This window comes from Nicotiana tomentosiformis, chromosome 6 (assembly GCF_000390325.3).
Source record: "Nicotiana tomentosiformis chromosome 6, ASM39032v3, whole genome shotgun sequence".
Classification (NCBI taxonomy): domain Eukaryota; kingdom Viridiplantae; phylum Streptophyta; class Magnoliopsida; order Solanales; family Solanaceae; genus Nicotiana; species Nicotiana tomentosiformis.
In genome coordinates, this window is record NC_090817.1 from 70,442,760 (window position 1) to 70,514,848 (window position 72,089).

The window sequence follows — 72,089 nt, forward strand, 5'->3', positions numbered from 1 at the left end:
TAGAGTTACTTTCCAAGATTGACTTGGTTTTTATTTCCTAGTGTTTTTCCTTTTCCTAAGGTAGTTGGACTTGTTGTCCAAAGTAGCTTACGACTTTATTTTCTTATTTTTAGGATTAATTTCGTGACCTCTTACCGATATAAAGGGGTGTCTTCTTTGTGTTTAGAATAGATTACAACAAGAACCACGACGACAACAACAACAACAACAATAACAACAACAACAACAACCAAGTGTAATCCCACAAGTGATTTTTAGAATAGATTATGATAGACTATTATCAATAAAAATTGTAAGTCTGTTCTTGAAATCTTGTGTATGGCTACTCTTGGATTTATTCTTCAACCTTCCAGACTCAACTTAAGGTGGTAAGATAATTTCTTTGAAAACTTAGATCACTTCTAGGTATTCCAGAAATGAGATAAGTTAAGGCCTTTTGTTATTCTTGTTATTCTAAAGGGTCGGGTTTCAAAATCTATCTCTTGTCTTTAATTCTCTACCAAAGGCGATTAGTTCTTTGTTAGCTAATTGTTGTTGTTAGGATTTAACTTCAAGAATAGAATTCTTGAATTCAAGAAACTCTTTCTTGCATTCAATCTATCTTTAATTTCTGTCTTCTTTTTTTGTGTCTTTATTTTCTTTTAGCTTCCGCATGTTTCTTGATTTTCTTATTTTTTTAGTAATTCTTGGACCCCTATCGTGTTGTTATCAAGTGGTATTAGAGCATAGGCTAATCTAGGCTAATCTAGATTTCAATATTAATAATCCTGGGAGGTTCTTGAGCCAAAAAAAAAAAAAAAGAAGAAACAAAAAACAAATCAAAACAAAATCTGGCCAAAACGAAATTTTTTATTGCTCATTATTATTTCAAAATTTAAGTATTATTTGTTTTTCAAGTCAAGAAAGGAAACAAGAAGAGGGATCTTAGTTCTTGAATATTAAAGTAACTTCTTTCCTTATTCTTGTGGGTTTTGGGTTTCCTAAATTCGTTCCTTTTTTTTTCCTACTAACCAATTCCTATTCTTCCTAGGTTTGATCCTTCACTTTCCTTTTCTTTTTCTAACTCTGTATTCTTATCACTCACGGTAATGACTAGTAAGTTTTATTAATAAATCAAAATATTAAGGACCAAAGGTTGCTTGAGTGGAAAAAGGCAAGTGAGGCGAGAGCATTTGTCACGACCCCAATTTCCACTCCATAGGATGTAGTGATGGCACCTAGTCTCTACGACTAGGTAAGACTAACAATTAATAATAACTAAACAGATATAATTAACAAGTTACTGGAAAAAACTAAATAACTAATAAAAACCTTCCGAAAATAGAATCTCACAATACACACCCCAAAACCGGTGGAACTGAGTCATAAGCTCTATAGAATAACTTTAGAACATCTAATACATCACTGACTGAAAGAAATACAACATGAAGTAAAATAGGGAAGGTGACTCCAAGGCCTGCGGACAAGTCCAAATCGGCTCTCGAAACTCAATTTCTTATTTTTAAAAAACTTGTCAAAGTTTCACAAATTTTCACTTTGATTCACATGATTTGATGTTAAAACCTAAGATATGATGATGGGATATGATTAGAAAGAGATTAGAATCACTTATCCAAAGTTTGTAGGTGAAAATTCCCTCTCCAAATTGCCTTCTACCGATCTAGGGTTCAAAAATGAGAGATAAATCCCGACTTCCAACCCTTATATTCAGCTGCAGATATCGCAATTGCGACAAAATCATCGCAAATGCGAACCTAACTCCACCCAAAAATTCTTCGCAAATGTGACCAAGGCTTTGCATTTGTGATACCTGAAGTTCCCTGCTATGGTCGCAAATGCGACTCTGGTGTTCGCTATTGGGACACCAGAGGGCACCATACACCAGCTTCCATTTTCAGTCCAAAAGTCTTCTGAAACATGTTCGGAACTCATCGATCCCTCGGGGCTCCAAACCAAACATCCACACAAGTCTAAAAATATCATACGAACTTGCTTGTGTGATCAAAACTCAAAAATAACATCTAAAACTATGAATCGAACACTAAAATGCATGATTTTCAAAGAAATTTTCAAGATCTTCTGGAATTACAACTAGACGTCTGAATCCTATCAAATCAACTCCAAGAGATAACAAATTTTACAAACAATTTCTAAATACCATAACGGACCTATTCCATGTCCCAAAATCAAATTCCGAGCTCGATAGCTAAAAGTCAACCTACGGTAACAATTTTCAACTTTAAATTGCCAAATTTCGGTAAATCAACACAAATCAACCTACGGACTTTCAAAATCAATTCCGGGCATACGCCCAAGTCCAAAATCATGATACGAAGCTATCAGACTCATAAAAATATAGTTCCGAGGTCGTTTTCACAAAAGTCAAAGTTTGGTCAATATTTTCAAATTTAAACATCTAAGTCAAGAATCAAGGGTCCAAATCAACCCAAAAAGTTTCTGAAACGGAACTAACCAACCCCGCAAGTCATAAAAGCTTAAACACACATGTGTAAAACATGAAAATGGGAAACGAGGCATAATTACAAAAAATGATCGATCGGGTCGTTACATTCTCCCCGGCTTAAAACAGACGTTCGTCCTCGAACGTGCGTAAGGACATACCTGAAGCAGTGAAAAGATGAGGATAATGACTCCGCATGTCTTGCTCGGTATCCCAGGTCATCTCCTCGGTCGGATGACCTCTCTATTGAACCTTCACTGAAGCAATATCCTTTTATCTCAACTTCCGGACCTGTCTGTCCAAGATAGCCACAAGCTCCTCAATATAAGTCAAATCCTCGTCCAATTGGTCTGTGCTGAAGTCTAGAACTTGAGACGGATCACCATAATACTTCCGGATCATAGAGACATGGAAAACTAGATGAATTACAGATAAACTAGGTGGAAAAGCAAGCTTGTAGGCCACCTCCCCAATCCTCTCAAGGATCTCAAAAGGTCCGATATACCTAGGGCTCAACTTGCCCTTCTTCCCGAACCTCATCACACCCTACATGGGTGAAACCCGGAGCAAGACTCACTCTCCAATCATGAATGAAACATTGCGAACTTTCCGATCTGCATAACTCTTCTGTCAAGATTGGGTTGTGCGAAGCCGATCCTGGATCATCTTGACCTTCTCCAAAGCATCTCGAACTAGATCCGTGCCTAATAACTTAGCCTCTCCCAGCTTAAACCACCCAACTAGAGAACGACACCATCTCCCATATAGAGCCATCTGGATATTTGACTGGTAGCTGTTGTTGCAGGCAAACTCCGCAAGTAGCAAGAACTGATCCCAAGCACCCCCGAAATCCATAACATAGGCACGAAGCATATCCTCCAATATCTGAATAGTGCGCTCGGATTATCCGTTCGTCTGAGGGTTAAATGTTGTACTCAACTCAACCCGTATGCCTAGCTCACGCTGCACAACCTTCCAGAAATATGATGTGAACTGCGTACCCTGGTCAGAGATGATGGATACCGGTAAGCCATGAAGTCGGACAATCTCGCGGATATAAACCTGAGTCAGCTGCTCTAGAATAGGTAGTCACTATCGGAATAAAATGAGCCGACTTAGTCAACATGTACACAATCACCCATACCCCGTCAAACGTCTTCTGAGTACGTGGGAGCCCAACAACGAAGTCCATGGTGACACACTCTCATTTCCACTCAGGAATCTCAAGCTGCTGAAGCAAACCACCCAGTCACTAATGCTCATACTTCACCTGCTGATAATTTAGGCACCAAGCTACATACTCCACTATGTCTTTCTTCATCCTCCTCCACCAATAGTGTTGCCTCAAGTCCTGGTACATCTTAGCGACACTCGGATTAATGGAGTATAACGAATTGTGGGCCTCTTGAAGAATCAACTCACGCAAACCATCCACAATGGGCACACATAACCGGACATGCATCTGTAACACACTGTCATCCCCAATAGCAACCTCCTTGGCATCGCCGTGCTGAACCGTGTCCTTGAGGACAAGAAAATGGGGGTCATCATACTGACGCTATTTGATACGGTCATGTATAGAAGACCGAGAAATCACGCAGGCAAGAACTCGATTGGGCTCTGAAACATCCAATCTAACAAACTGGTTGGTTAAAGCCTGAACCTCCAATGCTAATGGCCTCTCACATTGGCCTTCTGGGGATGATATAGAATGGTGATATCATAGTCCTTAAGTAACTCTAACCACCTCCACTGCCGCAAGTTAAGATCTTTCTGTTTGAACAGATGTTGTAGACTCCGGTGGTCGGTAAAGATCTCACAAGGAACACCGTACAAATAATGCCGCCAAATGATCAATGCATGAACAATAGCTGCCAACTCCAAATCGTGGACTGGACAATTCTTCTCATAAGTCTTCAGTTATAGATACGCGTAGGCAATCACCCTACCGTCTTGCATCAACACTGAGCCAAGGTTAACACGTGACGTATCACAATACACAGTATAAGACCCTGAGCCCGTAGGCAACACCAACACTGGGGCTGTAGTTAAAGCAGTCTTGAGCTTTTGAAAGCTCGCCTCACACTCCTCGGTCCATCTGAAAGGAGCACCCTTCTGGGTCAATCTGGTCATAGATGCAGCAATAGATGAGAAACCCTCTATAAAATAACGATAATATCCGGACAAACCAAGGAAACTCCGGATCTCAGTAGCTAAAGACGGTCTGGGCCAACTCTGCACCGCCTCAATCTTCTTCGGATCTACCTTGATCCCCTCACTCGACACCACATGACCCAAAAACGCCATCGAATCAAGCCAGAATTCACACTTTGAGAACTTTGTATATAACTTCTTCTCTCTCAAGGTTTGGAGCATGATCCTCAAGTCCTGCTCATGATCTTCCCGACTGCGGGAGTACACTAAGATGTCATCAATAAACAACAATGACGAATGAATCAAGATAAGGCTGGAATACGCTGTTCATCAGGTGCATAAATGTTGTTGGGGCGTTAATCAGCCCAAATGACATCACGAGGAACTCGTGGTGACCATACCGAGTCTTAAAGGTAGTCTTCAGAATATTCAGATCCCGAATCTTCAGCTAATGATAACCTGACTGCAAATCAATCATGGAGAATACTCAAGTACCCTGTAGCTGATCAAATAGGTCATCAATGCGTGGCAACTTCATTGTAACCTTGTTTAACTAACTATAATTAATACACATACGCATAGAACTATCCTTCTTCTGCACAAACAAGACCGGAGCACCCCACGGCGACACACTAGGCCGAATGAATCCCTTATCAAGCAACTATTGCAACTGCTCTTTTAACTCCTTCAGCTCTACTGGGTCATACGATATGGTAGAATAGAAATGGGCTGAGTGCCCAAAAATAAGCCAATACCAAAATAGATATCCCTGTCGGGCGGCATTCCCCTAAGATCTGCTGGAAATACATCTGGAAAGTCTCTCATTACCGTAACTAACTCTACAGTAGGAGTATCAGCAATGACATCCTTACAAAGGCTAGATAAACATAACACCCCTTCTCAACCATCTACTGAGCCTTTAGAAATGAGATAACTCTGTTAGGAACATAATCTAATGCACCCCTTCACTCTAACCATGGCAATCCTGGCATAGCCAGCATCACAGTCTTGGTGTGACAATCAAGAGTAGCATGATAGGGTGACAACCAGTCCATACCCAAGATAACATCAAAGTCTACCATACTAAGTAACAATAGATCAACTTTGGTCTCAAAACCACCAATAACAACTAAGCACGACCAATATACACAGTCCACAACAATAGAATCTCCCACAGGTGTAGACACATAAATAGGAGAACTCAAACAATCATGAGATAAATCCAAATACGAAGCAAAGTAAGATGACACATATCAATAAGTGGATCCTGGATCAAATAAGACTGACGCATCTCTATGGCAAATCAGAACCATACCTTTAATGACTGAGTCTGAAGCAATTGCCTCTGTCCTACTCAGAAAAGCATAAAATCTAGCCTAGCCTCCCCCTCTAGGATGACCTCTACCCGTACGTGCCCCACCCTTAGCTGGCTGTGCGGGTGGAGCGGAAATTGAGACAGTAATCATGGCTTGAGAAGTCTGCGGACCTGACTAAATCCGTGGAGCCTGAGTAGTCTGGGAAGGTGCACCCCTCCTGAGTCTGGGGCAGTCTCTTACCATGTGGTGGGTGTCGCCACACTCAAAGCAAGCTCTCAGTAGGCATGGCGACTAGGACTGGCTTGGGCCTGGTCGGCTAGACTGACCGTTGAAGGCACCCCGTGTAGGAGCTGCACTAGAAAGTGGCTGAGCAAAGTGTGCAACATGAGACCTCGGAACGACCAGAGCACCAATAGAAGTTGGAAGTGCTGAATGAACTGGTTGCACACTTTAACAAGATCGCAAGCTAAAATATTGCAAAACAAGATCATTGGACTTCAGGAGTGGAAGTTGTTAATTAGGAGAAAGAGATCAAGGATAAAGGATATGAGTTGTCTATGCATTATAACTATTTTATGGCCCAAATTTATGTCCAAGAAGAGGTGGATTAGATCCCAAGAAGCATCCTCTGAAGAAGATCCAAATCAAGTTGTTGTTGGACCTATTTGGCACCTAAACTGTGTCCAAACTTTTAGACCAAAGAGTCCTACATAAAGTCACGTTTTAATAACATAAAAAGGACTTACTTGATGTCCAAAAAGGATACAATAGGCATTCTAGAAGTTGAGTGCAAGTTGGTGCCAAGTTGCTTGCAAATTTCCTTCAAGATTTTCAAGATCCGTCCAAGATTAGTTTGAGACTTTTAAGATCCTATCCTAGATTGGTTTTAACTTATTTCCATATATTTTGGTAATAGATTTATTGCTTTACTAGGTAGTTAAGGTTATGTTTTCCCTTTACTAAGATTGTTGGAGTTATTTTCCAAGATTGACTTGATTTTTGTTTCCATGTGTTTTTTCTTTTCCGATCCTAAGGTAGTTGGACTTATTGTCCAAAGTAGTTTAGGACTTTATTTTCTTGTTTTTAGGCTCAATTTCGTGACCTCTTACCTATATAAAGGGATGTCTTCTTTTTTTTTTTTTAGAATAAATTATTGTAGATTATTATCAATAATAATTATGAGATTCTTCTTGCACTCTTGTGTATGGTTATTCTTGGATTTATTCTTCAACCTTCAAGACTCAACTTAAGGTGGTAATATGAATACTTAGAAATCTTAGATCACTTCTAGGTATTCAATAAAGGTGATAAGTTTAGGGTTATTGTTGTTCTTGTTATTCTAAAGGGTTGGGTTTCAAAATCTATCTCTTATTTTTAATTCTTTATCAAAGGCGATTAGTTCTTCGTTAGCTAGTTGTTGTTGTTAGGGTTCAACTTCAAGAATAGACTTCCTGAATTTAAGAAACTCTTTTTTGAGTTCAATCTATCTTTAATCTCGGTCTTCTTTTTTGTTTTCCTATTTTCTTTTAACTTCTGCACCTTTCTTGATTTTCTTGTTTTTCTTTAGTTTATTCTTGAATCTCCTATCGTGTTGTTATCAAGGAGTATGACAGCCACAATAGCTGAAATTATGTGGCTGGTTGGACTCTTTTTTAAGAACTAGGAGTTGATATCACTCTACATGTGTCCCTACACTGTGACAGCAAAGCAGTCATTCAAATTGCTACACACCCAATCTTCCATGAAAGGACTAAACATATAGATATTGATTGCCATTTTGTAAGGGAGAAACTTGTACAAGTATTAACTCAAACTCAACATGTTGGAACAACAGAACAAATTGCATATGTATTGACAAAAGCACTATGAAAACCACAACATGACTACTTTCTGAGCAAGCTGGGAATGAAGAATGTGTTTCATCCCTCAGCTTGAGGTGGAGTGTTGAGGGTTGTGGGTCCCACCTATTTAATTATACTGTAGTTAGTAAGATAGTTAGTTATAACTACGTAGTGGATTAGTAGTAGAGTTAGTTCTTAGCTCTTATAAATAATAGTACTTGCACAGATAAACAGAGTAGTTGTGCATATCACACTTGAAGTAAATGGAGTAACTACTTTTATCCTTCATTTCATTGTCTTCTTCTTTCTCTCTTATCTCCGCCATAGCCAGAGCTTCTTAACACTACAAAGACACGTAAAGGATACATAAGCATGACTCCCCTGCACACCAAAGACAACCTCATCACTGAAATTGAAGAAGCAACTAGTAATCCTCCCCATGGCCTTTGCATTAACTAGCAGAGGTCCTTTGAATCCCGAGCTCTCAATCACAACCACCCAATTGCCTTCGTGCTGATCATTTCCAAAAATAATGAGTAATCTGTAATCATGCTCTATATATAATATGAAGTTCATCTAAAAAAAAGGATCAAACAAATGCCAACTAATTTAGTCCTTTGTTCAAAGCTTGCTATAGGAACCTCTGAGGAAGCGCCAAAAGATAGTAAGACACTTTACTCCTAATACCTGTAGAGGTTCCAGGGAATATATACAGCATCGAAAAAGAATTTTAAGAAATCCAACAGATATTTCAGACCAAGAAAAGATCTGTGCAAGACTCCATCAGCATTGTGAAGAAACTAGTGTCCAAAAGAATTTTTTATTTTTTTGAAAAGAATCCTGGTAGTAAAAAGTAGACGGCCCAATTTTTGAATTATGTAAACAAGAGTTGAACACAACTAACAATAAATAGTGGAAAAATTAAAGCAATACCTGTCTAAGCGTTATCAGACACAACCATTGCACTAATTGTTTGATTTGTTAAATAAAGATCAGCATTTTCACTTGGACCAACCAAGAAAATTATCTCTGAAACTAATACTGTTGGGCTCTGCAGTATATTCACATTCTATTACTAAATATCAAACAGATAAAATATAGTAACTCAAAAGCAAATAGTAAATAAAAAGAAATTACTAGAAACCTGCAGATTCTGTGATAAAAGCCTACACAAATGCCTCTTCATTTCAGAACCTTGATTATGTTTCCTCAAAGAAAACACTGCTAGTATCAATCAATACATGAATTGATTTTCCTTTAACAGACACAGTGACTCTCATGCACCCAAAGTCATCTAGGCCATTAATAGCATGAACTCATACATGGGGCAGGATAGAGCCCTCATCATCAGTCTCAAATCCTTGGCCAGTCATTGTTAAAACTCAGCAAGTTCTAGTACTACATCATCATCCTCCAACTCCTTGATTTCTTGACATCCTTCATCTACTTCCATAGAATACAACTATCTTCTATTCTTACAAACATGCCCATAAGTGTATTTTTTATCACAATTGAAGCATAACTCTTTACTCCTTCTTTCATCCATCTCAGCAGGTGTTAGTAGTTTAGCATATTTTAGGTTTGGTCTCATATTTAGATTGTTATTTGGTCTGGTCATAGGGTTGTTAGGGGTGGTGTTTTGGGGTCTTGGATAAATTTGAGTAGGTTTAGCAAGTTAGATGGATCCATAAGAAAAAGTAGAAGCATTAAGACTGAACTTGTTATTGTTTTTGGGATTATGAGGAGAGGGATTAGAAAATATTTGTTTCTGAATCATTAGAGTTTGTTCTTGAATTCTAGCTAAGCTTACAGCCTTAGCTAAAGATCTAAGGCCTAACATCTTTACAGTTAGTACAATTTCTGGTTTAATCCCCCTCACAAAACAACTCACAACATAGTCTTTAGAAAGTTCTACCTTTTAAAGTAATTCATTTAAAGTATCTACATAATCCTGAACAGTAGTTCTCTGATGAAGTTCCTTGAAATCACCCATTGGGTCATCGAACAGTTCTGATTCAAATCTTGCGTATAAGCTCATAACATACTCACCACATCTTGGCCATTCCCTCATGACCCTATGCTTCATGTAAGATTGATGCCATTATAAAGCCTTCCCTTCTAGCTTGCAGGAAGCCAACTTCACCTTAGCATCCTCAGGTGTTTCATCCATATCAAAAAATTATTTACAGCCATAGAGTCAATCCTTCAACCCATACCCATCAAACTTTGAGAAATCCACTTAGTAATTTCGAGCTGTTATTTGACAGTGGCCGACTAAATTATTGGCTCTATAACCATTCTCTATTGGGCAACATTGTTATCCGCATGATTTTTTCCATTAACATGAAGGTTTTGAATCATCGGAGGGTTCAAATTCCCTGCCACTAACCTCTTAATTTCCTAGATTGCTTGTGTAACCTTTGCATCTACTGCTTGCTGTAGATCTGTAATGGAACCAACCATACCTTTTATAGATCCTTTCAATGTGTCAACTTCTCTTCGTAATTCTTGCATACGAGTGATGTGTCACCCATGGTAGCAGTTCATAGGAACACTGCTCTGATACCAATGATACACACTTCACAGAATTAGAAAGAGGACAAGCTTAACCTAAGGAACAAATGAACATAATTGCTGCAGAACAATTTGAGCTCGATAGGGAGAAGAAGAAGAAGAAGAAGAAGAAGAAGAAGAAGAAGAAGGAGGAGAAGAAAGAGGAGGAGAGGGAGAAGGAGGAGGAGGAGGAGGAGAAGAAGAAGAAGAAGAAGAAGAAGAAGAAGCGGAGAAGAGTTGAGAGAGATAAGAAATCTTATTGATTAATTGTTGAATGAAATCTACAGCTGGATCCACTGCTATGTATTTGAGAGGGAAGGGGAATTTCGAAAGTTAGTTATAACTAACTTTTTGACAGCTACAACTAATAATCACATGCTGCACATGCCTCTTAACTACCAACTAATTACAATGATTAATCCCTCAACTAAAATATAAAATTTGTAATTAAAATAGCTAAATTGGGAAATCAACTGGATTAACTCGTATCAGATAAAATAATAAAACACACTTGCCTTCTGTGATAGGTGTGACCACGTATATTTCGGGCACGTTATCTGCTGGTGGCGTCGACTTTTCCGATGAATCGGCAGTATCATCATCTACCTGAAACCAATCATCCAAAAAAAAGAAGCAATTGACTCACCGAACAGTAAACGAATAAAGAAATAAAAACTAATTGAAGTGGAAATTAGTAAGAAGCTTTTGTTGCTTTGGATAAGAAGGTTTATTATTAGAAGCTGATGATGACCTCTTTTTCACGGCTAGGGGTGACAAATGGGCGGGTCGCATCGAAGATGGGCGGGTTGAAAAGGGTAATGCAAAAATGAATAAATTATGCGATCTGACTCATATTTAATACGGATAAAAAAGGATTAACTGGCGGATAATATGAATATCCATATTATCTATGACTTCTTGAATATGATCACTTTTGAAAAAATTCCTAGTATCCCAAACTTGAGGAATTCTCAATTTGAGGTTTTACAAATATAAAAGTTAAACCCATTAGTTATTCATTGAGTATCCATTAGTTAACCATTTTCTAAGAGGATAATATGGTTATTATCCATATTTGACCCGTTTTTAAAAAGTTCATTATCCAACCCATTATTTAGTGGATAATATGGATAGATAACTATTTTCTTTTAACTATTTTGCTACCACTATTTACAGCCGACAGTAGAGAACCACTACCATTTTCTAGAAAGAGCTTGAAGTTTTGGTTTTTCGCTTCTTTCTTGTTTTGGTTAGTTTTTGTATGATATGATTACTGTTTTATTGCTTTTTGAAGGGGCAGACACGTTGGGTGCGTGACAAACTGCACAAAAAGAGCTATTAGATGCACAAATTTAAATAGAGATTATAGGAACAATAAAGAAACTTAATATGCCTAGGAAATTGAATAGTTGTAGGCGTTTCTCACTACTAGAAATTCGGTAAAATCGATCACGGTCGACCGATCAATATTGATCGGTCACAAAACCAACCAAAAAATCGATCAAAGTTGGTCGGTTTTTCAAAATATTTTATTTTTTAATTTTTTTTACGAAACCGACCGACTTTGGTAGGTTTTCTTTGGCGCAAAAATGCGGGAAACTATTTTTGAGCCCCGCGAAATTTATTTTTCAAGAAACCGACCAACTTTGGTAGTTTTTTATTTAAAATAAATTAAAATTAATATTAAAAAACCGACCGAAATCGGTCGGTTAATTCAGCCGGTCATTTTAAAAAACCGACCGAATTCGGTCGGTAATTTTATTTTTTAATAAAACCGACCAACTTTGATCGGTTATGTTCATGCGAAAATATAATTAAAAAGTATAAATGAAATAAAAGACAGTCTTAAAAAAAAATGCACCAATGATCTAGTGGTAGTTAGAGGATTGTTTTTCTGAGGCCTAGATCACACCTGGAGTGTGACTAGGATTATGTTGTTATTAATGGTAAATTCACAGTACAACAATAACAACAAACTCAGTATATTAGTGTGTGCGCAGATCTTACCCCTACTTAGTGAAGATAGAGAGACTGTTTCCAGTAGACCCTCGGCACAAAAAGGATGAGAAGAGGAAGAAGAATGAAGAGAAAAGAGAGAAAGGAAAAAAAAGGGGAGGGTGGGGGGAATAAATAGTACTATATAATAACAACAGGGAATATGGTACCTAAAGCGAACTAAACCACGTGATGTAATAAAGATCTAAGAATATGAAGGAACATGAGTGCTACTAAAACTACTGGTAAGAAAAGGAGAATCTTTCAACTATCTACTAATATTCTACCCTAATCCTCGACCTCCACACCCTCCTATCAATAGTCAGGTCCTCAATAAGCTAAAGTCGCGCTATATCCTGCCTAATCACCGCTCCCTAGTACTTATTTGGCCTACCTCGACCTCTCCTCAAACTCGCCAAGGCCAACATCTCGCACATCCTAACAGGAGCATCAATATTTCTCCCCTTTACATGCCCGGACCATCTTAACCTCGACTCTCGCATCTTGTCCTCCACGGAGATCACTCCCACTTTGTCCCGAATGGATTCGTTCCTAATCTTTTCGCTCCTGGTACGCTCACTCATCCATCTAAACTTCCTCATTTCTGCTACTTTCATCTTCTGCACATGGAAGCTCTTGATTGGTCAACACTCAGCCACATATAGCATAGTTGGTTGAACCACCACTTTGTAAAATTTACCCTTAAGTCTGGGCTAGGGGTGTACATAGGTCGGGTTGGTTAAGATTTTTCAATTATCAAACCAAACCAATGGTGTCGGGTTGTTAAATTTATAAACCAAACCAAACCAACAAAGTCAGGTTTTTCAATCTCGATTTTTCTCGGGTTTTCGGTTTTTTTTTTAGATTTTTGAGTTTTTTCCGGTAAAGTCTTCATAGCATAAAATATGTAACTTGTGCTCCAAATATTTCTTAAGTCCTAGTAAAATACAACTACATAATGCGTTTTCCAAGAAACTAACACAATAATATGAGATAAGGATAAAATAATAAAATTACATAAAACAAATATTGCTAATTAATAAACCATAATGAAAATCAACATAATCTAAAAATACTATATAGGTCATGCTAAAATAAGTATAGCTAATAAGTACTAATATTAATTATATAACTAAGCATTAAAGAAAAAGATAAACTAAGTTATGCATTTTCATTATAAACCAATGTAAAACTAAAATAATTATCCAATACTATCGTCATTCCTAGTATTGAATTGAATTTCTTTTGTTAGTATTAGTATTGATTTGAACTTTATTTGAGTTACTACATTTGTGGGCTATAAAATTTATTTACCATTCAAGAATATTAAGTCTAAACTTGAAATAATACGTTAAAAGATAAAACTGTGAAAAAGCTTAAGAAATATTTATAAATTACATTACAATAAATATTTATATGTGTAAAATATTTTTAAAATTTATATAAATGTACTATCGGTTTGGTTTGGTTTTGGTTTGACTTTTTTTAGTTAAAACCAAACCAAACCAATTATGGTCGGGTTTTATTTTTCCATGCCAAACCACATCGGGTTTTTTTTCGGTTTGACTCGGATTATCGGTTTGGTGCGGTTTATCGATTTTCTTTGTACACCCCTAGTCTTGGCGGCACATTCTTATCACATAAAATATTATATGCGAGTCTCTATTTTATCTATCCCGCTTCAATACGGTGTCCGACATCCTCGTCAATCTCCGTGTTACCTTGGATAAAAGACGCGAGATACTAATGGTAAATTCACAGTATTACCAAAGACATAATAATTTCAAATTCAGTTAACTTCTCCCAGAATCACTAATATTTTCTTTTTGGGTAAAACGCATAGCATTTATGAACCTTTATTTTTAAATTTGGTAATAAGTTGTAGCACTAAACATCCGAAATCTAGCTGGGTTTTAAATTTTAGGAACAAATTACTAATTAACTATGAATAACTTCTATGAAGAGTAAAAATTATAGAAAACATTATTCTCGGTGACAATTCGTAATGAGTTAGCTTATATTTGGTTTATACATTTTTTATTAGGGATAGTTCGTCAATATATCAAGTATCAAAATATCATTTTCTTTGTAGCTAATATCTCATGAAAATTTTACGGTATTTAATTTTTGAAGTTGAAGCAAATAGGTTGTAAAATAATTAATTTTAATGTCACTTTAGGTACGTAACTTTTTCAGACTATCACAAAATTATGTAAATTATTTTTAATTTTTATTGTTATTTGCTCTTAGTAGGCTAAATGAAAGCAGTCGATCATCTTCAAAGTAATATGTCCTTATTGTTGTGATTTTCGTTTCATGGTTTTTTAAATTTATTTAATACACAATAATATGTTCTTCACTATTTAAATCAAACACTCCTTTACATACAAAGAATGTAAATATACATTCAAATAAATACTATAGTAGATATAAATTTTCAATAACTACTATCATTGTAATTTTTTAACACAATATTAAATTCTAGAAAATCTTTCGTAATGACACGGCAATTGCATATCAAATATACACATATAATAGTATTTATACAAATTTTAAAAAATATTTACTCATTAATATAGATATACACTCAAAGCTAGTACCCTCAAATTGTCTAATAGCATTGAGATTAAAAATTTCTAAGTAATCATTTCTTTTTTCTTCCGTGTGCAGACAAAAAAAGGTCCAAAATCAGACAAGTAAAGGAGGAGACCGTAGTCCGTTAGTTACACAGGAAAGGATTGGGAAAGATGGAGTGTCTTACCATTGTTGGAGCAAATCCTTTTGTTTCTTCTTCACTTCGTACACCCTCTTCCAAAATCACCAACTTTTCCTGCAGTCTTATCATCCCAAACGCCGTTGTTCCGAAGCACCACTTAGCTGCATTGCGACCAGTATTTCATCTTCTCTTATGCCCCCAAAAGGCACCATAGAACCCGCATTTTCCTACCCCATTTGGTTGCTTCCATGGTAATTCCTTTTTTACTTTCTCAACATATATATGCAGTAAGAAGTAATATGATATAAAAGTTACTGACTGCCCAATAAAGATTTTTGCCACCCAACTTCTTTTTTGCCCCTTAAACTCTGCCAATTTGAGCTACTAGTCACGAGCCCACGTAGGAGAGTTGTAAATTGAGAACCATTGTAAAAATAGTGTAATTATGATATTGCCTGATTAATTTGGGATTGGGGCTTAGTTGGCTGATTTATTTATCATTAGAGTACTATTTTGTTGGAATTTGTGTTCAGGAAGAAGTGGAGCAAACGTACAATGCTGAGCCACAATCAGAGGAGACCTTGCTGTTCAAACTGGAAGGTTGTGCCATATATATTATTATCATCTTATTCATTTGTGTATGTTCAGTAAGTACCGAGTTATGGTATTTAGAAGTGTTTCGATGTTGACAAATTTACAAGATTTTGATGGCAATTTATGTGCAGAAATGTGGTACATGGAAGTGATAGCCCTGACAATGGCAAGCGTGAAATAGGTCAGTTCTTTCCTAGTTTAGCAAATTAGTTGAGTAACATGTAGAATCAACTTAATATGGCGTCCCCGTCATGTTACTAAATTTTTTCACCCATTTGAGCTGCTAGTTGGACATGAATGAAAACTCGTACCACAATCTTTACAGATTAAACAGGGATGACTTCGGTTTTAGTATTTATGAGAGAAAGCAAATGAAAGCAAAAGTTTTACTTTTTTTCCTTCTTCTGTTTGATAATGAAGCGAGTGAAAGGGCAAGAGTTTTTCCTTTATCATCACAAAGGACTCTCTAATATGATATCAAGATGTGCGGATAAGTCAGCTGTTGACCAAATAATAAGGCTTAGAAATTTTACTGCTGTAGATTACGTTTTTCATTGAACAAAATGAGCTCACATTATTGTCTAAAGATGATAATGGCGCAGTACCTTCACCCTGGGACATCCAACCTCAAGGCTTGAGGGGTTTGCTTTGAGTGCATTCTGACCAGATTGTGTTTTCTCCAATTTGAAAACACTTGCGTTTATTTTTTCACCACAGTGATTATTAAGCATTTTATCAGGTCTTTCATGCCTATTCACGAGTTTGTGATTGAGGAATAGTTGATTTATTGATTTCATGCTTCCACTCAGCAAGTGTGTATATGGAGGAAAAGAACGTAGTTTCAGTAATTATGTCCTCCAATTCACTGCTTCACTTTCTCTCTCTCACCGCCATCACTCCTATTTCTGCTCCTATTCGTGTTTTCTTTTTCATAATTTACATGAGTGCTGTCAGATGAATCTATTTGTTAGGGCGGAAGTCTGAGGAAAGACCCAACATGAAGTTAAGTTCACGATGATAATGTACTTATATGGAAGTACCCCTTCTTTTCAGTTTTGTACAAGTTTTATAAATTCCATAGTAAAACCAGAATACTCAGAATTATGTCTGTTTACCCGAAAAATCGGATAACGTTAAATTTAGATATGGTTCTAAGGGTATGCGAATCCCTTTGATACAAAATGACAATACATGTATTTTTGCTATAAAATGGGAATGATGGACGGGAAGACTGAAATGAGTTAGAAAAACAAGCACAATGAAATCTTAATGTATCTTGGAGAACTTGCCTCTATTGCAGTCTATCCCCCTTTTTATAGTAGAGGATCACTGCTTTATCTATAACAACATAATAAAATAATACATATAGTGGAGGACCCATGATGGTTTGTCTCTTCCTTGATTCTCGCCAAGATTCTCTCCCTCGGTGCAGTTGTAACGGCTCTTGTCTACGAGTTTGGCACTGGCTCGAGCTCGGTGTTAGGTCGAACCCCCAGTCTTGGTTCGAGCTCGGTTCTTCTTGGGGCATCGATATTCGGGGCCTGTATCGATCGGTGTTGCCCCGTAGTCCGATTCGGACACGGGCTCGATAATGATATCGAGTTTTGCCGTTTATAGCGCGAAGCTCGACGTCCCTACTTCGAAATTCGTCCGAGCTTGTCATGTGGATACCCTTCGATTGAAACGTCATTATCTCGACCGGTCATTATGACTAAAAATCGGTTTTGACCCTACACAGATAGTCCCGACGTTTTTCGAAAATGATGTGGCGAGGGACGATATGATTTCCCTGCGGCTCGATCAAATTTATGCTGATGTTTCTATCGAACCCGATCTTGACGTATGTGATAGCTGTCCCATTGACTCGGTTTTACCAGAGCATTTAATGTGTGTCAGACAGTGGTCGGCCACCGCTGATACCGAACCGTCATGCCTTAGTCTATAAATAGTCTTTCCATACAACCTTTACCACTTTTGCGCCTTCTCTTCTACCAAACTTTCTTATCTATCCTCTCTATTTCGCTGCTACGGGGCCGCCCATACCAGAGTTTTGGTGCTGTCTATTTCTTCACCTTCCTTTGCACTCTTTCCTTTCATATCAATGGCGAAAACTTCCAAAACCGTACCTCAGAAGGAGAAAGCTTCTTCCTCACGGTCGTCTGATGATAAGGCGCCGGTGGAGCCGTCAGTTCATGACTATGTTCCTGGCCCGTGCACTTTGAAGATCGATTTTAAGGTGGAGAATCCTTCCTCCGTTCCGGGTCGATGTGAACACGTATCGATGTATACGTGCTCTATAACGGAGGATCACCTCGAGGCCGTCCGAAAAGACTGCAACTGGGGTTCCGAGGTCGTGTTGCAAATTCCATCTTCCGATGAGAGTGTTACCACTTACGTGGAGGGGTTCTTAAGTGTTTATACTTATCCTTTCACACTGGGACCCGTCGACCCGGTGATTATTGATTTATGCAAAAGGTATCAAGTCACCCTTGGCCAAATTCATCCCTCTCTATGGCGTATAGTGATCTTGTTCGTTTCTTCTCTATCAAAGCCGGGGGGTTGGATTTTTTTCTGAACCACCTCATACGACTGTATCGGCTTCAGATCTTTCGAGGACTAATCAGACTCCATCGTCGGGCATCGAAGGCTTTGATGTCGAGCATCGATGAAGACAAGGATCGGGGTTGGATAGGTCGTTATATTCGAGTGAGGACCCGTGATCTCATTCCGGATGAGAAGATGTCGTTCCCTGAAAAATGGAATTTTGACCGTAAGTGATTTTTGTTCACTTTTCATGTCATTTTCCGATTTTTTCTGATGTCCTTCCCTAATGTTCAGCTGCCCCTTGGATGCCACAAGTGGCGCCTGACCTCGAGGACTGGGTTCGGAAGTTAGCCTCGACCTCCTCTTACGCCGAGCGCGCTTGGCGCGATTTGGCAAAAGGCAAATGGGAGGCCAAGAACCATGGTGAGGTTTGCTTCTTGTTTCCTTCGAAGTATTCTTTGCGTTCTATTCGTTACCGATTTCCTTTTGTGCAGGCGTAACCAGGGATGCCGCTTTGAGGCCTTCGAGCGGTGAAGAAGGAAACAAGTCCCAAGTCCCTAAACAGGGGGAAGATGAGAAGCGAAGAGCTTTCTCTCGGTCAGAGGACCCCAAGCCCAAAACTCGAAGGGTGAGGAGAAAAGTAATTGCCCTTTCGATTGACTCGGTCCATCGACTTTGAGAAGAAGAAGAAGAAGAAAATAACTCTTCGGCTTTGGTAGTCCGATCTACGGAGGCCATCGAGGTTGCCAGAGCTCCCGAGCCGATGGTGGCTGTGACTGCCGGGGTTGTTTCCGAAGACCTGAGTCTCGACTGGAGTACTCCGAGTGCTTTGCTCGGGGCTTTGACAATGGGTCATTCGCCTTCTCTTCCATCTTTTTCTGAGGAGGTGTTGAAGGAAGCTCGAGAGTTGAAGGCTCCCGATATCGGCGAAGGCTCTGGTGCAGGGGATCCTTTTAGGGATTGTTTTACTGGAGTCGACGATGGTTTCGATATTGGTGACTCTTCTCTTTTATTAGAGGAGGCTCAGCGTTTCATTACTCGGGTAATGATTCTTCCATACTTGGTTTCTTTGTTCTTTTCCATACTTGACTCGTGTTTCTTACTGTGCAGGCCATTAGTAGGTTTCGAGTCGATCTTAGCCAGTGTGAGGCCGAGCTCCGGAAGGTCTCAGGTGAGAGAGATGCCATGCGGCTTCTTTGCAGCCAAAAGGACGAGGCTATAAAGGACCTCCAAGCGGATTTGGCTAATGTCCGTGAAGAAAGGGTCGAGCTCGATAAGTAGGTGAGCCTCGTTCAGTTAAAGTATGGGTCTGACTCAACCGTGGAAGTTAACCCTTAGTTGTCTCAGTTGCAGCAAAAGATCTAAAAGATCGGGTTACTTCGAAAAGAAGTCGATCAAATCCGAGCTGAATGCAATCAGTGGAAGGAGACCCTCGACCGCCTGGCAGCGGAAAAAGAAACCATCTTAACGAAATTATTATCGGCCGACGTTCAACTTCGAAGTGCCAAGCAAAAGGGGTCGGTTCAAGCTAAGAAGATCGAGGAGCTTGAAACACGACTTGCTGAGGCTAAGGCGAAGTTTGAGTCATCGAATGTCTTGGCAGATAAGTCCATTGCTGTATATCGGGCTGATGCTGAGGCTGCTCAGATGGAGGCCCGGGAAGCGGCGAAGACCGCCGATACTCGAGCTCATTGGGTTGCCGAACTTGCCAAGTGTAGGTCTCGAAGGGAGACCCTCGAGGAGATACACGCTCGAGGTTTTGACCTTACCGAAGATGTAAAAAAGGCAAAAGAGCTCGAAGCGGAAGCTGAAGCCTTAGCTTATGATAATGATGATGATGATAATGGTAGCAAAAGCGGATCCGAGGACGGGGAAGAGCTCGACTAGGAAGCTTAATTTCTAATTCTTCATGTTTGCAATTTAATCACGTAGGCAATTTTTGTTTATATATGTATAACGAGGTCGACTTGTTTTTGTTTTGTGAAGACTTTTGATCGAATGTTGACCTTGTTGTAATCTCTCTGATCGATCAGATTTGTAGCCCCTGGGTTTGCTTGTTGAGTCAATGATTCAAACTTTGAAGGAACATAATCCGTAGGTGTAATGTACTGGTTGAGTTAATGAAAACTCAGAGTAAAAGTAGCTTATTAGCCGTTGAGTGAATGTTTTGAACTTGAAATATTGTAGCCCGTAGGCGTAATGGTCGAGTGGGTGCTTGTTCGAACTCGGAATAACAGTAGCCCATAGGCTTAATAGTCGAGTGAATATTTCGAACTCGAGATAGTGTGGCCCGTAGGTGCAATGGTCAAGTGAGTGTTTGGTTGAACTCGAAATAAAGATAGCCCGTAGGCTTAGTCGAGTGAATGATTCGAACTCGAAGTAATGTGGCCCGTAGGCTTAATGGTCGAGTGAGTGCTTGCTCGAACTCGGAATAACAGTAGCCCGTAGGCTTAATGGTCGAGTGAGTGCTTGCTCGAACTCGGAATAACAGTAGCCCGTAGGCTCAATAGTCGAGTGAATGTTTCGAACTCAGAATGTCGTAGCCCGTAGGCGTAATGGTCGAGTGAATGTTTCGAACTCGAGATAATGTGGCCCGTAGGCGCAATGGTCGAGTGAGTGTTTGCTCGAACTCGAAATAATAGTAGCCCGTAGGCTTAATAGTCGAGTGAATGATTCGAACTCGAAGTAATGTAAGTAGCCTGTAGGCGTAATGGTCGAGTGAATGTTTCAAACTCGAGATAATGTGGCCCGTAGGCGCAATGGTCGAGTGAGTGTTTGCTCGAACTCGAAATAAAGATAGCCCGTAGGCTTAGTCGAGTGAATGATTCGAACTCGAAGTAATGTAAGTAGCCCGTAGGCTTAATATTCGAGTGATTATTTCGAACTCGGAATGAAAGTAGCCCGTAGGCTTAATTCTGGTTGCACAATAAATCTCAAGTCATTGCACATGTGGTTATGTTTGGGCCAATCTATATGAGCATGGTTCATTTTGACCATTTGGCTCTTACAATTTTTCCTGTTGGAACCCTATTGTTGTGAGATGACTTTTTTGCATCTGAGCTCGATGTATTTGAGGACCCTGATGCCCCCCCGGTATTCGAGGTCGGTTGGAAAGAGGCCTCGGATATTGTCAAAAGTGCAGCACGATCGATGGTTGCCTCATTAAAAACCTTGCCGAAAAATCCATTTGGGAGAAAACCGATCTAGGGGAAAAAGAGTGCAATGCATGCTTTTAAGCGAAAGATCTTCTTCAGCTCTTGTTCGGACTTCTGCATGGGTCAGTTAGATGAATATGGAAAGGTCGTACCTTAGCAGTAGTACCGTTTTAGATGTGATACATTCCAACTGCTTGATAGCTATTTGCCGTTTATGATGCCGAGCCTGTATGATCCTTTTACAATGTTCTCGAGCACCTGGTATGGTCCTTCCCAATTTGGTCCTAATTTTCCTTCGTTTGGATTCTGAGTATTAATGGTGACTTTTCTTAATACTAAGTCCCCGGGCTTGAAATGGCGAAGTTTAGTTCTTCGATTATAATACCTTTCGATTCGTTGCTTTTGGGCGGCCAATCGGATGAGGGCAGCTTCTCGTCCTTCGTCCGATAATTCAAGGATGGTGTTCATAGCCTCGTTATTTGATTCTTCCGTCATGAATCGAAATCTGGGATTAGGTTCACCGATTTCGACTGGTATTAATGCTTCGGAACCATATACTAAGGAGAATGGGGTCGCCCCCGTACTGGATTTTGACGTTGTTCGGTATGCCCAAAGGACTTCGGGCAGGATTTCTCTCCATTTTCCCTTCGCGTCGTTCAATCTCTTCTTCAGGTTTTGAAGAATAGTCTTGTTCGTTGATTCGGCTTGACCGTTCCCACTGGGGTGGTATGGTGTTGATAATATCCTCCTTATTTTGTGATCTTCGAAGAATTTTGTGATTTTGCTGCCGACGAATTGCTTCCCATTGTCGCACACTATTTCGGCGGGTATCCCGAATCGGCATATGATATGATCCCAAATAAAGTCTATAACTTCTTTCTCTCTTATTTTCTCGAACGCCTGCACTTCAACCCATTTAGAAAAATAGTCAGTCATAAATAAAATAAATTTGGCTTTACCTGGGGTCGATGGCAGAGGGCCGACGATGTCCATTCCCCATTTCATGAATGACCATGGGGATAGGACCGAGTGAAGTTGCTCTCCGGGTTGATGGATCATTGGCGCAAACCTTTGACATTTGTCACATTTACGAACAAATTCTTTCGCATCCTTGCCCATATCGATCCAATAATACCCCGCTCTGATCACTTTTCGAACTAATGTGTCGACACCGGAGTGATTGCCACAAGTGCCATCGTGTACTTCCTGGAGGATGTAATTGGTATCTCCCGGACCCACGCATACCGCATCGGTCCATCAAATGTTCTTCGATATTGTGTTCCGTCCGCAGCCAACGTGAATCGAGCAGCTTTAGTCCGTAGGGCCCCTGGAATCTTTAGGGTCTGAAGGGAGCTTTCCGTTTCTTAAGTATTCAATATACTTGTTTCTCCAATCCCAGGTTAAGCTAGTAGAATTTATTTCGGCGTGCCCATCTTCGATTACCGATCTTGAAAGTTGAACGACAGTCCCCGAGCTCAAATCATCTACCTCGACCGACGATCCCCAATTTGCAAGAGCATCGGCCTCACTATTCCGTTTTCGTGGAACATGCCGTAGGGTCCATTGTTTGAAATGGTATAAAGTGATAAGCAGTTTGTCCAAATACCTTTGCATCATACCTTCTCGGACTTCGAAGGTTTTGTTTACTTGACTCACCACCAGCAAAGAGTCACAATGCACCTCAATGACTTCTGCTCCCAAGTTTCTAGCTAGTTCGAGACCTATAATCATGGCTTCATACTCAGCCTCATTGTTAGTTAATCTGATAGTTTTAATAGCTTGCCTAATAATGTTACCCGTGGGGGGTTTCAAAACTATGCCTAACCCGGACCCCTTTATATTCGAAGCACCGTCCGTAAAAAGGATCCATACCCCGGACGATATACCCGATTTCAAAAGGAGTTCCTTTTTGACTTCGGGTATGAGGGTTGGCGTGAAGTCGGCCACAAAGTCTGCCAAAATTTGAGACTTGATGGCCGTACGGGGTTGATATTCGATATCGTACCCACTGAGTTCGATGGCCCATTTGGCCAATCGGCCTGATAGTTCGGGCCTATGTAAAATATTACGGAGTGGGCAGGTGGTTAATACGCTTACGGGGTGACATTGAAAGTACGACCATAACTTTATAGATGCGCTTACCAGCGCAAGTGCCAATTTTTCTAAGTGCGGATACCTAGTTTCCGCTTCTCCTAAGGTCCGACTTACGTAATAAACGGGAAATTACGTACCTTGATCTTCTCGAACTAGGACACTGCTTACGGCGACTTCCGATACCGCTAAGTACAAGTATAGTTTTTCGTCGATTTTTGGAGTGTGAAGCAGTGGTAGGCTCGATAGATATCGTTTCAAATCCTGCAATGCTTGTTGGCATTCCGGTGTCCAGGCGAAGTCGTTCTTCTTTTTGAGTAGGGAGAAAAATTTGTGACTTCGATCTGATGATCTTGAAATGAACCGGCCTAAGGCTGCAATTCTTCCCGTTAACCTTTGTACAGCTTTCACACTGTCCACGATGGTGATGTCTTCGATGGCCTTAATTTTGTCGGGGTTGATCTCAATTCCTCGATTTGACACCATGAAGCCGAGGAACTTGCCCGAACCGACCCCGAAAGCACATTTTTCGGGGTTGAGCTTCATGTTGTATTTTCGCAGAATCTCGAACGTTTCCTGCAAATGGGCCAAATGGTCCTCTGCGCGCAGGGACTTAACTAGCATGTCATCAATATAGACTTCCATTATTTTACCTATTTGTTCTTCGACCTTTCTGTTTACTAGACGTTGATAAGTAGCTCCAGCATTTTTTAGCCCGAAGGGCATTACGTTATAATAATATGTTCCATGTCGAGTCACAAATGAAGTCTTTTCCCGGTCGTCCGGGTTCATCTGAATTTGATTATACCCGGAATAGGTGTCGAGAAAGGTGAGGATCTCGTGGCCGGCCGTGGCATCGATCATGCGATCGATGTTGGGCAGTGGAAAGGAATCTTTGGGGCATGCTTTGTTCAAATACTTATAGTCCACACACATTCTAAGTTTGTTTCCTTTTTTAGGTACTACAACCACATTGGCTAACCATTCAGGGTATTTTACCTCCCGAATGGACCCTATCTTGGGAAGTTTTGTTACCTCGTCCTTTATGAAGGCGTGTTTTTCCTCGGACTGGGGCCTTCTTTTTTGCTTAACCGGTCTGAACCTAGGGTTCAAGCCTAGCTGGTGCGCTGTTATGTCTCGCGGGATCCTTGTTATATCTAAATGGGACCAGGCAAAACAGTCGATATTATTGATAAGAAATTGAATGAGTTTCTTCCTGAGTTTGGGGCTCAAACCCGTTCCTAGGTATACCTTTCGTTCGGGCCAGTGTTCGATCAATATGATTTGCTCCAGTTCTTCAATTGTTGATTTGGTGGCATCGAAATCATCAGGGGTTACGAAGGATCGAGGGATTCATCGGTCGTCATCATCTTCTTCAATGTTCTGCTTACCTGGCTGGGTCGAAGCCGATGTGTGTGATTGCTATTTGGCGCTCTGCTCTCCGATTGTGTCTCCTTCTGAACCTGATCCTTTTATCGGCCAAGACGAGGATATTGATTTTGCTTCTTCGACGGAGAACATTTCCTTTGCGGCCGGCTGTTCTCCGTACACTATTTTGACACCTCCCGATGTTGGGAATTTGAGGACCTGGTGTAGGGTCGAGGGTACGGCTCTCATGCTGTGGATCCACGGCCTTCCGAAAAGGGAGTTATATCTCATATCACCTTCGATCTCGTGAAACTTTGTTTCCTGGATGGTTTCGGCCACGTTTATTGGTCGGGTAATCTCGCCTTTGGTGGTTTCACATGCCATATTGAATCCGTTTAGAACCAGAGTTGCGGGTACGACCTGATCTTGTAGGCCGAGCTGTTCTACGACCCTCGATCTAATGATATTGGCCGAGCTACCTGGATCAATTAACACACGCTTAATCTTAGTTTTATTTATGAGTACGGATATTATCAGTGCATCGTTATGGGGTTGGATGATTCCCTCTGTATCTTCATCACTGAAGGACAAAGTCCCTATGGGTGTATAATCTTGAGTTCGAGATCGCTTTTCCCTCACAATCGATGTTTTAGTGCGTTTAAGCATCGGTCCCTGGGGCATCGACGCCGCCGATGATCATGTGAATGACGTGTTGCGGTTTTTCTGGCTCGTTTTGCTTGCCGAATTCCTTGTTCCTAAAATGGTTCTTCGCCCTATCACTCAGAAATTCCCGAAGGTGTCCTTTGTTAAATAAGCGGGCCACTTCCTCTCTTAGTTGCCTGCAATCTTCCGTTCTGTGGCCATGGGTGCCATGATATTCGCACATTTGATTAGGATTCCTTTGGGCAGGATCAGTTTGCATGGGTCGAGGCCATCTGGTGTCTTTGATGCGTCCGATGGCCGATACGATGGCGGATGTACCAATGTTAAAGTTATACTCCGATAATCGAGGGACTTCTATAGGATCGACATATTTATCAAAGCCGCTCTTGCTCATAAGTCCCCGATCAGTCATTCGGTTGTTCCGAACCGCATCACGTGCTGAACCGTTGTTCATCTGATCTGTGTCGTACGGTTGGTATCGGTCTCTGTTCGACCTTTGTTCTCTGTTGATTTCCCTCTGATTTTTAGTGGTTGTGTGGTTCTGACGTACGGGCCCATACGGAGCTCCCAATTGATCATCTTCAACCCTGATATTTGATTGGTACCGGTTGTGTACATCTGCCTAAGTTATTGCTGGGTACTCGATCAAATTTTGTTTCAGCTGACGTGATGCTGTCGAACTTAGCTCGTTCAGTCCTTGGGTGAAAGCTTGTACGGCCCAATCATCTGTGACCGGTGGCAAGTCCATACGTTCCATTTGAAATCGGGATACGAATTCCCTCAGCATTTCGTTATCCCTTTGTTTTACTTTGAAGAGATCTGATTTCCTTGTTGCAACCTTTATGGCACCAGCATGTGCTTTTACGAACGAATCTGCTAACATGGCAAAAGAATCGATGGAATTTGATGGTAAGTTGTGATACCAGATCATTGCTCCCTTTGCGAGGGTCTCTCCGAACTTTTTCAACAACACGGATTCGATCTCATCATCCTCCAAATCGTTGCCTTTGATGGCACATGTGTAGGAGGTGACGTGTTCGTTAGGATCGGTCATACCGTTATATTTGGGAATTTCGGGCATACAGAATTTTTTGGGGATTGGTTTGGGGGCCGCGCTCGAGGGAAAAGGCTTTTGTATGAATTTTTTCGAATCGAGCCCTTTTATCATTGGCGGAGCCCCGGGATTTGATCGACCCTATCGTTATACGTTTCCACTTTTTTGTCATTGTCTTCGACTGGTTTTGTGAGTTTCTCGAGCAATTTAGCAATTACAGGAGCGGTCCCTGATTCCTGCTCGTTTGATTTCACTACGGCGGGCTCCGTTATGGGGGTGACTTCTCGAAGAAGCGGATTGGAGTTTGGCCCGCTTTGCATATGTGTTCAGCTCTGCAACTGAGCTATCGTTGTTTGTTGGGCTTGTAACATTTTGAAAATCATACGCAAGCTGACCCCGATTTCCCCCATGCTGTACGTGTCTCGGGCTATGAGTCGAGCACCGCCCTGAACGCTTTTTTCCGGTTCAGAACACTGATTCACTTCTAGAGCTATTTGTGAATTGATATCCAATGGTACTTCGGCTCGAATTTCGGGTTCTTCGATTCGAGCCTCATTGCCGTCGTCAGGTAGCCTTCCGGCCCCGGGCGCCAAGTTATTGGTTTCATCTTGAAGGCCGGCTTCGAGGTCAATAGGTAGAGCCATTTTGAAGTTGTAAGCTGGAGTGTACTGTAGATTTATATCAAACAATCACTGTTACCCTTAGCCCCACGGTGGGCGCCAAACTATTTACCCGAAAAATCGGATAACGTTAAATTTAGATATGGTTCTAAGGGTATGCGAATCCCTTTGATACAAAATGACAATACATGTATTTTTGCTATAAAATGGGAATGATGGACGGGAAGACTGAAATGAGTTAGAAAAACAAGCACAATGAAATCTTAATGTATCTTGGAGAACTTGCCTCTATTGCAGTCTATTCCCCTTTTTATAGTAGAGGATCACTGCTTTATCTATAAAAACATAATAAAATAATTTATATGGTGGAGGACCCATGATGGTTTGTCTCTTCCTTGATTCTCGCCAAGATTCTCTCCCTCGGTGCGGTTGTAATCGCTTTTGTATGCGAGCTTGGAACTGGCTCGAGCTCGGTGTTAGGTCGAACCCCCAGTCTTGGTTCGAGCTCGGTTCTTCTTGGGGCATCGATATTCGGGGCATGTATCGATCGGTGTTGCCCAGTAGTCCGATTCGGACACGAGCTCGATAATGATATCGAGTTTTGCCGTTTATAGCGCGAAGCTCGACGTCCCTACTTCGGAATTCATCCGAGCTTGTCATGTGGATACCTTTCGATTGAAACGTCATTGTCTTGACCGGTCATTATGACTAAGAATTGGTTTTGACCATACACAGATAGTCCCGTCGTTTTTCGGAAAGGATGTGGCGAGGAACGCTATGATTTCCCTGCGGCTCGATCAAATTTATGCTGACGTTTCTATCGAACCCGATCTTGACGTATGTGATAGCTGTCCCATCGACTCGGTTTTACCAGAGCATTTAATGTGTGTCAGACGGTGGTCGGCCACCGCTGATACCGAACCGTCATGCCTTAGTCTATAAATAGTCTTTCCATACAACCTTTACCACTTTTGCGCCTTCTCTTCTTCCAAACTTTCTTATCTATCCTCTCTATTTTGCTGCTACGGGGCCGCCCATACCAGAATTTTGGTGCTGTCTATTTCTTCACCTTCCTTTGCACTCTTTCCTTTCATATCAATGGCGAAAACTTCCAAAACCGTACCTCAGAAGGAGAAAGCTCCTTCCTCACGACTGTCTGATGATAAGGCGCCGGTGGAGCCATCAGTTCATGACTATGTTCTTGGCCCGTGCACTTTGAAGACCGATTTTAAGGTGGAGAATCCTTCCTCCGTTCCGGGTCGATGTGAACACGTATCGATGTATACGTGCTCTATAACGGAGGATCACCTCGAGGCCGTCCGAAAAGACTGCAACTGGGGTTCCGAGGTCGTGTTGCAAATTCCATCTTCCGATGAGAGTGTTACCACTTACGTGGAGGGGTTTTTAAGTGTTTATACTTATCCCTTCATACTGGGACCCGTCGACCCGATGATTATTGATTTATGCAGAAGGTATCAAGTCACCCTTGGCCAAATTCATCCCTCTCTATGGCGTATAGTGATCTTGTTGCGTTTCTTCTCTATCAAAGCCGGGGGGTTAGATTTTTCTCTGAACCACCTCATACGACTGTATCGGCCTCAGATCTTTCGAGGACTAATCAGACTCCATCGTCGGGCATCGAAGGCTTTGATGTCGAGCATCGATGAAGACAAGGATCGGGGTTGGATGTGTCGTTATATTCGAGTGAGGACCCGTGATCTCATTCCGGAGGAGAAGATGCCGTTCCCTGAAGAATGGAATTTTGACCGTAAGTGATTTTTGTTCACTTTTCATGTCCTTTTTCGATTTTTTCTGATGTCCTTCCCTGATGTTCAGCTGCCCCTTGGATGCCACAAGTGGTGCCTGACCTCGAGGACTGGGTTCGGAAGTTAGCCTCGACCTCCTCTTACGCCGAGCACGCTTGGCGCGATTTGGCAAAAGACAGATGGGAGGCCAAGAACCATGGTGAGGTTTGCTTCTTGTTTCCTTCGAAGTATTCTTTGCGTTCTATTCATTACCGATTTCCTTTTGTGCAGGCGTAACCAGGGATGCCGCTTTGAGGCCTTCTAGCGGTGAAGAAGGAAACAAGTCCCAAGTCCCTAAACAGGGGGAAGATAAGAAGCGAAGAGCTTCCTCTCGGTCAGAGGACCCCAAGCTCAAAACTCGAAGGGTGAGGAGAAAATTAATTGCCCTTTCGATTGACTCGGTCCATCGACTTTGAGAAGAAGAAGAAGAAGAAAATAATTCCTCGGCTTTGGTAGTCCGATCTACGGAGGCCATCGAGGTTGCCTGAGCTCCCGAGCCGATGGTGGTTGTGACTGCCGGGGTTGTTTTCGAAGACCTGAGTCTCGACTGGAGTACTCCTAGTGCTTTGCTCGGGGCTTTGACAATGGGTCATTCGCCTTCTCTTCCATCTTTTTCTGAGGAGGCATTGAAGGAAGCTCGAGAGTTGAAGGCTCCCGATATCGGCGAAGGCTCTGGTGCAGGGGATCCTTTTAGGGATTGTTTTACTGGAGTCGACGATGGTTTCGATATTGGTGACGCTTCTCTTTTATTAGAGGAGGCTCAGCGTTTCATTACTCGGGTAATGATTCTTCCATACTTGGTTTCTTTGTTCTTTTCCATACTTGACTCGTGTTTCTTACTGTGCAGGCCATTAGTAGGTTTCGAGTCGATCTTAGCCAGTGTGAGACCGAGCTCCGGAAGGTCTCAGGTGAGAGAGATGCCCTGCGGCTTCTTTGCAGCCAAAAGGACGAGGCTATAAAGGACCTCCAAGCGGATTTGGCTAATGTCCGTGAAGAAAGGGTCGAGCTCGATAAGTAGGTGAGCCTCGTTCAGTTAAAGTATGGGTCTGACTCAACCGTGAAAGTTAACCCTTCGTTGTCTCAGTTGCGTCTAAAAGATCAGGTTACTTCGAGAAGAAGTCGATCAAATCCGAGCTGAATGCAATCGGTGGAAGGAGACCCTCGACCGCCTGGCAGCGGAAAAAGAAACCATCTTAACGAAATTATTATCGGCCGACGTTCAACTTCGAAGTGCCAAGCAAAAGGGGTCGGTTCAAGCTAAGATCGAGGAGCTTGAAACACGACTTGCTGAGGCTAAGGCGGAGGTTGAGTCGTCGAATGCCTTGGAAGATAAGTCCATTGCTGTATATCGGGCTGATGATGAGGCTGCTCAGATGGAGGCCCGGGAAACGGCGAAGACCGCCGGTACTCAAGCTCATTGGGTTGCCGAACTTGCCAAGTGTAGGTCTCGGAGGGATACCCTCGAGGAGATACACGCTCGAGGTTTTGACCTTACCAAAGATGTAAAAAAGGCAAAAGAGCTCGAAGCGGAAGCTGAAGCCTTGGCTTATGATGATGATGATGATGATGATAGTAGCAAAAGCGGATCCTAGGACGGGGAAGAGCTCGACCAGGAAGCTTAATTTCTAATTCTTCATGTTTGCAATTTAATCACGTAGGCAATTTTTGTTTATATATGTATAACGAGGTCGACTTGTTTTTGTTTTGTGAAGACTTTTGATCGAATGTTGACCTTGTTGTAATCTCTCTGATCGATCAGATTTGTAGCCCCTGGGTTTGCTTGTTGAGTCAATGATTCAAACTTTGAAGGAACATAATCCGTAGGTGTAATGTACTGGTTGAGTTAATGTAAACTCAGAGTAAAAGTAGCTTATTAGCCGTTGAGTGAATGTTTTGAACTTGAAATATTGTAGCCCGTAGGTGTAATGGTCGAGTGGGTGCTTGTTTGAACTCGGAATAACAGTAGCCCATAGGCTTAATAGTCGAGTGAATATTTCGAACTCGAGATAGTGTGGCCCGTAGGCGCAATGGTCGAGTGCGTGTTTGGTTGAACTCGAAATAAAGATAGCCCGTAGGCTTAGTCGAGTGAATGATTCGAACTCGAAGTAATGTGGCCCGTAGGCTTAATGGTCGAGTGAGTGCTTGCTCGAACTCGGAATAACAGTAGCCCGCAGGCTTAATGGTCGAGTGAGTGCTTGCTCAAACTCGGAATAATAGTAGCCCGTAGGCTCAATAGTCTAGTGAATGTTTCGAACTCGGAATGTCGTAGCCCGTAGGCGTAATGGTCGAGTGAATGTTTCGAACTCGAGATAATGTGGCCCGTAGGCGCAATGGTCGAGTGAGTGTTTGCTCGAACTCGAAATAATAGTAGCCCGTAGGCTTAATAGTCGAGTGAATGATTCGAACTCGAAGTAATGTAAGTAGCCTGTAGGCGTAATGGTCGAGTGAATGTTTCAAACTCGAGATAATGTGGCCCGTAGGCGCAATGGCCGAGTGAGTGTTTGCTCGAACTCGAAATAAAGATAGCCCGTAGGCTTAGTCGAGTGAATGATTCGAACTCGAAGTAATGTAAGTAGCCCGTAGGCTTAATATTCGAGTGATTATTTCGAACTCGGAATGAAAGTAGCCCGTAGGCTTAATTCTGGTTGCACAATAAATGTCAAGTCATTGCACATGTGGTTATGTTTGGGCCAATCTATATGAGCATGGTTCATTTTGACCATTTGGCTCTTACAATATTTCCTGTTGGAACCCTATTGTTGTGAGATGACTTTTTTGCATCTGAGCTCGATGTATTTGAGGGCCCTGATGCCCCCCGGTATTCGAGGTCGGTTGGAAAGAGGCCTCGGATATTGTCAAAAGTGCAGCACGATCGATGGTTGCCTCATTAAAAACCTTGCCGAAATATCCATTTGGGAGAAAACCGGTCTAAGGGAAAAAGAGTGCAACGCATGCTTTTAAGTGAAAGATCTTCTTCAGCTCTTGTTCGGACTTCTGCATGGGTCAGTTAGATGAATATGGAAAGGTCGTACCTTAGCAGTAGTACCGTTTTAGATGTGATACATTCCAACTGCTTGATAGCTATTTGCCGTTTATGATGCCGAGCCTGTATGATCCTTTTACAATGTTCTCGATCACCTGGTATGGTCCTTCCCAATTTGGTCCTAATTTTCCTTCGTTTGGATTCTGAGTATTAATGGTGACTTTTCTTAATACTAAGTCCCCGGGCTTGAAATGGCGAAGTTTAGTTCTTCGATTATAATACCTTTCGATTCGTTGCTTTTGGGTGGCCAATCGGATGAGGGCAGCTTCTCGTCCTTCGTCCGATAATTCAAGGATGGTGTTCATAGCCTCGTTATTTGATTCTTCCGTCATGAATCGAAATCTGGGATTAGGTTCACCGATTTTGACTGGTATTAATGCTTCGGAACCATATACTAAGGAGAATGGGGTCGCCCCCGTACTGGATTTTGACGTTGTTCGGTATGCCCAAAGGACTTCGGGCAGGATTTCTCTCCATTTTCCCTTCGCGTCGTTCAATCTCTTCTTCAGGTTTTGAAGAATAGTCTTGTTCGTTGATTCGGCTTGACCGTTCCCACTGGGGTGGTATGGTGTTGATAATATCCTCCTTATTTTGTGATCTTCGAAGAATTTTGTGATTTTGCTGCCGACGAATTGCTTCCCATTGTCGCACACTATTTCGGCGGGTATCCCGAATCGACATATGATATGATCCCAAATAAAGTCTATAACTTCTTTCTCTCTTATTTTCTCGAACGCCTGCACTTCAACCCATTTAGAAAAATAGTCAGTCATAAATAAAATAAATTTGGCTTTACCTGGGGTCGATGGCAGAGGGCCGACGATGTCCATTCCCCATTTCATGAATGGCCATGGGGATAGGACCGAGTGAAGTTGCTCTCCGGGTTGATGGATCATTGGCGCAAACCTTTGACATTTGTCATATTTACGAACAAATTCTTTCGCATCCTTGCCCATATCGATCCAATAATACCCCGCTCTGATCACTTTTCGAACTAATGTGTCGGCACCGGAGTGATTGCCACAAGTGCCATCGTGTACTTCCTGGAGGATGTAATTGGTATCTCCCGGACCCACGCATACTGCCATCGGTCCATCAAATGTTCTTCGATATTGTGTTCCGTCCGCAGCCAACGTGAATCGAGCAGCTTTAGTCCGTAGGGCCCCTGGAATCTTTAGGGTCTGAAGGGAGCTTTCCGTTTCTTAAGTATTCAATATACTTGTTTCTCCAATCCCAGGTTAAGCTAGTAGAATTTATTTCGGCGTGCCCATCTTCGATTACCGATCTTGAAAGTTGAACGACAGTCCCCGAGCTCAAATCATCTACCTCGACCGACGATCCCCAATTTGCAAGAGCATCGGCCTCACTATTCCGTTTTCGTGGAACATGCCGTAGGGTCCATTGTTTGAAATGGTATAAAGTGATAAGCAGTTTGTCCAAATACCTTTGCATCATACCTTCTCGGACTTCGAAGGTTTTGTTTACTTGACTCACCACCAGCAAAGAGTCACAATGCACCTCAATGACTTCTGCTCCCAAGTTTCTAGCTAGTTCGAGACCTATAATCATGGCTTCATACTCAGCCTCATTGTTAGTTAATCTAATAGTTTTAATAGCTTGCCTAATAATGTTACCCGTGGGGGGTTTCAAAACTATGCCTAACCCGGACCCCTTTATATTCGAAGCACCGTCCGTAAAAAGGATCCATACCCCGGACGATATACCCGATTTCAAAAGGAGTTCCTTTTCGACTTCGGGTATGAGGGTTGGCGTGAAGTCGGCCACAAAGTCTGCCAAAATTTGAGACTTGATGGCCGTACGGGGTTGATATTCGATATCGTACCCACTGAGTTCGATGGCCCATTTGGCCAATCGGCCTGATAGTTCGGGCCTATGTAAAATATTACGGAGTGGGCAGGTGGTTAATACGCTTACGGGGTGACATTGAAAGTACGACCATAACTTTATAGATGCGCTTACCAGCGCAAGTGCCAATTTTTCTAAGTGCGGATACCTAGTTTCCGCTTCTTCTAAGGTCCGACTTACGTAATAAACAGGAAATTACGTACCTTGATCTTCTCGAACTAGGACACTGCTTACGGCGACTTCCGATACCGCCAAGTACAAGTATAGTTTTTCGTCGATTTTTGGAGTGTGAAGCAGTGGTGGGCTCGATAGATATCGTTTCAAATCCTGCAACGCTTATTGGCATTCCGGTGTCCAGGCGAAGTCGTTCTTCTTTTTGAGTAGGGAGAAAAATTTGTGACTTCGATCTGATGATCTTGAAATGAACCGGCCTAAGGCTACAATTCTTCCCGTTAACCTTTGTACAACTTTCACACTGTCCACGATGGTGATGTCTTCGATGGCCTTAATTTTGTCGGGGTTGATCTCAATTCCTCGATTTAACACCATGAAGCCGAGGAACTTGCTTGAACCGACCCCGAAAGCACATTTTTCGGGGTTGAGCTTCATGTTGTATTTTCGCAGAATCTCGAACGTTTCCTGCAAATGGGCCAAATGGTCCTCTGCGCGCAGGGACTTAACTAGCATGTCATCAATATAGACTTCCATTATTTTACCTATTTGTTCTTCGAACTTTCTGTTTACTAGGCGTTGATAAGTAACTCATGCATTTTTTAGCCCGAAGGGCATTACGTTATAACAATATGTTCCATGTCGGGTCACAAATGAAGTCTTTTCCCGGTCGTCCGGGTTCATCTGAATTTGATTATACCCGGAATAGTTGTCGAGAAAGGTGAGGATCTCGTGGCTGGCCATGGCATCGATCATGCGATCGATGTTGGGCAGTGGAAAGGAATCTTTGGGGCATGCTTTGTTCAAATCCTTATAGTCCACACACATTCTAAGTTTGTTTCCTTTTTTAGGTACTACAACCACATTGGCTAACCATTCGGGGTATTTTACCTCCCGAATGGACCCTATCTTGGGAAGTTTTGTTACCTTGTCCTTTATGAATGCGTGTTTTTCCTTGGACTGGGGCCTTCTTTTTTGCTTCACCGGTCTGAACCTAGGGTTCAAGCCTAGCTGGTGCGCTGTTATGTCTGGCGGGATCCCTGTTATATCTTAATGGGACCAGGCAAAACAGTCGATGTTATTGATAAGAAATTGAATGAGTTTCTTCCTGAGTTTGGGGCTCAAACCCGTTCCCAGGTATACCTTTCGTTTGGGCCAGTGTTCGATCAATATGATTTGCTCCAGTTCCTCAATTGTTGATTTGGTGGCATCGAAATCATCGGGGGTTATGAAGGATCGAGGGATCCATCGGTCATCATCATCTTCTTCAATGTTCTGCTTACCTGGCTGGGTCGAAGCCGATGTGTGTGATTGCTATTTGGCGCTCTGCTCTCCGATTGTGTCTCCTTCTGAACCTGATCCTTTTATCGGCGAAGACGAGGATATTGATTTTGCTTCTTCGACGGAGAACATTTCCTTTGTGGCCGGTTGTTCTCCGTACACTATTTTGACACCTCCCGATGTTGGGAATTTGAGGACCTGGTGTAGGGTCGAGGGTACGGCTCTCATGCTGTGGATCCACGGCCTTCCGAAAAGGGAGTTATATCTCATATCACCTTCGATCTCGTGAAACTTTGTTTCATGGATGGTTCCGGCCACGTTTATTGGTAGGGTAATCTCGCCTTTGGTGGTTTCACATGCCATATTGAATCCGTTTAGAACCAGAGTTGCGGGTACGACCTGATCTTGTAGGCCGAGCTGTTCTACGACCCTCGATCTGATGATATTGGCCGAGCTACCTGGATCAATTAACACACGCTTAATCTTAGTTTTATTTATGAGTACGGATATTACCAGTGCATCGTTATGGGGTTGGATGATTCCCTCTGTATCTTCATCACTGAAGGACAAAGTCCCTATGGGTGTATAATCTTGAGTTCGAGATCGCTTTTCCCTCACAATCGATGTTTTAGTGCGTTTAAGCATCGGTCCCTGAGGGACATCGACGCCGCCGATGATCATGTGAATGACGTGTTGCGGTTCTTCTGGCTCGTTTTGCTTGCCGAATTCCTTGTTCCTAAAATGGTTCTTCGCCCTATCACTCAGAAATTCCCGAAGGTGTCCTTTGTTAAATAAGCGGGCCACTTCCTCTCTTAGTTGCCTGCAATCTTCCGTTCTGTGGCCATGGGTGCCATGATATTCGCACATTTGATTAGGATTCCTTTGGGCAGGATCAGTCTGCATGGGTCGAGGCCATCTAGTGTCTTTGATGCGTCCGATGGCCGATACGATGGCGGATGTACCAATGTTGAAGTTATACTCCGATAATCGAGGGACTTCTATAGGATCGACATATTTTTCAAAGCCGCTCTTGCTCATAAGTCCCCGATCAGTCATTCGGTTTTTCCAAACCGCATCACGTGCTGAACCGTTGTTCATCCGATCTGTGTCGTACGGTTGGTATCGGTCTCTGTTCGACCTTTGTTCTCTGTTGATTTCCCTCTGATTTTTAGTGGTTGTGTGGTTCTGACGTACGGGCCCATACGGAGCTCCCAATTGATCATCTTCAACCCTGATTTTTGATTGGTACCGGTTGTGTACATCTGCCCAAGTTATTGCTGGGTACTCGATCAAATTTTGTTTCAGCCGATGTGATGCTGTCGAACTTAGCTCGTTCAGTCCTTGGGTGAAAGCTTGTACGGCTCAATCATCTGTGACCGGTGGCAAGTCCATACGTTCCATTTGAAATCGGGATACGAATTCCCTCAGCATTTCGTTATCCCTTTGTTTTACTTTGAAGAGATCTGATTTCCTTGTTGCAACCTTTATGGCACCAGCATGTGCTTTTACGAACGAATCTACTAACATGGCAAAAGAATCGATGGAATTTGGTGGTAAGTTGTGATACCAGATCATTGCTCCCTCTGCGAGGGTCTCTCCGAACTTTTTCAACAACACGGATTCGATCTCATCATCCTCCAAATCGTTGCCTTTGATGGCACATGTGTAGGAGGTGACGTGTTCATTAGGATCGGTCGTACCATTATATTTGGGAATTTCGGGAATACAGAATTTTTTGGGGATTGGTTTTGGGGCCGTGCTCAAGGGAAAAGGCTTTTGTATGAATTTTTTCGAATCGAGCCCTTTTATCATTGGCGGAGCCCCCGTGATTTAATCGACCCTAGCGTTATACGTTTCCACTTTTTTGTCGTTGGCTTCGACTGGTTTTGTGAGTTCCTCGAGCAATTTAGTAATTTCAGGAGCGGTCCCCGATTCCTGCTCGTTTGATTTCACTACGGCGGGCTCCGTTCTGGGGGTGACTTCTCGAAGAAGCGGATTGGAGTTCGGCCCGCTTTGCATATGAGTTCAGCTCTGCAACTGAGCTATCGTTGTTTGTTGGGCTTGTAACATTTCGAAAATCATACGCAAGCTGACCCCGATTTCCCCCGTGCTGTAGGTGTTTCGGGCTATGGGTCGAGCACTGCCCTGAACGCTTCTTTCCGGTTCAGAACGCTGATTCGCTTCTAGAGCTATTTGTGAATTGATATCCAATGGTACTTCGGCTCGAATTTCGGGTTCTTCGATTCGAGCCTCGTTGCCGTCGTCAGGTAGCCTTCCGGCCCCGGGCGCCAAGTTATTGGTTTCATCTTGAAGGCCGGCTTCGAGGTCGATAGGTAAAGCCATTTTGAAGTTGTAAGCTGGAGTGTACTGTAGATTTATATCAAACAATCACTATTACCCTTAGCCCCACGGTGGGCGCCAAACTATTCACCCAAAAAATCGGATAACGTTAAATTTAGATATGGTTCTAAGGGTATGCGAATCCCTTTGATACAAAATGACAATACATGTATTTTTGCTGTAAAATGGGAATGATGGACGGGAAGACTGAAATGAGTTAGAAAAACAAGCACAATGAAATCTTAATGTATCTTGGAGAACTTGCCTCTATTGCAGTCTATCCCCCTTTTTATAGTAGAGGATCACTGCTTTATCTATAACAACATAATAAAATAATACATAGAGTGGAAGACCCATGATGGTTTGTCTCTTCCTTGATTCTCGCCAAGATTCTCTCCCTCGGTGCGGTTGTAACGGCTCTTGTCTGCGAGCTTGGCACTGGATCGAGCTCGGTGTTATGTCGAACCCCCAGTCTTGGTTCGAGCTCGGTTTTGCTTGGGGCATCGATATTCGGGGTCTGTATCGATCGGTGTTGCCCCGTAGTCCAAATCGGACACGGGCTCGATAATGATATCGAGTTTTGCCGTTTATAGCGCGAAGCTCGATGTCCCTACTTCGGAATTCGTCCGAGCTTGTCATGTGGATACCCTTCGATTGAAACATCATTGTCTCGACCGGTCATTATGACTGAGAATCAGTTTTGACCGTACACAGACAGTCCCGTCGTTTTTCGGAAAGGATGTGGCGAGGAACGATATGATTTCCCTGCGGCTCGATCAAATTTATGCTGACGTTTCTATCGAACCCGATCTTGACGTATGTTATAGCTGTCCCATCGACTCGATTTTACCAGAGCATTTAATGTGTGTCAGACAGTGGTCGGCCACCGCTGATACCGAACCGTCATGCCTTAGTCTATAAATAGTCTTTCCATACAACCTTTACCACTTTTGCGCCTTCTCTTCTTCCAAACTTTCTTATTTATCCTCTCTATTTCGCTGCTACGGTGCCGCCCATACCAGAATTTTGGTGCTGTCTATTTCTTCACCTTCCTTTGCACTCTTTCCTTTCATATCAATGGCGAAAACTTCCAAAACCGTACCTCAGAAGGAGAAAGCTTCTTCCTCACGGCCATCTGATGATAAGGCGCCGGTGGAGCCGTCAGTTCATGACTATGTTCCTGGCCCGTGCACTTTGAAGACCGATTTTAAGTTGGAGAATCCTTCCTCCGTTCCGGGTTGATGTGAACACGTATCGATGTATACGTGCTCTATAACGGAGGATCACCTCGAGGCCGTCCGAAAAGACTGCAACTGGGGTTCCGAGGTCGTGTTGCAAATTCCATCTTCCGATAAGAGTGTTACCACTTACGTGTAGGGGTTTTTAAGTGTTTATACTTATCCCTTCACACTGGGACCCGTCGACCCGGTGATTATTGATTTATGCAAAAGGTATCAAGTCACCCTTGGCCAAATTCATCCCTCTCTATGGCGTATAGTGATCTTGTTGCGTTTCTTCTCTATCAAAGCCGGGGGGTTGGATTTTTCTCTGAACCACCTCATACGACTGTATCGGCCTCAGATCTTTCGAGGACTAATCAGACTCCATCGTCGGGCATCGAAGGCTTTGATGTCAAGCATCGATGAAGACAAGGATTGGGGTTGGATGGGTCGTTATATTCGAGTGAGGACCCGTGATCTCATTCCGGAGGAGAAGATGCCGTTCCCTGAAGAATGGAATTTTGACCGTAAGTGATTTTTGTTCATTTTGCATGTCCTTTTCCGATTTTTTCTGATGTCCTTCCCTGATGTTCAGCTGCCCCTTGGATGCCACAAGCGGTGCCTGACCTCGAGGACTGGGTTCGGAAGTTAGCCTCGACCTCCTCTTACGCCGAGCGCGCTTGGCGCGATTTGGCAAAAGGCAGATGGGAGGCCAAGAACAATGGTAAGGTTTGCTTCTTGTTTCCTTCGAAGTATTCTTTGCGTTCTATTCGTTACCGATTTCCTTTTGTGCAGGCGTAACCAGGGATGCCGCTTTGAGGCCTTCGAGCGGTGAAGAAGGAAACAAGTCCCAAGTCCCTAAACAATGTCACACCCCGAGGCCTATGCTTTGCCTCAATTTCGCCTTTTAAACAATAAATGAGAAGATGTGACTAAAACAATGTGCAAGCAGATATGCGCTTGCATGTTTATTTATTCACATCAATTCAGTTGATAATCCTTGGTCATCCACAACCAATCCTAAGTTGTGCATCCGAATAAACATTGACTGTTACTCTTCACAAACTTGGTAAGTTAGGTTTACTGATTTGAACATTAATGATATGTATTTCTAAGAAAGCTCGAGTATTTGCTAGCTTGTCCCATGTGCCGCTCTCTGAAAAAAAAAAGCACCCAAATATCTATATGCGTGCAGTTTTAGCTGATTTGTGGTGGCTAGGAAGTAAAAGACCACCTATAACTAGGATGTGTGTTCCAGTAAGATGGATGGCTGACTAGTTGGTTTGCCCTGTAAATTTTTAGATTTGTGATTTCTCTACTGATGAAGTGAGTAGTGAGTGTTAGTTCTTGGAAATTATTTCTCTCGCAAATGAAACTGAAGTCTTTAGCAGAATACTTTAGTTTGTTCCTCAAATTAGAATTAGTTAGCCTTGATTCTCATTTAATTGGTGTTTTGATCTGTGTTCATTTCCTTTCTGCAGCTCTTTGGTTTAAAGAAGGTGAATTATGTGCATGGGCAGCAGTTCAAGAACCTTGGTTGATGGAATAATATCTTAGCTTTATAGGGTTCTTCATCAAGTTTTGGAGGTTTGAGCTTAACTGTAAGAGATGGACAGTAATGGAGTATCAGTTATTCGGTGTTTGTAATTCAAAAATACAAGCACTGTAATTGTATCATTTTCGTCAGGGTTTGGGCTGTTTATATAAAGAGGGTTACTAGTGGATTTTTCCAACTTGATGTCAAACTGGAGAATTAAATTTGTAACTGTTATTTTGGTTGTTAATTCATTGTAGTTATCAAAAGTACTCTAGATGTTCCTCGCAAATGGAAGAGAGAACACAGTAGCAGCAAAGTCCACATTCTCCTTCTGCTTCATTTATTATAGATTCTGGTACTGCACCCATTTCTCCTTGTTCTTTCCCTTTATCCACAGTGCTGGTTTGCGGATAGTAACAATACAATAATTTGTTTTGATTCAATCCCCCAAAAAGGTCCCAAGGATATTCAAAGAAGAGAGAAAAATTAATAGGATTGTAAAAGGTAGCCTTATTTTTAGGCTTTTTATTTGTGAGCCTTGTTGGCACATTTGGAGCCTTTTATTTAAGGCCTTGTTGGCCAAATAAATGGCCTTGTATTTTGAGAGGATGTGGCCAATTGTTGGCCAAACATTTCTTTCTTCTTTTCCTATATAATGAGGACTCTTACTCATTTGAATACACACCAACAAGACTTGAGTCTTTATTTCTTGTTTCTTACTTTCCTCCTTTATTAAGAGTATTTTGTATGAGAGCTAAGTGTTGGGAAGCACTTGTATGAACCCTTCATTTGGAGTGATATTGTGAGATTATTCTCTTAGGGTATTTGGGATTAATTTTGAGTATTTATTCTAATTTTGTACACATATTGGTATAGTGAAATTGCTCCTCTTCGCTTGTGGACGTATGTCACATTGACTGAACCATGTTAAATTGGTGTCTTCTTTATCTACTTTAATTGCCGTTATTATCAACTTGCATTGTCTTTGTTATTGTCACTATAAAGTTGTTTGGCTAAATTCCGCACTACCCGAGTTTCCGATCCTAACAAATTGGTATCAGAGCCGGATCTAACCGGGTTTATTTCAGTAACCAATATGACTTTAACAAAGACTTATGTTAAAAAATTTGATCGAAGTGTAAACTTCGGAATGTGGCAATTAAAGATGGAAGTTATCCTAATTCAGGATGGCTTAGATTTGGCATTGCAAGAAAATGAGAAGAAGTCGAATAAAATGACGGATGAAGAGTTTACCGTCATAGACAAAAGGACAAAAACATGTATCATTTTAAATCTCTCAAATGAGGTTTTACGTGAAGTTTCTACAGAAACCATAGCCAAAGGCATATGGGAAAAATTGAAAACTTTATATATGAAGAGGACGGTGGAAAATAGACTTTACCTGAAGCAGAAGCTGTATACAATTCGTATGGGTGAAGGTACTTCTATTCTCTCTCATCTTAACACCTTTTATTTCATTCTTATGGATTTGAGTAATATAGATGCTGAAATTAAAGATGAGGATCAAGCCGTGTTACTACTTTGTTCTCTACCCCCATATTTTAAGCACATAAGAGATATTATGCTTTATGCAAAGTATAATATCTCTTATAAGGATATAAATCTATCTTGAAATCAAAAGAACAGATAGATAGTGATATTACTTGTGAAGATAGTGGAACTCAAGTGGAAGTTGGCTTGTTTGTTAGGGTCAAATCCGACTCTATATCCAGATACAATAATTTAAAGTATCGCTATTGTCATAAGAAAGGTCACATTATCTCTGAAAGCTATAAACTGAAAAATAAAGAAAAGCATAAAGAAAGAAAAAATGAGCACAAAAATATTGACACCGCCGAAGCTAGTGTAGCAACTGATGAGATTGAGGGAACTATATTTTGCAACTAAAACTAGTTTCAGATTAGACAATGAGTGAATTTTAGATTCCGGTTGTTCATATCATATGTGTCCTAGCAGGGATTTGTTTTCTACATATGATTCAGTTGCAGGTGGAGTTGTCCAACTAGGTAACAATGTTACTTGTAACGTTATTGGGAATGGTACAATTCAGATCAGAATGCACGATGGTGTGGTGAGAACTCTCATTGATGTTAGATATGTTCCTGAGTTGAAGAAAAATCCCATCTCTTCGGACACTTTAGAATCCCTTGGGTGCAAATTCACTGGTGAAGATGGAGTTCTAAAAAATTTTCAGGGTGCTCTTGTGATCATAAAAACACACAGATCTGGTTCGTTGTATACTTTATTGGGATCTACTGTTACTACAGTTTCAGTATCAGACAACTTGTCTGATTTTGATGGCATTAAATTTTAATATATGCCTATTGGGGCTTTTGCGGAGAAGGTGAAGCAAATTTACTATATCATCCAAAATTAGGCCAAGGTGGAGATCTGTAAAAGGTGGCCTTATTTTTAGGCTTTTCATTTGTGAGCCTTGTTGGCACATTTGGAGCCTTTTATTTAAGGTCTTGTTGGCCAAATGAAGGCTTTGTATTTTGAGAGGATGTAGCCAATTGTTGGCCAAGCATTTCTTTCTTCTTTTCCTATATAATGAGGACTCTCTACTCATTTGAATAAACATCAACAAGACTTGAGTCTTCATTTCTTGTTTCTTATTTTCCTTCTTTATTAAGAGTATTTTGTATGAGAGTTAAGTGTTGGAAAACACTTGTGTGAACCCTTTCTTTGAAGTGATCTTGTGAGGTTATTCTCTTAGGGTATTTGGGATTAAATTAGAATATTTACTCTAATTTTGTACTCTCTTTTGTACTCTTATTGATATAGTGAAATTGCTCATCTCCGCTTATGGACGTAGGTCACATTGACCGAACCACGTTAATTTGGTGTCTTTTTTATCAACTTTAATTGTCGTTATTATCAACTTGCATTGTCTTTGTTATTGTTATTATAACGTTGTTTGGCTAAATTCTGCACTACCCGAGTTCCCGATCAGGATGATTCACCCAAAAAAATGCAATAGCTTATATGAAGTTGCCCGATATGAACGTACAGGCGGTAACACCCTTCACCTTGGTTCAAAAACCTTCCCTCTTGCAGTCTTTTCCTCTCAAGAATAGTTCTATTACACTTCAAATATTCAACGAGGAAAAACTTCACTGACTCAACAAGTATGCTTGAAGAGGAATGTAAACTATGTGAAATAAACATAACATGCTGTCCTGATCAGTAGGAGGCGGCGGCTGAGTTTCTAGCCTTGAATATAAACAATAAATCACTTCTCTACAACTGCAATTCCATTCTCAAGAGTTGCTTCCTGGTAAAATGGTCAGGAAGTTACCGCACCTGGCACTTAAATTAAGAGCAAGGTTTCTGTGGAGCGTATAATTGAATATTGAATGAGAGAATGGAGAAGAAATTCCAAGAATGAGTTATTGTATCCGATCTCCCGATTTATGTACCTTGCTTCTGATTGTCACTGCCCTGCATGTTGCTTTGCATTTCAAGCAGCTTGTGTTGCTCCTCCTCATCAGCTACTTGTGGATTTACATCTTTCATGCCCTTGGGCTTGTTGCTTGTGGACTGCTGGTACATAATGCCACCAGACATGCAGATCAACAGCCCCAGTGTTCCGATAAGTTTGGAGTGTTTATCCCATATAACTAGATTTATCACCACTGTCAAAAGTTTGTTTACAATGCCAAGAACAGTAAATCCTGTTGCAGAGATTGTTCTACGGCAAGAAAATCCAAAGAAGGATATTGCTAAACCAAATAAACATGACAGGGCTACTGGTAACACCACTTGAAAGCTATGCCAATCAGACTCGTCGTCAATTTCACGTTTAATCTTCTTCAATTCACCCATTATAAGTAACTCTATAGGAAAGAGAAGCAATGCCTCAAGATTGTTGTACAGCACAAGACCCCATGTGTTTAGACCAATTGTCATAACCACGTGCTTGATGTAAACAAAATCAATAGACATGCTCACTAAATAGGCCAAGGCCCAGCTATAAGCTGTAAGAGTGAACTGGTAATCTGTACTGACATAGAGCACGCTACCAGCGAAAATTGTACCAAGTGACAACCACATTTTTATTGTTGGCCACGGCTGGTGCAAGTAGAGGGTCTCTCCTATCGCAACAAAGATGGGGACTGCTGATCTGAAGACAATAAATGTATCAACATTGGCGTGGAGGAGAAGCTCACTGTTTGTGAAAAGAGACAGGTAGAATATAATTGCTGCAGGTAGGAACCTCCACATTGTTAGAAGATCAAGTTTATCATGCTCGATAAGATTAAGCCATCCGCACACAAGAACTCCAGCTGCACTTGTGAAGTACTGCAATGCAGTTAGTGCTCCCGGGTACGGAAATTTCATTATGGCCCACTTGTTAATGATGGAGAGCAATGATGCTGAAAGACAGTACCCAGCAGCTATGCCATAAACCGATGCTTGCTCAAGTAAGCCACTATACCAAGTTGATTGAAAACTCTGTGACAGGGAAGAAGCATCCAAAGATGCCCTGGAATCTTCATCTTTGGGATTTTCCACATCTTTTGACATCTAATCTAAATAGACGAACAGAGGAAATTTTCATATAAGTTACAATTAACCATTAACAACTATTAAATCTTTTACCTTTTACTACAAAAACACACAGCAGAAGTTAACCCTGCTGCTTTATGAAGCCAAATCCATTTACTGAATTATCTAGAAACAGTAATTTTGTCACAAACATCAAAACTTCATCTATAAGCAATTGCAATAATGGGGTTCATTGACATTCATAGTATAGAAGATGCTATATCACATATAATTATACTCAACTCGGTGGAATTGTTGATCTATAAGCAGCCCATAGTGGGTGCGCTTTTGTAAAATGTAGAAAATAGAACTCTTAATTCCATTCATATCTGACGAATTCAGTACTAGCTTCTCTTTCATTATTTAAACTTCTCTGAACTAACGAAATATTGAAAAACTTTTACTCCATTTTAAGCTATTTTTGTCTATTCCTAAGCAGCTAATTAAGAATTCACCTTATTCTTCCCCAATTTTTTTATTGCGCTGCAGTTTTTTAGCTGTGAGAACATTGAATATTTGAATGCATGGATTGTTCTAAGCCCCTAACGCCTAGAGAATTGGTTTGGCAGATCAAAAACTTCAGCTCCCCCTCCATTGCTATTTCACTCTGCATTAGTCTTCAGACAAAATTGCAGCTACAAAACACCAGCATTGACAGAAAGTCCGAAGTTTATTTAGTTGTTCCATCCGAAATTCCTTATTTATTACCACAAAAGGCAAACCCGTCTTCATATTTATGAAAAATGAATGTCATCAAAAAGATTATGTGACATTATTCACTGTCTTTCCTTTCCTTCTTTTTTTGGCTGATAAACCCCATTATGTAAAAATGGTTCAGACCCTGTGATCCACTAATAATTGATTTCGAACCCAGTAAAATCAAATGGTCCATGGAAGAAATAAATACAAATGATAACTGCCACCTTCATGATTCAGATGCATACCTTGAGCAGAATATAGGTAGTAATTTTTTCACAACCACTAGTTCCCGCTGCGCCGCAACCTGCAACAAAAGTAGTCATTCAGCTCTACATCTTACAAAAGGAAATAACCGATAAAGATTAAGAAATGGGAGAAAGAAGATTACCGGTGCTGAATCCGGCGTCGGTAGCGGTGGCTCGTATACCGCAGAGAGAATGGGAGCTAGAGAGAGCTGAGAGCAATAGGAAGTAAAGCGTATGTCGCTTACTAAGCCCTTCATTGTTTTTCGAATGTCAGAATTTAAATCCTCAAGTTTTTCAAAGCAACAAACAAGCCCTTAAAGTTTAACAGCTAAGGAAAATTGTTAAGGTTCTCCGCTTCTAGGGGTGTCAAAGGTTCGTTTCGGCCAGTTATTTTATAAAATTTATATCATATTAATTTTTTAGTTATTTTATTAAGTATAATTAAAATTAGACTTTTCGAAACCGTCTCAATCATGTCGGTTGCTCTTCGGTATCGATACGGTTCGGTTAATTTGTTTTAAGTATCATATAAAAGTCACCGGTAGAAGTAGAATGCATAACATACATACTTTTATAGGACTTAGCAAAACTCTTTAGATATTTTAACTGTTTAAATGGTGATGAATTAAGAAAATATGAAAGATGGCCTGAGTGTAGATCCATCAACTATGCTACATCAGCGTAAAAGAAACTAAGCAAAGACAAAAAATAATATAAATCACACGAGTGAAAAGATATTAACTAAGTTGGGACTCAAGAATAAAGTCTATAGAAAATTATATATTCAAAAAGATAAATGTAAATCATATACATTGTAGTTTGATACTCATAATTGCTAAAATATATTGTCTCATGCTAGTAAATATGCAGGAAATAATTTAGTTTCAGTGGGAGTAGCATAATAAGTTTGGGAATTACAATTTTGAGTCTAATTACTTGTTGGTTTGTAACTGTTTTCATAATTCCAAGGCCCAAGGAAAAATTGAATACTTTATTATTTTTAAACTTAATATATAAATATATTTTTCACATATAAATTTATTCGGTATGGTTCAGTATTTTTTTGGTTTATTTTCATAAAATAAAAAACTTGTCCTAATTATCGGTATAGTTATAGATTTATATAAAAACCTAAGATTTTATCAAAAAATACCAAAAAATTGGTTCGATACGATACAATTCGATCGATATAGTCGATTTTTAAATATCTATTGACGCGTCTATCCACTTTTATAGCGAGAGACTCAGCCACTCGGGGGTGTGCATTATTTGGATTATTATGCCAATTCATAACTGTGAGTTTTCAGTTTCGCTTTTTTATTTTTTGTTTTGGCTTACTTTTAAATGGGGAATATAAATTTTTGTTGTTCGTTAGGATTTTGCTGTTAAAAGAATGAATTAGCTATAAAAATTGATATTTTCATTTTCATAGCAGAAAGGATGGAACGTTAAAAAAAAAGACAAAAACAAAAAGGGGTGAAACTAATAAGAATGTGACGAGTACAAAATCAGTATATAAAATTTAAAGTTCGCTAGTCAAATATAATATAGAAAAATATTGTGTTCACAAAGACTAATTTAAATAATACTCAAATAATTATTGGCTAATCGATATTAGGATGAATTACACTTTTGAATTGAGATTTTTAATGACTACAACTATCAAACTAAAATTATGACCAAGTAAAATCAATCACAGCAAACTAGATATTTGAGCTAAGACGGGTTATTATCAATATGAGAAATAAGGGTTGCGATATGATAGGTGCAAGAAAGTTATTTGGGATTTAACTCTATTTAACTTTACTTAAGATGTTCTAATGATTCTCACGAATTAACTAGATGATTATCTTAATTGTAAGATCAAGATTCTTCTCTCGAATGAACCTAAACTCTACTAGGTAAATTAATATGAATCACTATGAAGATATGCAAGAAAACACAAATGGAATGGTCTCTAGACAAACGTCTATCGAATATTATCCTAACTATGTTTAATCAACAATTCAAGAAGCTCTTTTGATTACCTAGAAGAATCAATAACTAAATCAAATAAAATATTGCAAAGATAATCATCAAAATATTTTTCTATTGATTAAATAAATCGGTGAACAAATTTGCAATCAATTCAAAGCCACATAAACGAATTCATGCAATTAAATAAGAGTTAAATCCATAAATAATGCTCAAAATACCATATTCATCGAAACTATAGGGAAGAACTACTCCATAAATATGGAGAAATTCATCATAAATAGGTTAAAAAACAAAGACAATATTGAATTTAACGATTCGATACAAACTTCTATTTTGCACTAATCGTTGATTAAAAAGTTGATAAAATTATGCGTCTTCTTGCCGTAGCCGCTCTACAAAGATTTTCAAAGTCGAATCTCCCGTCAAAAATGAGTTAATGATGTTTTTATACCTAAGTAGTCTTGGACTGAAATAGCCGTAATGGCCCCCCCAAAAAAAGTACATTGAGCCAAAATTACAATGAATAACTGAAAACAATAATCACAATCCCTTTAGAACATATAATGACAACTCAATATGGTAAAACCCATATTTGGTTACGAAACATCAAATAGAAGCAAGACATGTGATGAAATGTTAAATATAATAAATAACTCAGGTAAGTGCAAAACATAAGCTTTTAGAAACAGCTATGAGAATGAAATATCAACCTCGTCTCAACACAATCACATAAATAAGAAGACACCCCGAAATATCACATAACATCATCAAAATGCCACCCTTATTACGCCACATATGCATATAAAAATGATATGTTATCCTTATTTCGCCACATGCATATACAACCAACCTTATTTTGCCCCACACGCATAATAATAGACAAAATTGCACAATAAAAACCTCGTGCTGACACCCCCAATCAATTAGCTCAACATGTCCATAAGTGCCACGGTACCACAAAAACAATAATGTCAAGCGCCACAATATCACAATAATGGTACCAAAGTTTTATCAAAGTATAAGTTCACAACTTTTAGTAACCGTGCACGAGAACATAATAAATAATCATAGAAGCGGAGGGGTGTTCAATAGATAAAACATGATTATGGCTAAGGCAATGAAATGATCATGATCAAAAAGTCATAAAGTGATCTCACAAGTTTCATATAAAGTTCATTATCACATTAAGGCATATAATAGCCTACAGTCTATTCTGGTCAAAACCACACATAGTACCCGTATACACGCTCATCACATCATGTAAACGTCACTTATCACATCACAAAAATCAACAAAATAGGGCTAGAACCTAAGGGGTATTCTCCCATACAAGGTTAGGCAAGATACTTACCTCAAATACGCTAAATCAATTCACGAATAAGCCCCTCCCGTGCAAATCCACCCCCAGGCGGCTCAATTCTAGCCAAAATAACTTAATATCATAAATAAAAGCCATAGAAAATGATTTCGGATAATAAAGTTTCGATCTTTAATTAAAATAAAAAAAGTCAACTCAAAAAGCCAACCCAAGGCTCGCACCCTCGAACCCAACCAAACTCATAAATTCTGAACACCCATTCAAATACGAGTCCAACCATACCAATTACATCCAGTTCCGACCTCAAATCGATTTTTAAATCAGCAAATCTCACTCTCTAATAACATAGTTCAAAAATTCCCAAATCTCATCTTTAATTAATGTAAATTAGGTATAATAATCTACGAGTAATTAATATCTAACACCAAAATCAAGTAAGGATCACTTAACCCTTCAATTGTGATGAAAATCCCTTCAAACATCGCCTACAACCGAGCTCCACAACTCCAAATAGTGAAAAATGACCAAACCCTTCAAAACATAAAGTATGCCAGTGATTTTGCATCTGTGGTCACTTAACCGCATCTGTGATACCGCTTATGCGGATAAAAAGTTGTATCTGTGATCCCTCTCTCAGCACCGACCTTCTGCTTCAGCGGCTCTATATACGTACTTGTGCTTCCGCTTCTGTGGACAATGCACCACATTTGCGGTCCTTGCTCATCCAGCCCAAATTCGCTTCTGCGGAGGAATATTTGCTTCTGCGCTTCCTTGTCCGCACCTGCAGACCCACCCTTCCCCATCCAATCACCGCATCTGTGGCCAACCAACCGCTTCTGCGGCGCCACACTTGCAACCCAATAATCGCAGGTGCGAAAGCACCATAACTCAGCAAACTTCAGCAATGCAACCAAGTCTCAAAATGGTCTGGAATCAATCCGAAACACATACGGGGACCCCGGGATCCCGTCCAAGCACACCAATCAATTCTAAAACATAACACGAACCTACTCGAGGCCTCAAACCACACCAAATAATATCAATACTATGAATCACATCTCAATTCAAGCCTAATGAATTATTGAACTTTCAACTTCCAAAACCCATGCCGAACCATATCAAATCAGCCCGGAATGACCTCAAATTTTGCATGCAAGTAGAAAATGACACAACTGACCTATTCCAACTCACGGAACAAAAATCCAAACCTGATACATCAAAGTCAACTCCCGGTCAAACCTATCAACCTTCCAAACCTTTAACTTTTTAACTTTCGCCAAAAAGCACAATATCAACCTACATATCTCCAAATACACATCCGGGCATACACCTAAATCCAAAATCACCATATGAAGCTATCAGAACCATCAAAACATTATTCCAGAGGCGTCTATATAAAATTCAAACTCCGATAAACTCTTACAACTTAAGCCTCTAACGTTGGTACTAAGTATCCCAATTTACTCTAAAACCTCATCAAAACCAAACCAACCACCCCGACAAGTCACATAACCACAATATGCATAAGCAAGGCATAAAATAGGGAAATGAGGCTAAAATGCTCAAAACGACCAGCCGAGTCATTACATTCTCCCTCTCTTAAACAAATGTTTGTCCTCGAATGAGTATAGAGACATACATGAAGTGCCAAATATATGAGGATATCGGCTCCGCATATCATGCTCGGTTTCCCAAGTCACCTCCTCGACCAGTTGGCCTCTCCACTGAACTTTCACCGATGCAATGTTCTTCGACTTCAACTTTCGAACCTGGTTGTCCAAACTACCGGATCCTTAGCGTAGGTCAAATCCCTGTCTAATTGCACTGAGCTGAAATCTAACACATGTGACGGATCACCATAATACTTCAGGAGCATGGAAATCTGGAACACCAGGTGAACTCCCGATAAGCTAGGTGGCAAAGTAAGTCTGTAGGCCACCTCACCCACTCTCTCAAGAATATCAAAAAGGATAATATATCGAGGGCTCAACTTGCCCTTCTTACCGAACCTCAACACACCCTTCATGGCGAAACCTTCTTACCCACCATGAATGCCACAACACGAGCCCTCCTATTTGTATAACTCTTTTGCCTGGATTGCGCTGTACGAAGCCGCTCCTGAATCTGCTTCACCTTATCTGAAGCATCTCGAACCAAATCAATGCCCAACAAACTAGCTTCCCAGGCTCAAACCAACCAATCGGAGAACGACATCGCCTCCCATATAAGGCCTCGTAAGGAGCCATCTGGATGCTAGTCTGATAGTTGTTATTGTAGGAAAACTCTGTGAGCGGTAGAAACTGATACTATGAACCTCCGAAATCAATAACACATGCACGTAACATGCCCTCCAATATCTGAATAGTGCACTCGGATTGTCCGTCCATCCGAGGATGAAATATCATACTCAACTCAACCTGTGCGCCTAACTCTCGTTGCACTACTCTCCAAAAATACGATATGAATTGCATGCCTCGATCCAAGATAATATACACCGACACACCATGAAGGCAAATAATCTCCTGAATATAAATCCGAGCCAACTGCTCTGAAGAGTAGATAGTCATGAGTGGATTGAAGTGTGCATACTTGGTTAGTCTGTCCACAGTAACCCACACAACATCAAATCTTCTCAAGGTGCATGGGAGTCCAACTACAAAATCCGTAGTGATACGCTCCCACTTCCACTCCGGAATATCAAGTCTATGAAGCAAACCACCTAGTCTCTGATACTCGTACTTCACCTGCTCACAGTTCAAACACCAAGAAACATACTCAACAATATCCTGCTTCATCCTCCGCCACCAATAGTGCTGCCTCAAGTCCTGGTACATCTTTGCGGTACCCGAATGAATGGAATACCGTGAACTATGGGCCTCTTCAAGTATCAACTCACGTAACCCATCCACATTTAGGACACAAATTCGACCCTGCATCCTCAACACCCCATCATCCCCAAAAGTAACCTTTTTGGCATTACCATGCTGCACCATGTCCTTAAGGACAAACAAGTGGGGATCATCATACCTACATGCCTTGATGCACTCAAACAAAGAAGACCGTGAAACCACACAACTAAGAACCCATCTAGGCTCCGAAACTTCCAACCTCACGAACCTATTGGCCAAAGCCTTAACATCCAAAGCTAACGGTCTCTCCCCAGCTGGAATAGAAGCAAGACTACCCATGCTATCAACCTTCCTACTAAATACATCAACTATCGCATTGGCCTTTCCCGGATGATAAAGAATGGTGATATCATAGTCCTTTAGTAGATCTAACCACCTTCATTGCCTCAAATTCATATTTTTTTGCTTGAATAAGTGTTGTAAACTCAGTGATCCATGAACACCTCACATGACACGCCGTAAAATAATGCCTCCAAATCTTTAATGCGTGAACAATGGCTGCTAACTCCAAATCATACACTGGGTAGTTCTTCTCATGGTGCTTCAAATGATGCGAAGGATAAGCAATCACTCTACTCTCCTACATCAACACACACCTGATGCCAATTCATGAAGCATCACAATAGAATGTATAAGAACATGATGCTGAAGGTAAAACTAGAGCTGGAGTTGTTGTCACGCCCCAACCTTGGGGAGCGCGACCGGTGCTCAACCGAGTGGACCCGGTCGAGCAAGCCTATTAGACACTATCTATCCGACTCTCCTATGATCCAGGGAAGGCATGCTCTTATTAGTTAAGCAGTCGAAGGTTCATACATATATACATTACTAGGTTGTTTCATTTTGTCACATCATTGTTAAGTTTCAAAATACATACATCCTCATGACTGAGTGGAACAAGAGCCCAAAACACAACATGATCCGTTGACCTTTCTAACACCCATATACAACCTACATAGTTTCTACGGAGCCTCTAAATATACAAAAGAGAATAAAGATGGCACCGTCAACAAGGCCCCGGCTATACCTCAAAAAGTGACCAAAATATAAACAAAAGGTACAACACATGACCCCAAAATGAAATGGGGCTCACCAAGTCCGCTGAGAAGAGGATGCATTACTATCTGTGATCAACACTGTCTGCTATGTAACCACCTATATCCATTTAAAGATACAACACCCCCGACAAAAAGGACGTTAGTTCCGTCGAATAGTACTAGTATGTATAGCTAAACACCATCTCAATAGAATGAATAATAATACAAGAGGAACAATCAAGAATTCAATAAGAGCTTCAAATAATATTAAAATATCAAGTTAAGGATCACATAGCTTTTTAAGTCAATTCCCGCATTATTAGGTTGGATGGTTTTTAGAGCTAATATTCCACAATTAACAATACCACCATGTTCTTACACGGAGTTCGATCTCTGCCCGATTGGCTAAGCCATCTCATTTAAGACATCAACCATATTCACTATTTCATTCACAATACCACCGTGTTATTACACGAAGTCCGATCTCGGCCCGATCGGCTAAGCCATCTCATTTGAGACATCAACCATGTTCACAATTTCACTCACAATACCACAGTGTTATTACACGGAGTCTGATCTCGTCCCGATCGGCTAAGCCATCTCATTCGAGACATCAACCATTTCAATCGATCATCTTACTTCATATTTCTTTCTCATCTTTTCAGCACATTGGCACAAGTGGCTTTAGTTATAAAGTCGTCTTGGCACTTGGCCTTATTTCATAGTTCAAGTTCTTTTCCACAATCCAACATTATTATTATCATCAATAACAATGCGGTTTTCATTCAAGACTCTTGATTTCACGTGTGAGCAATTTAGAATCCAAGGCACATAGAGGCTTTTCACACAATTTGGTATAACAGTCTTTAATCGAATTTGACTTGAAGTCTAGGCATATTAGCACATATTCTAAGTCTTGAAAATTTCCTCAGGTGACGAAATAACATGATGAAAGCATGGGAATACATATATATGCAAAGGAAGCACATTCGGGGACAACAATTTCTAGGACGTTCAATTTGGGACTTACGTCGATTGCATAAATACCGTGGGATTCAATTTTGAGAAGAGGGGGTTTAACCAACATACCTCAATTGATCCTCTTAAAACTCTAAGATGTTCAGGAATATTAGCAACATCAATCTATTTTAGCAATATAGCAAAATTGAATCAAAAATTAGGAAAACGATCATAATTCTTGCTCACTTGAGAATTCTACCAAACACTATGTGTGTATTAAGGTTCCATGGCCCTTTTATGAAAGACTTCACCATCCCACACCCCATTATTTTCTATCTTTAACTCACAACCTCCCCACATACCTTAGGAACACATGCATGCAAGGTAAGTACCCCCATCCCCATGAATTACCTTACTAATGGTCCATTCTAGTTACATTTTGAAATTTAAAAGTTTAGGTGATAGAATCTTACCTCTTAGGAAGAAGACCTAGGTGCCTCTCTTGATAATCTTCAAGGTTTTAAGTGAGAATCGAAGAGCAATTTGATGAAGATCACTTTCTCCCTCTAGGACCCTCTCTCTCACTCTAAAAATATCAGAAAAATAAGTTCAAAATGGTCCAAGGTAGGTGTTTTAACGGAATAGGGTCGGGTTTAAAAACCCCAAAAATGAAGCTCCGGAACAGGTTCTGCGATCGCATATGCGACCGCATAATGGTTATGCGGTCCGCAAAAAGTGGCCCTGGGAACTAGGCTGGCCTGCTTCACTCTACAGCCATTATGCGGCCCGCAGACCTGTTCTGCGGTCGCATAATGTGTTGCAGAACCTCCCACCGCAAAAGTCCAAGGACGATTATACAGCCAAAGTGCGGCCCGTGAAACGGTTATGCGGTCGCATAATTGGCCCCGGAATTCACCTCAAAATTGGCCAAAAAGGCCGCTTCACTCTACGGCCATTCTGCGGCCCGCAGAGTGATTATGCGGCTGCATAATGGGCCGCAGAAATGCCTATTTCTGCAAAAATATTTTCTTCAACTCCCCAACGCACTGTTCAATCCAAAAAGTCCGAACCGCGGCTAGCAAGCTCGCCGTGAAGAATTTCTACTATTATTAACCTCTACGTCTACTTTGGCATCACGGAATCCAGATTTTTAGGAAAACGTTTACAGGGCCTTACAATTGTTGTCAGGGCAGTCTTGAGCCTATAAAATCTCTCCTCACACTCGTCAGACCACCTGAATAGAGCACCCTTCTGAGTCACTCTAGTTAAAGGAGCTGCAATGGACGAGAAATCCTCCACAAAACGGCGATAATACCCAGCCAATCCAAGGAAACTTCGGGTCTCAGTATCAGAAGATGGTCTGGGCCATCTCTGAACTGCCTCAATCTTCTTTGGATCCACTTAATCCCCTCACTGGACACCACGTGGCCCAAGAATGCCACAAAATCAAGCCAAAGCATGCACTTGGAGAATTTAGCATATAGCTTCTTCTCCCTCAACATCTGGAGCATGATCCTAAAGTGCTGCTCATGATCCTCATAGCTGCGAGAATACACCAATATATCAATGATGAAAACGATGATGAAGGAATCACGATACAGCTGAAACACACTGTTCATCAAGTGTATAAAGGCTGCTGGGGTATTGGTCAATCCAAAAGACATCACTAGGAACTCGTAGTGACCACAACGGGTACTAAAAGCCGTATTCAGAATATCTGAAGCCCGAATCTTCAGTTGATGGTACCCCGACCTTAAATCAAACTTCGAGAATACCCTAGAACCATAAAACTAATATAACAAATCATCAATACGCGGTAGTGGATACTTGTTCTTGACTGTAACCTTGTTCAACTTCCTATAGTCAATACACATCCTTATCGAACCGTATTTCTTCTTCACAAATAGAACTGGAGCACCCCAAGGCGAAATACTCAGCCTGATAAAACCCTTGTTAAGCAACTCCTAAAGTTGTTTCTTTAATTCCTTCAACTCCACTGGTGCCATACGATATGGTGGAATAGAGATGGGTTGAGTGCCCGATACCAAGTCAATACCGAAATTAATATCCTTATTGCGTGGCATGCCCGGTACGTCAGTTGGAAATGTATCTGGAAAATCTCTTACTACCGAAACTGACTCAACGGTAGGAGTATCAGCACTAACATCCCTCACAAAGGCTAAATATGCCAAGCACCCCTTATCAACCATCCGGTGTGCCTTCAGAAAGGACACCACCCTACTAGGATTATGATTCAATGTACCTCTCCACTCCAACCGCGGCAAACTCGACATAGCCAATGTTACAACATTAGCGTGACAATTCAGGATATCATGATATAGTGACAACCCCTATATGCTCAAAATCACATCAAAGTCCCCCATATTGAGTAATAGAAGGTCCACCCTAGTCTCATAACCCTTGATAGTGGCCAAACACGACCGATAGACACGGTCTACCACATTCAAGTCCCTCACAGGTGTAGACACATAAATAGGAGTACCTAAATATGAGACACATCCAAATATGAAGCAAAATAGGATGACACATATGAATAAGTGTAACTCGGATTAAATAAAACTGATACATCTCTATGACAGATCAAAACTATACATGTGATGACAACATATAATGCAACTGCCTCAGTCCTACCAAGAAAAGCATAACAAAGGGCCTGACCTCCCACTCTAGGATGACCTCTACATGCCGGTCCTACGTCCCTAGCTGGCTGTGTAGGTAGAGTAGTAACTGGAGCAGAAACCATAGCCTGTGAACCATGCGGAGGTCCACCCCTCCAAAGTCCGGGACAATATCTCATAATGTGCCTAGTATCACCATACTCAAAACAACCTATCTGTGGGTGTGTCTGCTGGCACTGAGTCTGGCCCGGTAGGCTAGAGTAGCTGTTGTAGGAACCCCGTGCAGAAGGTGCACTGAAAGATGGTTGTCCCATATGAGTACCCTGAGGTCCTTGACTAGCCGGAGTACCACGAGTAACCTGAAGTGCAGACTGAAATGGTTGACTGGTAAAACCTCTGCCATAAAAGAGCTTGCCCCCAAAGTAGGAGCCCCCAAATCCTCCAAAACCACGAGGCCTCTTCGCCTCCCTATCCTCCCTCTCCTGACCTCAGATACGCTCTAACCTCGTGGTAATCTCCACAACCTGCTGAAATGGAGTATCAGTCTCCGGCTCCTATGCCATCCCAAATTTGAGACCATAGCTGAGTCCTTCAATAAATTTGCGGACTCTCTATTTGACTGTGGAAACCAAAGCAGGTGCATGATGAGATAGCTCACTAAACCTCATGGCATGCTCTTACACGGTCATAGTCCATTTACACAACTGCTCGAACTCTCTGCGCCTCGCCTCATAAGCCTGCCACCATTTATATGCGGACCCCATTACCTGGAAATTAGTAAGGTCTACCCTGCTCACCTCAACTATGCCCATTTTGCGTAGAGTATGGTGACACTAATCTAGAAAAACCTATCCATCCTCATAATCTGCACCACTAAAAGTAGGAGGAAAATACGTCTTGAACCTCTTAAGCCTCTGCTTCTTCCCCTCATCTGATTCCACTTGCCTGACCTCAGGCTGAATCGCAAGCACAGACTGTATCATCATAACACCCAAATCCTGATCAACATGGGCCCGTTGCAATGGAGTATAGGTGGCGGGAGTTTGGGCTCCTCCCCTAGCTTGAGAAGTAGCTGGTGCAACTGGGATGAATCCCGCCTGAGCCAAGGTACCAAACATGCTCAGGAAATTTGCGAGAGTCTCTTGAAGTCCAGGGGTAGCAATAGGCGTCTCAGGTGCTTGCTCCCTAATCAGAGCTATTGGTGGCTCCTCAGTTCTTACTCTGGCAGGTGCTCTAGCTGTAGCACGTTCCCCTCCTATGCCTCTACCATGGCCCCGACCTCTCACAACTCTAGCGGGGGCGCGAGTGTCTGCTTAGCTGATTCGGTAGTGCGTGTCCTCACTCACCATCTGTTAGAGAATAGAAATACAAAAGCTGAAGCTCCGAAATCAATAAATCCATAAGAAAAGGAATGAAAGAATTGAAATTTCCTAATAGTTCCATAGACTCTCGAAGATAAGTACAAACATCTCTGTACCGATCCACAAGACTCTACTATACTTGCTCGTGATTCGTAGAACCTATGAACCTAGAGCTCTTATATAAACTTTTCATGACCCAAAATCCTCCACAAGAGTCGTGATGGAACCTAGTTTCTAAAATTAGGTAAGTCTAACACTTAATAATTATTAAAACAGTAAAAGCATGAAAAAACGAGACATAGTTTATTAAAATGCGGTAATAAGAGTAATACAGGCCCAAACAACAATACTCAGCATAACTTCCCAGACCTAGGTTATACGTAGTCATGATCTCTAGCTGAATACACGGGAATATCTTAAACATAATACTGTCTGAAATACATAAATAGTAGAAATGAAACAAGGAAGGTGACTCTAATGCCTGCGGTCGGATCATGCAGGGATACCTTGAAGTCTCAGGTGTATGAAATGTCTCACTGTCAATTAGTACAGTCTGAAGTACCTAGATCTGCACAAAAATGTACAAAAGCTTAGTATGAGTACACCACAATCGGTACCCAATAAGTATCAAGACTAACCATGATGGAGTAGTGACGAGGTATAAGTCATTTGATACTCACTACACAAATAACTTGTGCAATAAACGTATCAAATAAAACTGATAATTTAAAATATAACTGAAAACACTAATCACAATCCCTTTAGAACATGTAATAACAACTCAGTGTGGAAAAACCTATCTTTGGTCGTGAAACATCAAATAAAAGCAAGGTATGTGATGAAATGTCAAATACAACCATTAACTCAAGTAAGTGCAAAATGTAAGCTTTCAGAAACAATTATGAGAATGAAATATCAACCCTGTCTCACCACAATCACATCAACAAGAAGACACCTCGAAATACCACATAACATCAACAAAATGCCACCCTTATTACTCCACATGTGCACATAAAAATGATATGCCACACTTATTTCTCCACATGCGCATATAATCACCCTTATTTTGCCACGTGGATAGCCAGAGATATCGCCAACCTTATTTCGCCCCACACGCACAACAATAGAAAATATTGCACGGCAAGAACCTCGTGCTAAAACCCCCAATCAATCCACCCAACATGTCCATAAGTGCCACAGTACCACAGAAACAATAATGCCAAGTGCCACAATATCACAACAATGGTACCAAAGTTTCATCAAAGTATAAGTTCACAACTTTTAACAACTGTGCACGAGGACATAATAAATAATCATAGAAGCGGAGGGGTGTTCAATAAATAAAGCATGACTATGGATAAGTAAATGAAATGATCATGATCAAATAGTCATAATATGATCTCACAAGTTTCATATAAAGTTCATTATTACATTAAGGCATATTACCTACAGTCTATTCCGGTCAAAACCACACATCGTACCTGTATACACGCTCGTCACATCATATACACATCACTTATCACATCATTGAAGTCAACAAAATAGGGCTAGAACCTATTTTAGGCACACAAGGTTAGGCAAGACAATTACCTATAATAAGCTAAATCAATCTACTAATAAGCCCTTTCTGCATAAATCCACCTATGGACAGCTCGAATCTTGCCAAAATAACTTAATATCATAATTAAAAGCCATAGAAAACAATTCCAAACAATAAATATTCGATCTTTAATTAAAAATAAAAAAATCAACTTCAGGACTGCACCCCATAACCCGATCAAACTCACAAATTCTGAACACCCATTCAAATAGGAGTTCAACCATATTAATTACATCCAATTCCGACTTCAAATCGACCCTCAAATCACCAAATCTCACTCTCTAATAACATAGTCCAAAAATCCCCAAATCCCACCTTCAATTCATGTAAATTAGGTGTAATAATCTATGAGTAATCAATATCTAACAATAAATCAAGTAAGGATCACTTTGTCACCCCCAACCTCGGGGAGCGCGACCGGCGCTCAACCGAGTGAACCCGGTCGAGCAAGCCTATTAGACATTCCCTACCCGACTCATTCATGATCTGAGAAGAGGACACGTTACCATATGCTAAATAGGGGAGAGATCAGATATACATACACAAATGTTGCCAGTCTATTTTTCATTATATAAATTATGCCATAGTTAAGTTTTCAAAATACAACTTAGTCCAGTGACCACTCCGATACCCATACACGACCCACATAAACGTCTACGGAGCCTCTAATAATACAAAAGACGAACATGACATTGCCGACAACAAGGCCCCGGCTATACCTCAAATGTGAAAACTTCTACAAAAGAAGGACTATATGAACCCAGGAGGAAATGGGGCTCAGCAAGACTGCTGTGATGAGTGTGAGGGAGAGCACAACTATCTACGATCAACGCTATCTGCAATGGAACCACCTACATCCATTCAAATATGTAGCGCCCCCGGCAAAAGAGACTTTAGTACTATCGAATAGTACTAGTATGTAAGGCAAACCAATCTTAGTAGAATGAACAGTGAAACAAAGAGAAGGCAGTCATAATAATCAATAAGTGCTTTACAGAAATATATAGAAACACCACGTAAGGGTCACATAGTTTTCGATTCAATCGTCCCATCTTTTTAGGTTAATAATCTTTAGTGCCAAAGCCACAACTCACAATGCCATTGTGTTTTAACACAGAGTCCAGTCTCGGCCTGACCAGCTAAGCCATCTCAAGTGCGACATATCCATATCCACATTGTAAATAAATAATTCCAACACAAATGCCACCATGTGTACAACATAGCGTACGATCTCAGCCCGATCGGCTAAGCCATCTCACTTGAGACATAACCTCTTTCAATTGTTCACTCAATTCACATTTCTTTCCCATCTTTCGTTTCGTGGCACAAACAGCCTCATTTATTAAATAGTTCTTGGCAACTGGGAAAAATTTACAATTCAAGTCTTTCCCTTTTTATTTGTTCAAATAACATCATCATTCATGTAGATAAGTACCATCACATAAAGCATTGCACACATAAGGGAATGAGCTTGGAAAAAACATAATTACGTTCTCAAATAGCATGATGACATGGTAGCCATCTAAAACAATTAGGGAACATGAATCTTTCAATCCAACACACTAAGGCAAACAATTCTAGTATGATCAAGTTGGAACTTACACCAATTATTTGGACACCAGGAGTTCGATTCTAAGAAGAAGAGAGTTAGCCATACATACCTCAATTGCTCTTCTTTAGACTCTACAATTATCCGGAACCCTTAGCAACCTCAATCTATTTTAGCAATATACAAATTAAACCCAGAATTAGGAAAACGTTCAAGGTTCTAGCTCACTTTTTCCCCACACTCTTTATCACACATGCATGCAAGATAAACCACCCTCATACCCATGAAGTATCACACTAGTACCCCATTATAGCTATGTTTGGAATTAAGAGCTGGGGTGATAACGTCTTACCTTTTTGGATGAAGAATTTGGTTCTCTACTTGAATATTTCCAAAGCTTTAAGTGATGTTTGAAGATCAATTTGATGAAACCTTAGGCCCTCCCTCTTGAACCCTCTCTCTCTCACTCTAGAAATATCAGAAAATGAGCTCAAAATAGACTAAAGGGGTGTTTTAATGGAATGGGGGTCAGGTCTAAAATTAAGAAAAAAAGGTGCCCCAACACAGGTCTGCGGTCGCATATGCGACCGCATAATGGTTATGCGGTCCGCAAAGCGACCGCAGAAATGGCCCTCAGGGGCCTGAACTTTCGGCTCAGGTATGCGACCAGTATGCGGTTCGCATACTTATTCTGCGGTCGCATAATGCACCGCAGAACTCCCTCCACAAAAACCCAAGAGGAATTATGCGACCAATATATCGTCCGCATATCGATTATGCGGTCGCATAATCGACCACAAAGCTGACCTCAAATTGGCCAAACTTTCTGCTTAACTCTGTGGCCATTATACGGTCCGCAGAGTGATTATGCGGCCGCATAATGGGCCGCATAAATGCGTTCATCTGCGAAACATTTTCCATTAAGTCCGTAGGGTACTATTCAATCCAAAAAGTCGGAACCCCCGAGTTTTTGGTTAAAATTTTTACGGGTCCTTACATCCTCCCTCACTTAAGATCATTCGTCCTCGAATGAGGATCAAGGTTCACTTAACACAGTTTCAGTTGTGCCACATACCATCAACTCCAAATTTGCCTCACTTCATAACTTTCTGAAAATTTCGCCAGAGTTTCCTTTGTATTTAGGCCTATTCACCTGTCAGAGAGCCTCCGAAACACACCTTAGCAACATATATAGAATTAATGACACAACATAATGCAAAATAACACCAACCGATGCCTCATGGGGGACATATAACTAGAAAAGCGTGTCTTTATATTAACCGAACAAGTGATACAAAATTTAGGGGGGACAACTTTATAGATCTATTACATAGCTATTCAAATAAACGAGGTTACTTCTTTTTCAATTCATTCTCGGCTTCCCAAGTAGCTTTTTCGACTTGCTGGTTTCGCCATAATACCTTTACGGATGCAATTTCTTTGTTCCTAAACTTCCGGACCTGTCTATCAAGGATAGCAACCGGAATCTCTTCACATGACAGTTCTTCACTAATCTCTATGGTCTCAACCGGCACGATAGCAGACGGATCTCCAACTACCTTCTTCAACATGGACACATGGAATACCGGGTGCACTAATGACATCTCAGGTGGTAGCTCAAGCTTGTACGCCACCTGACCTATCCTTTGAATGATTCTATACGGCCTGACATACCTCGGACTTAATTTCCCTTTCTTTCCAAACCGCATGATCCCCTTCAAGAACACCCAATCATCTTCTTTGAACTCTAAGTCTCTGCGACGAACATCTGAGTAAGATTTTTGATGACTCTAAGCAGTTTTCAACCGCTCTTTTATGATCTTAACCTTTTCCATAGCCTGATGCATAAGGTCTGGTCCTATTAGTTTAGCTTCTCCAACCTCGAACCACCCAATCGGCGATCTACATCTTCTACCATACAAGGCCTCAAACGGTGCCATCTGAATAATGGCATGGAAGTTGTTGTTATAAGAAAATTCTATGAGCAGCAAATGATCATCCCAGCTACCCTTGAAGTCAAGCACACATGTACGCAACATGTCCTCAAGCTTCTGAATAGTCCGCTCTGCTTGCCCGTCAGTCTTTGGATGGAAAGTCGTGCTAAGATTTACCTGCGTACCCAAACCTTGCTGAAATTTCTTCCAGAAATTAGATGTGAATTGGGTCCCTCGATCGGAAATGATGGAAACTGGAGTGCCATGAAGCCTAACTATTTCCTTGATATACAATTGAGCATATTGTTCCATAATGTCGGTGGATTTAACTGGTAAGAAGTGTGCTGATTTCGTGAGTCGATCCACGATCACCCAAATTGAGTCAAACTTACGCGGAGTGCGCGGTAACCCTACCACAAAATCCATGTTGACCATTTCCTATTTCCACATTGGAATTTCTATACTCTGTGCTAACCCACCGAGCCTTTGATGCTTGTCCTTCACCTATTGGCAGTTTGAACATTTTGCCACAAAGTCCGCCATACGCCTCTTCATGTCATTCCACCAGTAAACTTCCTTGAGGTCATGATACATTTTCGTAGAACCTGGGTGCACGGAATATCTAGAAGTATGATCTTCTTCCATGATTCTTTCCCGAAGACCATCTACGTTTGGAACACATAGTCTCCCTTGGTACCATAATGTACCATCATCCATGCCAAGAGAAAAAACTGTAGTCTTATGTTTATGAATTCCTTCCTTCAGCTGCACCAACACTGGATCACTATATTGCTTCTCCTTGACCTCCGTCACAAGCAATGATTCCGCCCTATTCCGCACAATCACCCCCCTTCATTAGAGTCTGCAAGACGAACTCCCAAACTGGCCAACCGGTGAACCTCCTGGGCCAAGGGCCTTTGACATGCCTACATGTGAGCCAAACTACCCATAGATTTCCGACTAAGAGCATCCGCCACCACATTAGCTTTCCCCGGATGATACAAAATGTCAAGGTCATAATCTTTGAGCAACTCAAGCCACCTTCTCTGCCTTAAGTTCAATTCCTTCTGTTTGAAAATGTATTGAAGACTTTTGTGGTCCGTGAATACATTTACATGGACTCCATACAAATAATGACGCCAAATTTTAATGCAAAAACCACCGCTGCAAGCTCTAAGTCATGAGTTGGATAGTTCTTTTCATGATTCTTAAGTTGCCTTGAAGCATATGCTATAATCTTACAATGTTGCATTAATACACACCCAAGACCGATCCTTGAAGCATCGCAATACACCACAAACCCCTCGGTACCCTCTGGCAGGGTCAATACCGGCGCCGAAGTCAATCTTGATTTCAATTCCTGGAAGCTCCTTTCACAAGCATCGGACCGCTGGAACATAACTGCCTTCTGCGTCAATTTAGTCAATGGAGAGGCAAGAGTGGAGAACCCCTCCATGAACCTCCTATAATACCCTACCAAACCCAAGAAACTGCAAATCTCTGTTGGAGTAGTACGTCTAGGCCAATCCTTCACTACTGCAATCTTTTGAGAATCGACCTTAATTCCTTCTCCGGAGGCGATATGACCCAGGAATGTAACAGATTCAAGCCAAAATTCACATTTTTGAGAACTTTGCATACAATTGGTGTTGATGAAGAGTCTGCAAAACAACCCTGAGGTGGTCGGCGTGATATTTTCGACTTTGTGAATACACAAGGATGCCGTCAATGAATACTATCACAAATGAGCCAAGAAACGACTTGAAGACTCGATTCATAAGATCCATGAAAGCTGCCGGGGCATTTGTTAGCCCGGAAGACATTACCAAAAATGCAAAGTGCCCATACCGGGTTCTGAAAGCTGTTTTCGGAATATCCTGCTCCCTTACCTTCAATTGATGGTACCCGGACCGCAAATCAATTTTGGAGAAGAACTTAGCACCTTGTAATTGATCAAACAAATCATCTATTCTAGGAAATGGGTATTTGTTTTTGATTGTGACTTTGTAGAGCTGCCGGTAATCAATACACATCCGCAGCGATCCGTCTTTCTTTCTAACAAAGAGAACCGGTGCACCCCAATGTGACATACTCGGTCGGATGAAACCTTTCTCTAGCAAATCCCTTAGTTGTTCCTTTAGCTTTAATTCTTCCGGCGCCATTCTATAAGGTGGAATGGATATAGGCTGCGTCCCCAGCATCACATCAATCCAAAAATCAATCTCCCTATCTAGAGGAATTACAGGGAGCTCATCCGAAAAGACATCGGGGAATTCATTCACAATTGGTACAGATTCAAAGGTAGGCACCTCAACAGTGTTATCCGTAACTCGGACCAAACGATAAATATACCCCTTCCTGATAATCTTCGTGGCCTTACGGTAAGAAATAAACCTACCTTTTGGCATAACATTATTCCCCTCCCACTCTATAGCTGGCTCGTTAGGAAACTCAAGACTCATAATTCTGGTTCGGCAGTCGAGTTTGGCAAAACATGAATAGAGCCAGTCCATTCCCATTATTACATCAAAATCAATCATCCCTAGTTCAACGAGATCAGCCATGGTATCTCGACCACACACCATGACAACACAATCTCTATAAACCCGGGCGGCCGTAATGGACTCGCCAATCGGAGTAGATACAGAGAACCTCTTATGAAGCTATTCTGGTTCTATCCCGAAGCTCGTAGCAATATAAGGAGTAACAAAGGACAAAGAAGATCCGGGATCAATAAAGGCATTCACATCATGAGATTGAATAGTCAATATACCTATGACGACATCTGGGGCAGCTTCTGCACTCTGTCGACCACTCATAGTATAGAATCGGCTTGGTCCTCCCGAACTCTGTGCACCACCCCTGGATGCACCATGCCCTGTGGGTGCTGGAGAGCCTCGAGCTGGAGGGGGTGCTGAAGATGTAGCAGTTGTAGGACTGGATGACTGAGCTGTGCCCCAGCCTGCACCCTGATAGGATGCACGACACTCCCTTTGAATATGATCTCTCATTCCGCATCCGTAACATACTGGCATGTCCAGGTAGCAGACTCCCGAACGTATCCTCCTACACTTAGGGTATGGGTCCCTCTGCTGCTGGAATCTCCCTCCTAATCGGCCCTGATGGTGGGACCCCCTGCTGTCCTGACCGGGCCTAAAGCGACTCCCCTACTACTAGCCGTGCCCTGATGGCGGGGCACTAGCTGATGACTGAGCATAAGACTGGGCCGGCCCTGATGATCCTCCCCGAACATCTAATCTCCCACTTCCGAATGAATCCCCAAGATTGCTCGCTGATCGGGCCCTACTACTACTTTCCCATTCCATCCCGAGCTTTAACTTTCGAGCCTTCGTAGCTTGGGCAAATGCCACCATCCTTCCATAGTTCATGTCAGAATTTAGAGCAGCTGTGGTAGCCTCATTAATAACCAAAGGGCTAAGGCCCTGCACAAATCGACGCACTCTTGCCTCCTATGAACAGCATACTTCGACAGGCGCACGAACTCCATGTGATACTCCCACACATTCCTACTACCCTGTTTAAGGGTCTCAAACTCCATAATATGGTCTGCCTTAGTCTCGGTAGGCAAGAAATGGTCTATGAAGGCATCCGCGAACTCACTCCATCTCGCCGGAGGGCTGCCCTCCTCACGGGAATCCTCCCACATCTCAAACCAGGAATATGCCACCCTTTTCAAATGATAGGAGGCCAACTCTATTCCCTCCGTCTCAGTAGCACGCATAACTCAGAGAGTCTTATGCATCTCATCAATGAAATCTTGAGGGTCTGCCCCGGGATTAGTACCTGTGAACACTGGAGGGTCTAACTGAAGGAACATGTTTACCCTGAAACCGGAAGAATCTCCTTGCAAGCTAAATGAGGTGGGTGCAACATTTGACCTGTGAGCCTGGGAAGCTACTAACTGAGTCAACATCTGAATAACTCCCCTAAGATCTCCATCAGAAATACCGGGACAGGAAGCTGGGGCTGGAGGTGGAACAGGTATATCAGCGGGAGGGATTGTGGCACCCTCCACGGGTGTAGGAACTGGGGTAGTCTGTTCTGGAGTAGACGAATCAGGCAGTGTGATAGTAGGGGGATTATCCTCACCCGCATTATCAAGTAGGGGATCAACAACCACTCCTCGGGTGGCATTGGCTTCTTGGCCAATTCTCGCTTTCTTCTTAGGTGCCATTTACTGAAAGTTAGAACAATGCACGAGTTAGAGGAGAACAACCTCACATTCCGCTCTATCACATGATATAGAACAACAATGAAAGGTATTATTCCTAAATGTCCAAGTAGCCCCCTAATTATAGATGTGGTCTACAACACACCGATAAGAAGGGATCTACTAGACACGACTCCGAGACATCATAGGACACTTTAAAACCTTAGGCTCTGATACCAAGTTTGTCACGCCCCAACCTTGGGGAGCGTGACCGGCACTCAACCGAGTGAACCCGATCAAGCAATCCTATTAGACCTTCCCTACCTGACTCATTCATGATCCGAGAAGAGGACGCATTACCATCTGCTAAATAGGGGAGAGATCAGATATACATACACAAACGTTGCTAGTCCATTTTTCATTATATACATTATGCCATAGTTAAGTTTTCAAAATACAACTTAGTCCAGTGACCACTCCGATACCCATACACGACCCACATAAATATTTACAGAGCCTCTAATGATACAAAAGACCAACATGACAATGCCGGCAACAAGGCCCCGGCTATACCTCAAATGTGAAAACTTCTACAAAATAAGGACTACATGACCCAAGGAGGAAATGGGGCTCACCAAGACTGCTATGATGAGTGTGAGGGAGAGCACAACTATCTACGATCAGCGCTATCTGCGATGGAACCACCTACATCCATTCAAATATGTAGCGCCCCCGGCAAAAGGGACGTTAGTACTGTCGAATAGTACTAATATGTAAGGCAAACACCAATCTTAGTAGAATGAATATTGAAACAAAGAGAAGGCAGCCATAATAATCAATAAGTGCTTCACAGAAATACACAGAAACACCACGTAAGGGTCACATAGTTTCCGATTCAATCCTCCCATCTTTTTAGGTTAATAATCTTTAGTGCCAAAGCCATAACTCACAATGCCACCGTGTTTTTACACGGAGTCCGGTCTCGGCCCGACTGGCTAAGCCATCTCAGGTGAGACATATCCATATCCATATCCACATTGTAAATCAATAATTCCAACACAAATGCCACCCTATGCACAACATGACGTCCGGTCTCGGCCCGATCGGCTAAGCCATCTCACTTGAGACATAACCTCTTTCAATTGTTCACTCAATTCACATTTCTTTCCCATCTTTCGTTTCATGGCACAAACAACCTTATTTATTAATTAGTTCTTGGCACCTGGGAATATTTTACAATTCAAGTCTTTCCTTTTTTATTCGTTCAAATAACATCATCATTCATGTCGATAAGTACCATCACATAAGGCATTGCACACATAAGGGAAGGAGCTTGGAAAAATCATAATTACGTTCCCAAATAGCATGATGACATGGTAGGCATCTAAAACAATTAGAAAACATGAATCTTTCAATCCAACACACTAAGGCTAACAATTCTAGTATGATCAAGTTAGAACTTACACCAATTATTCGGACACCAGGAGTTCGATTCTAAGAAGAAGAGAGTTAGCCATACATACTTCAATTGTGCTTCTTTAGACTCTACAATTATCCAGAACCCTTAGCAACCTCAATCTATTTTAGCAATATACAAATTGAACCCAAAATTAGGAAAATGTTCATGGTTCTAGCTCACTTTTTCCCCACACTCTTTATCACACATGCATGCAAGATAAACCACCCTCATACCCATGAAGTATCACACTAGTACCCCATTATAGCTATGTTTGGAATTAAGAGCTGGGGTGATGAAGTCTTACCTTTTTGGATGAAGAATTTGGTGCTCTACTTGAATATTTCCAAAGCTTTAAGTGATGATTGAAGTTCAATTTGATGAAACCTTAGGACCTCCCTCTTGAACCCTCTCTCTCACTCTAGAAATATCAGAAAATGAGCTCAAAATAGACTAAAGGGGTGTTTTAACGGAATGGAGGTCAGGTCTAAAATTAAGAAAAAAGGTGCCCCGACACAGGTCTGCAGTCGCATATGCGACCGCTTAGTGGTTATGCGGTCCGCAAAGTGATCGCAGAAATGGCCCTCAGGGGCCTGAACTTTTGGCTCAGGTATGCGACCAGTATGTGACCCACTTACTTGTTCTGCGGTCGCATAATACACCACAGAACTCCCTCCGCAAAAACCCAAGAGGAATTATGCGACCAATATGCGGTCCGCATATCGATTATGCGATTGCATAATCGACTGCAAAGCTAACCTCAAATTGGCCAAACTTTCTACTTCACTCTGCGGCCATTATGCGGTCCGCAGAGTGATTATGCGGCCGCATAATGGGCCGTAGAATTGCATTCATCTGTGAAACATTTTCCTTTAAGTCCGTAGGGTACTGTTCAATCCAAAAAGTCTGAACCCCCGAGTTTTTGGTTAAAATTTTTACGGGCCCTTACATCCTCCCCCACTTAAGATCATTCGTCCTCGAATGAGGATCAAGGTTTACTTAACACAGTTTCAGTTATGCCACATACCATCAACTCCAAATTTTCCTAACTTCATAACTTTCTGAAAATTTCGCCAGAGTTTTCTTTGTATTAATAACGCATTAATCTATCTTGGTACCACGAAACCCCGAGTTTTTGGTTAAAATTTTTACGGGTCCTTACAACTTACCCCTTCAATTGTGATGAAAAGCCTTTCCAAAATCGCCTCCAACTGAGCTTCACAACTCCAAATAATGAAAAATGAACAAATCCTTTGAAACATAAAGCCTGCTAGTGATTCTACATCTGCGGTCACTTAACCGCATCTGGGGACAAAACATCGCATGCGTGATCCCCCTGTAAACACCGACCTTCCACTTCTATGGCTCAATATGTGCACCTGCATTTCTGCTTCTACAAACAATACACTACATCTGCTATCCCTGCTCATCCAGCCAAAATCTGCTTATGTGGATGAATATTCGCTTATGCGATTGTGCATCTGCGTTCCCTTGTCCGCACCTGCAGACCCAAACTTCCCCATACAATCACTGCATCTATGGCCAACCATCTGCTTCTATAGTGTCACACTTGCGGCCCAACCATTGCAGGTGCGAAAGCACCAGAACTCAGCAAACTTCAGCAATGCAACCAAGTCTCAAAATGGATCAAAATCAATCTGAAACACATACGGGGTGTGATGATAGTATTGTTAATGTATATATGTGTATCAGATTTCACGTTACAATAGTATTGTTAGTATATATATGTGTATCGGGTTGCACCTGTAACAATATTATTATTATTATATATGTGAATTGGGTTGCGCGCCACAACAAAGAGATTATATTATGGTTATCCTTGGTTGTTGGTTTCTGCTACCGTGTTCTGTTGTAGGACTGAGAACTGATGATATTCTGGGGCCCTCAATCATTTATTTCTTATTCCGGTTATCATGTAGTTAGTTGTTTTTCTATTTCATTATTGCTTTTCTACTTATACCGGTACATGTTTTTAGTGAGTCTCTTGTCAAATCTTCGTCACTACTTCGTCGAGGTTAGACTCGCCACTTACTGAGTACATGGGGTCGATTGTATCATACTACACTTTTGCACTCTTTGTGTAGATCCCGGTATTGGTTCCAACGACATTCAATGGTGATTGCTTAGACCCTTCCTTCTAGGAGACTTGAGGTAGTGCTGCATGGCGTCCGTAGACCCTGAAGTCCCCTTCCTTTCTATATTACTGTTTACTTTGTATTAGACAATTTATGTTTCATTTCAAACTTTTTTTGTAGTAAGCTAGCAACTCATGTACTTGTGACACCGATTTCTGGGATTAGTCTAGATTGTGATGGTTTCGGATTATTAAACACCTTAGGATATTTTAGTGTCAAATTTCTTAATATTGTGTTTTTAAAATTGTTAAACTACTTAATTGTTTAGCTAATATTGGCTTGCATAGAAAGTGGGTGTTAGGCACCATCACGACCCCGTGGTTGGGTTTTGGGGTCGTTACAAGTTGGTATCAGAGCCCTAGGTTGCATAGGTCTCACGAGTCATGAGAAAGCTTAGTAGAGTCTTGAGGATCGGTACAAAGATATCTATACTTCTCTTCTAGAGGCTATAAGGCTTTAGGAAACTTCACTTTCTTTCTTTATCTATCATGCGACTTTGTTCAATCATATGTCTGAATCATTCTTCTCTTATTCTCTCATAGATGGTGAGGACACATACATTATCCGTAGCGGATCAGGAGCCAGAGCCCCAGATGGCAGCCACTACATGAGGTAGAGGCCAGGTCCGGGGTGGGGGCAGAGCCAGAGCTCAGCTTATAGCATGTGTAGCAATACCTCTTGTCCAGCCTCAGACAGAGTAGGATGATGTGATCCCTATTCCAACAGAGCCAGTAAGACCAGCTCAGGTCCCAGAGGGTTCATTGCTACCCCTGTTCTTTAGGATGCCTTAGTCCGTATGGTTGGTCTTACGGAGTGTATGGCTCAGGCCAGTGAGTTTCCTATGGCACCAACCATTTCTTAGGATAAGGGAGGAGTTCAGACTCCTACTACCCACACTCCAGAGTAGATGGCTCATAGGAATTAGACCCCAACAGTTCTACCAGTTGAGGCGGTTTAGCCCGTTGCTGCTACACAGCCCGGGGAGAGACCCACTATGTAGATGATGAGCTAAAGAGGTTGGAAAGGTTCACCAAGTTGTATCCCCCTCACTTTAGTGGTGCACCTTATAAGGACCCATAGGACTTCTTGGACCATTGCCATGAGAGGTTGCGTAACATGGG

The 72,089-nt window shown here is 41.4% G+C and overlaps 1 protein-coding gene and 1 long non-coding RNA gene across 3 annotated transcripts; one reads left to right on the top strand and one right to left on the bottom strand.

Annotated features, from left to right (window-relative positions):
* Positions 1-15,054: 15,054 nt before the first annotated feature.
* LOC104121368 (uncharacterized) lies at positions 15,055-40,369 on the top strand. The gene is made up of 4 exons (XR_011408643.1): positions 15,055-15,287; positions 15,570-15,636; positions 15,762-15,811; positions 40,333-40,369. It is a non-coding gene; the product is annotated as an uncharacterized lncRNA (long non-coding RNA).
* A 3,070-nt stretch (positions 40,370-43,439) lies between these two features.
* LOC104119337 (GDP-mannose transporter GONST3-like) lies at positions 43,440-46,178 on the bottom strand. Of its 2 annotated transcripts, none has more exons than XM_033652320.2 (3): positions 46,045-46,178; positions 45,902-45,960; positions 43,440-44,936 (listed from the first exon to the last, which is right to left on the bottom strand). In XM_033652320.2, exon 3 carries the CDS (start codon positions 44,934-44,936, stop codon positions 43,821-43,823), a length of 1,116 nt encoding a protein of 371 aa, XP_033508211.1. In that variant the 5' UTR covers positions 45,902-45,960; positions 46,045-46,178; the 3' UTR covers positions 43,440-43,820. The 2 variants fall into 2 exon arrangements, with proteins under 2 accessions (XP_033508211.1, XP_009629113.1); XM_009630818.4 differs by having other exon boundaries at positions 43,440-44,941.
* Positions 46,179-72,089: the final 25,911 nt, after the last annotated feature.

Excerpts from the sequence above, each read along its gene's own strand:
- LOC104119337 (XM_033652320.2), bottom strand. The coding sequence starts at position 44,936 with ATGTCAAAAGATGTGGAAAATCCCAAAGATGAAGATTCCAGGGCATCT.